The 72,089-nt window shown below is 43.1% G+C and overlaps 4 protein-coding genes across 4 annotated transcripts; 2 read left to right on the top strand and 2 right to left on the bottom strand.

Moving 5' to 3' along the window:
- The first annotated feature begins 19,332 nt into the window (after nt 1-19,332).
- LOC145401095 (aminopeptidase N-like) lies at nt 19,333-31,030 on the top strand. Its single transcript, XM_080273467.1, is given in 17 exon segments — nt 19,333-19,581; nt 19,942-20,304; nt 20,679-20,887; nt 21,306-21,461; nt 22,036-22,166; nt 22,531-22,708; nt 22,950-23,133; nt 23,631-23,766; nt 24,050-24,131; nt 24,789-24,972; nt 25,899-26,235; nt 27,198-27,340; nt 28,002-28,192; nt 28,523-28,690; nt 29,516-29,710; nt 30,210-30,252; nt 30,860-31,030. Coding segments are annotated over 17 exon segments (3,120 nt in total).
- A 2,581-nt stretch (nt 31,031-33,611) lies between these two features.
- LOC145401094 (aminopeptidase N-like) lies at nt 33,612-40,498 on the bottom strand. The gene is made up of 9 exons (XM_080273466.1): nt 40,403-40,498; nt 39,595-39,931; nt 39,137-39,279; nt 38,773-38,960; nt 37,894-38,064; nt 36,985-37,042; nt 35,591-35,721; nt 35,216-35,336; nt 33,612-33,776 (listed from the first exon to the last, which is right to left on the bottom strand). The coding sequence occupies exons 1-9, from the start codon at nt 40,484-40,486 to the stop codon at nt 33,612-33,614; spliced, it is 1,398 nt and encodes a 465-aa protein (XP_080129592.1). The 5' UTR covers nt 40,487-40,498.
- Nucleotides 40,499-41,170: 672 nt separating this feature from the next.
- On the bottom strand, nt 41,171-51,832 carry LOC145401093 (aminopeptidase N-like). The gene is made up of 8 exons (XM_080273465.1): nt 51,680-51,832; nt 49,177-49,500; nt 48,033-48,166; nt 46,606-46,761; nt 43,520-43,654; nt 42,837-42,993; nt 41,560-41,728; nt 41,171-41,256 (listed from the first exon to the last, which is right to left on the bottom strand). The coding sequence occupies exons 1-8, from the start codon at nt 51,830-51,832 to the stop codon at nt 41,171-41,173; spliced, it is 1,314 nt and encodes a 437-aa protein (XP_080129591.1).
- Nucleotides 51,833-51,984: 152 nt separating this feature from the next.
- On the top strand, nt 51,985-69,770 carry LOC145401092 (aminopeptidase N-like). Its single transcript, XM_080273464.1, has 12 exons — nt 51,985-52,044; nt 62,784-63,104; nt 63,530-63,738; nt 64,436-64,591; nt 65,514-65,644; nt 66,131-66,311; nt 67,023-67,203; nt 67,913-68,069; nt 68,647-68,728; nt 69,046-69,229; nt 69,506-69,681; nt 69,764-69,770. Exons 1-12 carry the CDS (start codon nt 51,985-51,987, stop codon nt 69,768-69,770), a joined length of 1,845 nt encoding a protein of 614 aa, XP_080129590.1.
- The last annotated feature ends 2,319 nt before the right edge of the window (nt 69,771-72,089 follow it).

The raw sequence follows: 72,089 nt of genomic DNA, 5'->3' as shown, positions 1-72,089 counted from the left end.
CGAGTATCCAGTAAACCGGTGTTAGAGAGGAACGCCTTGGGGTGGTGACATCGATATAACAGGGCGGCGGAACTACGCGGTTACACTCATGTCCCTCAGCTCTCTCTCTCCATCCCTCGATATGCGGATGGTGGACTGCAGAAAGGGGATAACTTCAGCCTGCAGTCCACCGGGTTCACGTCCATAATGAACTTGGAGAGACAAAAATGAAAACATCCTTCAGTGGCGTAATGTAGTGTGCAAAGCCGTCTCCGTAAAGAAGGTGCGAGGGAGGTTGTTCATAGGCGGATAAGGGTGGGTGGTGACCCCCTCGTAAGCTGAGTAAATTTGTCCGGAGGTAGCAAGAATAAATTAAAGTAGTCGTCATCATAGTGAAGGGGTTAATTTTTTACACACACACACACACACACACACACACACACACACACACACACACACACACACACACACACACACACACATCGTAATGAGTGTGTTAACTTTTTTTTCCTCACCGTGCAGCCAACGTTTTTCCCTGAGGGCCGGGTAGGGTAAGGTACAGCTGCCGACACAAGAACCGCTCCTAGACCAGTTCACCCCGTCGGCCCTGTGCTAACGGTAATATAGATGCTTGGAGCCAGTCCCATATCACCCCCTTAGTGGCGTAGGGACCCGAGGCATGGCGAGCGTACAGCACAGGGACGTCGTGTGTGTGTGTGTGTGTGTGTGTGTGTGTGTGTGTGTGTGTGTGTGTGTGTGTGTGTGTGTGTGTGTGTGTGTGTGTGTGTGTGTGTGTGTGTGTGTATGTGTGTGTTTTACTTTCTTGATGTCACCAGACGATTTTTACTTAATTCAGTGAAGCCCTGTAATCGCAAAGGGTGTAAATGAAAGCCATATCCAACCCCACAGGTTTGAAAAGTTTACCCTAAGCTGAGAAAAGTCGTCTGGAAAGAGTGAAGGATCTGATAATAAAATAGGGTCCTCTGGTTGAAGGGCGGGACTCGCAGATGACCAGCCTCCTCCCCGCTGTGGCATTGCATGAACGAAAAACCTCCAACCACTTCTTAAGGACCGAGCAAGGCCGTCAGTGGGACCGGGACACGAACCGCTATGCCACCTGTCGTATACGTGCGTGGCGGTGGGGATAGTGGGGAGGGGGATGAGGATAGGCGGCCTTGGTGTAGAAGAAGAAATTTATGTATCAAAAACTTAACGCTCTCACAGTCCTCTATTCCAGTCAACACTAGGAGCCTGAGAGTGTTAATAGTTGTGCCATTAACCATCGTGATCGAAGTGTTTTTCTCTTCTAAATAAAATCACAAGGAGTTAATCAGAATAGAATATCCAGGTTCTGTCATCACATTGAAACCAGTAAAGAGGCTGTACTTGGGTTTCTGTCTGTTAAATAAAATCGTAGGGAATTAATGAGAACAAAAAGCAGAGTATAATTATTGCCGTGAAAAGGTTAGCCCCTTTATCTCAAGGACGTACTGTATTAAATATTCTGCTCGTGTTACCTTTATGTAATTATATGGAGGGGGAGACTCAGGTATACTTGAGGTACGAAGTTCAGGGAAGACAACAACATGAGAGAGAGAGAGAGAGAGAGAGAGAGAGAGAGAGAGAGAGAGAGAGAGAGAGAGAGGTGAGACTTTTCGAACTGGAGAGGTTAGAAGAATAAGAAGAAAAATGTACAGTCCTTTACAGTGTGTCGTAGGACTGTTGTACCTCTACTTTTCGGATAGTTGCAGCCACGAAAGCCTCCCACAGTGGCGTAGGTTGGGTTGGAAACGAGTGCGTAGGGAAGAGGTGGGGTGCTTGTGATGTAGACATCTTACGTGTGTGTGTGTGTGTGTGTGTGTGTGTGTGTGTGTGTGTGTGTGTTAAGTGTTAGGAGTTTCCTTTCCCAGCATACGACCCTCCAGTTTATTAACATCCACGTACTGTACAATCGACAGCAGGAGTTTACCCTATGGATCTTTTAATGGTATGAACCTGTTTGTCTGTTCCATGCGAGCATTTTTTACTCAGTCAGTTCTTGGCCCTACAGTGTTACGAAATCTCAGGCTTATATATAGGAAAGTTTGACGAGAATTCATTTGCTTACCTCACCTCCTCGCTGCCAGGTGAAGAGGAGGAAGGAAGTTATAGGTGTCCAATAGTCACACCTTGATCACCCTGTTCACTATTAGAGGTGCATCCTAAGTTGAACAATTATTCTGGACAATAAATACAGAGAGTTACATAGATATACAGACCATATAGACCTTACGATCTCTTAATGCTAGTTATATACAACAGATTACATTCTCTGGCTGAATCCGGGTTTCAATTGCTAGGAGACAGCAAGAATATGAAAAAGGTCCTCGGGTTGAAGGACTTGAATATATAGAACTGGTGTTGGCATTTGGGTGGGAGTGCAATTGGTACGGTGGGTGGGTGGATGGGGAACGTTTCTTGCGCTCCGAACTGTAAGAGTACATGAGAGCTGCACGTGGTGGTGGTTCTCTACACACACACACACACACACACACACACACACACACACACACACACACACACACACACACACACACACACACACACACACACACACACACACACACACACACACACACACACACACACACCGTTCTCTCTCTCTCTCTCTCTCTCTCTCTCGATTCACATTATGCTGTCTTCCTTGAACTTGTATCGCAAAGAGACCTGAATCTCTCCCTCTGTATCTGTCGGGATCTTTCTTTCTGCCCCTCTGTAATGAGCTGTATGTCTACCTATCTATCTATCCATCTACGTCTATTTGTGTCTGTCTATCTGTGTGTGTGTGTGTGTGTGTGTGTGTGTGTGTGTGTGTGTGTGTTTGTCTGCCTCATTAACTCTCCACTTGTACTTGAAGGCAGTTGTATCAAATTCTTTCCACTCTTGCTGTTGTGACCAAGCAAAAAAAAAAAAAAAAAATAGGGTGGTGTTTGCAGTAATAAAATGCACAAAACTCTCATCGTTGTGAAGAGGCTGGAGGCGACTGTATCTTCCATTAACCCCTTCCAGGTGCTTTTTATTCAGCGTAGGGAAGATCTCTCATACTGAAGAGATTAAGGTTATCAGACGGCCCTGGATTTCAGAGAGAGAGAGAGAGAGAGAGAGAGAGAGAGAGAGTTTCGTAAAGGGAAATGTCGACTTGCAGGTGATGAAACGCAGGAGCACACCTAACTTAGATTCTCCAGTCTGATGACGTATTTTCTGCCTTGTTCCAACTATCACCTGACTATTGTAATCGCTATAGGAGAGACATCGATCTGGAGGAGTTATATATTACCTCAGTTAATGTACAGGTACATCCACTTTTGAATGCAGTTGTCCTGAGATAGCAAGAATAGAATAAAAAATATGACAGTGGGTTGGGGAGACTGAATACTGCAAGGCAACTGCCACGTTGTTACATTGCCAAGCACAGTACCCGGTGCACCCGGCAACTCACTCCAAGGTTCCTGAGGCCTAGGTCGTGAGGGGCGGGGTGAGGGACAGGCAGGGAGAGGTGGGTGGCGGAATGATTGTATTTTAACCAAATGTTGAGGTCACCAGGTTCCAGGTATAGGCTACACGTTTGTCCTTCATTGTACCAGGGAAACATGCTTAGAATAATACAAAACATTATATTAAATTTCAACTTTGGTTGCATTGCATGAGTATCTTTCTTGCTACCATTTCTGGATATAGGCAATAGTTGGTTTGTTTTAACGTGATGGATATGGCCCAGTTCCCCAGACTGAATGCTAAATTGAAGTTCTGCAAGTCTCAGTTATCAGGTAGGAATGAATCTCCTCGGTTACTAGTCAGATTGGCCCTCTAATCTGACGACAATTGGCCATCAGCTAAGCTGACAAGGATTACTGATCTCAGTCAGGTCAAAACAAACGTTCTAAACAAGTGTTTCTTAATCCTCAGCGGTTCTGCCACACACAAACAGATGGTGGAGTACACCCTCTTTTGTCGGTATTCAGACACTAATACTGAACCATCTCTTCGGTTATGTTAAGATTGTCCAGTCCAGAAATAATGTATTTGTATTTCCGGAGCGTTAATACTGTAATATACAGAGCGAAATTCAGAATCAAAATATAGTTTGCAATAACCAAGATCGATCATCAGTCATTTCAGTTAACCCCTCCTCTGAGAGAGGTTCCCTCTACTGGATGAAATCGTCTGATGGAAGCCAAAATAAAATGGCTGAGCATGAGTCAACCTAAAAGTTAGCCAATGTCTCTCCCAATGTATACTTTTTGTTGACAAATTAAGCAATGTGCATTCGTGGGTATGCTTCAGCACGATAAGCAAATAGCCTTTAAGTCACGATGCTCACACACGGTATCGACCTTGTGTGTGTGTGTGTGTGTGTGTGTGTTTGTGTCTGTGTGTCTGTGTGTCTGTGTGTAGTGGAGGGGGTTATGTGTTTGTGTGTGTGTGTGTGTGTGTGTGTGTGTGTGTGTGTGTGTGTGTTCATGCCAATGGAGGTGTTTCTGTTTGCGGGTGTATGTTTGTGTGGGGGTGTGAATGTTTGTGTGGGTGTATGTATGTGTATGTGTATGTATTTTTTTTTTTTTTTATGTGTCCGACTTCTGGGCAAAGGCTTCACAGCCTGCTCTCAAGGCCCAGTAGTCCTCCTACATACCATACACCTCTCTACATGTCACCACTTCGGCGCTAACACCCACCGTCCATATTGAATACATGCTAGGGCTGTCTCACACAGGACTGGTGTATTGGTATTAGCGGGGGTACTTTTATGACATGTCGGCGGGTTATCTGGTAGATCAGGAAAGTCTGTTTTTATGAAATTCAAATCCTTAAACTGTTCCCTGCCCCAGCCGGGATTCGAACCTGGGTCCATCAGGACTGCAGGCCGTCTCTCTACCGATTCAGCCACCGCCTCCCCCATGTATGTATGTATGTATGTATGTATATGTATGTATGTATGTATGTATGTATGTATGTATATATGTGTATGTGTGTGTGTGTGTGTGTGTGTGTGTGTGTGTGTGGATAGTGGAGGGGGTTATGTTTTTTTTGTGTGTGTTTGTGTTCATGCCAATGGAGGTGTTTTTGTTTGTGGGTATGTGTTTGTGTGGGAGTGTGAATGTGTGTGTGGGTGTATGTGTGTGTATGTATGTGTGTGTGTGTGTGTGTGTGTGTGTGTGTGTGTGTGTGTGTGTATGTCAGTATGTATCTGTGTGCGTGTGAGTCAAGTTCATGGTCGTCTCATGTCATGGGCCAAGGTCCAGCCAGGTACCCTCTTCCACCAGCCAATCCTCTCACGTCCTCGTCTCTGTTGCCAAGAGTATATCCTTCACCTTCATCCGCCTTCTGGGAGGCTTGTCTCTGAGCACGAAAGATTTATGAGAGAGATTATCGTGCAGGGCGAGCAAAACAACCTTGCTTTACTGCACATCGATGGTCCTTGGCTATATGCAATCAGTTCTCCTCGCTGACCTACTTTTCATTATATTCTTGTTACCTTGAGACTATTTTATTCGGCCTTGGAGAAAATTTTGGAACATGGAGTGTTTAGATAGTGCCTTCATTAACCCTCTCATTTATAAGGCTCTTTCCAAACCTAAATAAAAATCATTTGGTGATTTCTGAGCGTAAGAAAAGAAATCTTCATTGGAATCAAAGGATAATTATCATTTTTGTCCTTGCAGGTAGCCAGTGGTATAAGGAATATTATAAATTAAGCTTATTATACTTGAAGTGCTGTAATATAGTACCTCATAGAGTGATGTCATCATAGGACAAATGACTAAGCCTAAATATGAAGTACTCTATTACGCATCCCATAGAGTGATATCACCTTGAGAAAAATAACTGAGCTTAGATATGTATTACGTAATCTATAGCATGATGTCACCATGAGAACAACAATTAAGCTTACCTGTGAAGTGGTGAATTACGTACCCCACAGAGTGATGTCAGTGAGAAATATAAACTTCCCTTGTACCACTCCTTTCTGACGTCCAGCACATGGCATCTCTGTTCGTAATTTTGACTCTCCTTTGTTTTACAATATATGGAGAGAATCAGTTTTGCACGCAGTGAAATTTTGGCTCCTTCCACATAAATGTATAAACACACACACACACACACACACACACACACACACACACACACACACACACACACACACACACACACACACACACACACACACACACACACACACACACACACACACACACACACACTAACATAACATATGCTTCACGTGAATTTCATCATAATAACTTTACCTAAAGAAACTGTATATTTTTTTAACAACTTTGCCTTGCAGACTCACTGACTGTCATTCAGTAAGAAATAATCTGTAAGAAAAGTCAACGCCAGGTAAAAGACAGCCAAAAGTAATTTCAGCATGGGCAAATTGGGAAATTTTTGTAACCACTTGTATGAGAAATAGATCCTGCCGCACATCCTTGTAATCAGTCCCTCCCCGCCTCTCTCTCTCTCTCTCTCTCTCTCTCTCTCAGGACAAGGAAAATGCAGCCCTTTCCCATATCTCTTGTTCATCTTCGAACTATTATTAAAATTTACGAGACGAATATCATTTTTCAGAATATCATACCTGTGTTTTTTCTCATAGTATTTCAGTAAAGTTCAGAATTTCTCAGAACGCACCGAGTGTATAATTTACTTAATCATTTCGCATTTTGCTTTGTGTTTAGTATAAGACAAATTTGGTCGTAGCTTTGTCTGAGTGACAGGAGGACGAGAAGAAGATGGGAGGAGGTAAAGGGAATGAGACAGAAAAAATAAAAGGTAATTAAAGAGATGTAGAGGGGGAAATGCAGAGAGAGAGAGAGAGAGAGAGAGAGAGAGAGAGAGGAATAGAAATGATATAGGGACGATATTCGTTATGTATGGGGAGCTAGGATGGGAAAGAGTGAGAAAGTTGAGAGAGACCTCACTCCTGCAGTGGAATGGCCTTCGATGATGATGATGATGATGGTGATGATAATGATGGTTGAGAGGGCTGCCTGATTAAATCCCTTCACTCCGAGGACATCACCTCTATCTTATTCTTACTATCTCCGGACGATTTTATTCAGCTTGAGGTAGACTTTCCGAACGTGAAGAGATAGACACAGCCTTGACTAACCCCTCCGCCATCCGAGTTCTTTCTGACGTGAATAAAGTCGTCTGAGAGAAATCCTAGACGTTAAAGCGACGACATACCTCAGCCTGACACAACCCCCGGCCATAACAACCCCGTCCGGCTTTATCAAGGACGCCAGGTTCACTCGCAGTGCTTTAGGACAGGATCTTAAACTGAAAATTGCTGAGTGTACGTGGCAAGGACAAATCAAAGGAAGACGCCATTGCACTGAAAGGGTTTAATTGAGAACGCATCTAAACCATTCAGTAGTATATCTGCATTAAATAAATCGACTGTAGGCAACAAGGATAAACCACAAAAAAAATTTTCTGAAGGAATTAAAATCGACAGGGATTAACAAGGCAATGCTATAAGTAGACGTACTGATCGAGCTAAATGAAAGAGTTTTTAATCCCTCCAATACATTCCTTAACCCCTTCAGTTCGGTGACGCCTTTTCATATTTCCTTCCTCCAGACGATTTTATTCAGCGTGGGAAAAATTTTTTTCCTTAACTTGAATGGATAAAATATAGACTTAATTAACCTCTTCACTGCAAAAAAAAATCCTCGCTAAATTGAGTGAAATTGTCTGGAAATAGGAAAAATAAAATAACAATTACTTCACTGGACTGAAATGAATAAATTGAACGATATTGTACACAGGTTACAAGAACATAATTTTAAATAATCTTCGTACTGAGAAGGTAAAGTTTCGTGTTTAAAGCAGTAGTGATAAAGTGAACAATCCCAGTAAACAGAAGCTGAGGCAGGAAGATGGTGCATGTTAGAAGTTAGATTAGACAAGATAGATTAGAAGAAATTGGACGAAGTTAGATGAGTTTGGATAGGGATGGTAGAGTGATTTGGTTTCTCTCTCTCTCTCTCTCTCTCTCTCTCTCTCACTCAACACACACACACACACACACACACACACACACACACACACACACACACACACACACACACACACACACACACACACACACACACACACACACACACACACACACACACACACACACACACACACACACACACACACACACACACACACACACACCATCACCAGGGTTTGTTTGTTGCAGCCTCACGCGGTGTTTGCCTTACCTATCACACCAGCCTTCAACCCCTCCTCAAACCACCCTTCACACCACCCTTACACCAGCCCCGCATATCCTCTCCTACCACCCCCACACTGACCTGTATACCACCTTTACACCACCCACCAGCACACATCACACCACCCTCAAACCATCCTTTACACCAGTCTTACACCACTCACACATCGTTTTCCATACCTCCTCCACACTGCCCCCTATATCCCCCTCACACCACCCTACACACCACTCTCACTGCAGCTGTGATACTGCTTGTTTTGTGGTACTGGTGTAGTGGTATTAAGTCAGCACGTAGCATCTCATACTATACATATTATCCCTCGATAGATAGATAGATAGATAGATAGACAGAGAGAGAGAGAGAGAGAGAGAGAGAGAGAGAGAGCTGTGTTCGTACTGTAGTCTGCTCTGGCTCTTACTTACTGTAACATATTTTCTTTACCACTCTCTTCCAACATACGACGCCCTGATATTCACATCTAATCTGTCTGTCCAATCAACGTCGACACTAACAAGATAGGCAAGCGACTCTCTATACTCTGGTCACTTTAATTAGGCGACTGTTACAGATATTTTATGAACAGAGGACACCAGTAATCTGGTGTATGGATTATTTTGCTTATTCATTTGTTTTTCCTTCCTCCGTTCTGTTATTAAAAAAAAGAAATCTCACCATCTCCAATACCGTACCGTAACAAGAAATTGACACTACATGCCGGTCACGAAGAAGTGCTTTGAATAGAATGTAGAACCGCAGCATTGTCCTATTCTGCTAATAATCCACAGGAAATACGCTGCTAAACGGCGAAAATCTTCACCTTGAAACGAATGAACTACAGGTAAAGTAAATAAAATAGTCAGGAAGAAGTGCTAAACAGCCTCCTATAGTCAGGAAGAAGTGCTAAACAGCCTCCTAACGTCACGAGGATAGTACTACTAGAAATAATGGATTTGGTGGACGAGGAAAAGGTTGGTGAGGAGAATAATGGAGGATGTCTGAGCAAGACTGTTTTGATCTTATTCTCTTGCATTGGACAACGGATTGTGTTGGTTTGTTCTTGCTTGCTATAGAAAATTATATTATGATGGGAAGGGGAGAGGATAGAGGAAGGAGTGAAGGAGAGAAAAGGAAAAGAAAAAAAGAGAGAAGAGAAGGAGAGGAAGGGAAAAGGAAAAGAGGAGAGAAGAAACAGGATTGAAGAAAGAGACGAGAAGAGAGGTAGAAGTGAGAGGATGGAAAAGAGAAAAGGGAGAAGAGATAAGTACGTAAGAAAGGAGGATAACTGCAGCAGACCGGATGGGGAGAGGAAAAATAAAGGGAGAGAAGGGAGGGAGGAAGAACAGAAAGGGGAAAGAGGAAGGGAAAGAACGAAAGTGAACATGAAAAAGGGGACGGGAAGGAGGGGAAGGTAAAGGGAGAGAAGGAGGGGAAGGTAAGGGGAGAGAGGAAAGTACAGCACACTAATGGAGGGAACGCCGCCTGTCCATCTCAGCTTCACTCACTGACAGATTGTTTGACAGAAACTTAGTGCCCGTCTGTCAGCCCTCTATCGCACATCTGTTCCCCCTCTGTCACCCGTCACTTCTGTTTATTGCGTCCCCGTCTGTTGGCTCTCAGTCGCACATCTGTTTTCTCTGTGTAGCGTGTCACTTCTGTCTAGACCTTTCCTGTCTGTTTGTTGGCTGTCTGTCGCTCGTCTACTTTTTCTGTTTCCTCTCTGTCACCCGTCGCTTCTGTCTGTATTCTCCCCTTCTGTTGGCTGTCTGTTGCACATCTGTTTCTCATCCGTCACTTCTGTCTGCCCTCTCCCCATCTCATATTGTCACCCGTCTGTCCTGTCTTTCGTATTTCATTCTTGCAACCGCCAGACAATTTTCTTCAGCTTAGGACGGAAGAAGGAGTTAGAAATGGTCTCCAGTACAAACAGTGTGATAACGTCTATTGTATTTTTTTCCCGAATTGCAAGACGATTTTATTTGTTGAGAGAGAGAGAGAGAGAGAGAGAGAGAGAGAGAGAGAGAGAGAGAGAGAGAGAGAGAGACTTATTCATGCAGTAAAGGTTAAAAACATTCTTAACCCCTCCTGTACTCTGTTCACCTTAAATTGGCGCAAAATTGCCGTCTCTCCAGACTGAATGCTTAGATCTCACAAGAGATTTGAATATGTTGCTGGTCACGAAGAGGTGCTGTGGAAAAGATGAGATGTAGTAATGTCTCTTTTTTTTTTTTTTTTCACTGAGCTACTGGAAATAAGACTTGAAAGGACGAAAAGTCGAGGCCTAATCAAAATTAATAAAACACTAATACAATGAAGAATTTTATGTCCTTTTTCCTGCCTGACGATTTATCCAGCTGAGGAAAAGGTAAATAGACTCCTTTTTCCTCATTCCCTTTATCATTTACATCTTATTTGTTATCGCCAGACGATTTTACTCAGGAAATATCTCGTACCGTAAACAGTCTCCATTACACTTTCAGTTCCATGACGTATATTTTCCATCTGCTGCCTCCAGACGATTTTATTCAGCTTAGGAGACCAACTAGTACGGAATTGATGAAAATATTCTCCTTTAAACCCCTTCTGTGTAATGACCTTTTTTTTTTTTCTTTTCTGTTTTCTTTTTCTACTGCCAGACGATTTTACACAACATAGGAAAGACTGTGTTTATTAATCCTCTCAAGACGACGATTTACTTTTAAGCAGCCAAGGAAAGCCCCCCCCCCTCTCTCTCTCTCTCTCTCTGGCTAAAAGATGCAGGTCAGTGAATGGCATTATACCTTCTTTGGAAGCGGTGAGACTCTTGAGTGTCTAATGTCACAGATTTTTGTCCTCCGTTTCACCTTTAATACTTTATTTTTATATCTGTTCTCTTGACCTCACGTCATTTGTTTAGTTTTGGTTATTTTCTTGCCCGTTTTATATCTGCTCTTCGTAATTTTCTTTTCCTATCTGTCTTCTCTCCGTCATTCACTTTTTCTGCCTGTCATCTTTTTATTGTTCACTTTTTCTGACGAGTTTGTGTTAATCACGTTTGATATCTGATTTCTTTTTGTTGTCGTCTGTTTCTCTGCCTATTCTTTGTTATTCTTTTCATTCTCTTTACTCCACGTGATTTTCTTTATATCTGCTCTTTGATAATTTTTCTGTCCACCCATCGTTATTCTGTTTTTGCTTCGTTGTTATTAATTTCTTTGGCTACTGTTAATTCTGTTTCATTTCTGTCTATTCGTCTTTTTTTTTCTTTTTTCGTCCACTTTTCATTGGTATTGTGTCGTCTCTGGCACCATCTTTCTGTCTGTCTACTCGTTTGATATTCTTGTGTGTGTGTGTGTGTGTGTGTGTGTGTGTGTGTGTGTGTGTGTGTGTGTGTGTGTGCTTATCGTTACTATTTTATATTCTGTTCAGGTGGCTTCTCCTTAATTTTTTTTCTAATGTTATGGTCTGAGTCAGACGAGCCCTTATTATCTGTCTGCCATCTTTTTGTACTCTCTCTCTCTCTCTCTCTCTCTCTCTCTCTCTCTCTCTCTCTCTCTCTCTCTCTCTCTCTCTCAGAAGAAAATAAAAATAACCACGATTACACCCACACCATCACAAAAGCATTCCTTCTCAGTCAAAAGGGTAAACTAGTGCACACCACCCCGCATGCGCACAGGGTTATACGCAGAAGACCGTAGCGGAGTAAACTAAACACATTCACAAATATATACACATCCAGTTCACACAAAAGCATTCCTACCCACACCTCTTACCCTTCAGAGCCCCCTTACATACTTCGCATGCGCACAAGGTTATATACGCAGAAAGTAGGACGCAAAAGACCCTAACAAAGTAAACACAGTCACAAATACAGCCATTCTTCCTCTCTCACTAAAGCATTCCTACCCACATGTCCTTCCACACACACACACACACACACACACACACACACACACACACACACACACACACACACACACACACACACACACACACACACACACACACACACACACACACGTTTATTTTTCTCACCCGTCTACATGTGTGCGGTTTCAGTCTAGTTCTTTAACGCTGTGTTGGATCTAATTAAACCTTGCTAATCTAAAACTATGCTCTGTTCACCTCAACTTGACATAAAAGTGCCATCTCTCAATCTTGACACTTGAGATGTCACAATAAATCAATACAAGAATATGGTGCTCGTCATAGAGTAGTTCTGATTGGAGAATGCTGAGTCGTAGTGTCGTCTTCATTTTATTTATTTATTTACTTACTTATTTTTGTCATTGAGCTACGGGAAATAAGCTGCAAAAATGGAAAATCTCCGTCTAGTTAAAACTAAATGAATTATTGCGTTATTTAAACGGTGGGAAATTTCGCTTCATTTGTCTGGATCTCCGAACGTGTATATGGATTATTGACTGTGGGTGTACTATCACAGTCAAAAGTTCCCCGATATTTCCCCGCTGGCTGTGACGATTTTTTTTTTTTAAATATAATAAAGAAGGAACCACATGCTAGAAGCCCGCAAGGTTACCCTCCCCCCCCCAAGAAAAAAGAAAAAGAAAAATAACAGTCACGTACAAGATCCGTTCATTTCGAGATGCCGGGACACATTGCGTTTAAAAGACTGGAGGTCATAGGCAATTGGAAATACAGACAGAGGAAGACAGTTCCTAAGTTGGCCTGTTCCATTTCCATCCATGAAAGACTGGAAGTGTATTACAAGGACGATGTAGAAGCAAGGTATAGTACTGAGGGTATTCTGGAAGCACATTTTCCTCTGACAGTACGTACTCGCCCACGTACATAAGATTTCACAAACTCACTCATTGGTGTGGGCCTATGGAAAGGTTGAGGGAATGATTGTAGTGACCCGGGAGTGGATGATGGTGTGAAATTGTATGGGAAATCAAAATACTCTTGTTCATGTCCTTCTGTAATGAATGGACGTGTGTGTGTGTGTGTGTGTGTGTGTGTGTGTGTGTGTGTGTGTGTGTGTGTGTGTGTGTGTGTGTGTGTGTGTGTGTGTGTGTGTGTGTGTGTGTGCGCGACGTCATATGATTACATTCACCTGCTTACACAAACTCAAACATCAGCTCATTTAAACACACACACACACACACACACACACACACACACACACACACACACACACACACACACACACACACACACACACACACACACACACACACACACCCGCATACAGACCAGCCCGACACAATACGCCATTCACAGACGTCTTCATGGTGGGAGCGTCAAGAGATAGGCACCCTTACTCTTCTCTCTCTCTCTCTCTCTCTCTCGTTAAGTGTTTGTTTGCTCAGATCTCCCTGTTATTGCCCAGGCCATTAATACGTCATAACAAACGTCCTCAGTAATTGCTTGTCTTGTGTTCATTATTAGCTGTTGGAAGAAGGAGGAGGAGGAGGAGGAGGAGGACGGGCAAGAAGAAGATGAAGAAGATGAAGAGAACGAGGAAGAGCAAGAGGAGGAGGAAGAGAAGAAGAAGAAGCAGTAGGGAAGAAAAGATTAAGTTGGAGGAAGAGGAGGAAAGAGAGAGAGAGAGAGGAAAGACAATAAGAACTATAGAGGATAGGAAGAAGAGGAAGAGTAAAGAGGATCAGTAGTTGATAAAAGAATTGAAGAATGAGGAGAAAGAGGTCAAAGGAAGATTATTAAGAGGTACAAGAAAAGAAAGAGAGGATGAGAAAGAGAAAGGGAAAGTGGGAGTTATAACGAGGAAGGAAATGAAGCAGGAAGAGAGGAACGGAACAAGGGAAGAAAAAGAAGAGAAAAAAATTGACACAGGAGTAAAATTTATAGGCATGAATTAGGAAGAAATGACTAAGAAGGTATGAAGTAAAAAAGAAACATTATGAAAGGAAGAAACACAAATGAGATGAAGGACTGAAGGGAAGGAAAGAATAAGGGAGAAGGAAGATAGAGTAAATTAAAAAAGGACAAGAGAATGAAGTATTAATGAAGGAATTAGAGAATAGAAGACAAGAAAAGAGAAAGGAAAATTAAGAAGAATGGAAGACAAGCAAAGTTGAGAGAACAGAGGAGCAAAAGAAGGATGAAAAAGAGTATGCAAGAGGACAGACTTAGCCACACCTTTTGGCGGTGTTTAGTGTGCATTCCTCTCTCTCTCTCTCTCTCTCTCTCTCTCTCTCTCTCTCTCAATATTTTCCATCAAGGTCGCGATTTTAACCTTTCCTTTCAACTCGACTTTCCAACAATTTATCGACCGTGATATCATCAGGACCTTCGCTTTCTGAAGTATATGTGTTTGAAGGTATGTTTCTCTCTCTCTCTCTCTCTCTCTCTCTCTCTCAGTACTTCCTGTTTCATGCATACCTGTCTCTTCTCACCTCATGAATTCACCTGACTTCTCTTGTCTTTGCTCCTTATTCTTCGTCATGATCGTCGCCATCAACATCATCATCATTGCATTATTATTATTATTATTATTATTATTATTATTATTATTATACATCTTTTTTTCTCTCTGATCTAGGGGTAAGGAACAATCTTTTTCTTATATTCCTATGACTTGTGTTTAAACCTGATTGAATCGCAGGGACCATGAGGTGTGTGTGATCTGTGTAACTCTGTCTACGTTGAGAAAGAGAGAGAGAGAGAGAGAGAGAGAGAGAGAGAGAGAGAGAGAGAGAGAGAGTAGTATTGGGAGACCCATTAGAAGGGATGCCTTGTGTGCGTATTGGGTTTACCTCTTGGCAGTTCTCTGATAGGCTCGCTCACACACACACACACACACACACACACACACACACACACACACACACACACACACACACACACACACACACACACACACACACACACACACACACACACACACACACACACACACACACACACACGTACAGAAGCACATATTCATTTACGCATGTAGGCATACGGAACATACGTATAAGCACATCCATGTACAGAAGGTCAAGCCTGTCTACCTTCTGTGTATTTCTCTGTTATAGGAGCATAGTCGTGTTAGGTGGCGGCGACCACTATCCACTCGTTTGATGTAGTGCTTCCTGCTTATTCCTTCGCCATTCATCATTCTTCTTCTGTGGTTGACCACCTCTCTTCCTACTTCTCGCACCCTTCCTTATCTCTTTTAATTACTCCAATTTCTACATCACGTTGTTGTACACTGAGTTTTCCTTTGACCCACGAAACCATTTATAAAGCTGAGTGATAACCTTATAGCCTATTATCGGGGTGCTGTGGAGTCTGCTATGATGCCCTTGTTAACTGAGTGGAGAGACGCAGCTGAGACGTCCATCCGGGAACCATACTTCCACACTTTTCCCCGTTCCTTATCGTTTCGAGGCGCTGTATGCCGCAGGGAAGGTCGGTTCATCACACTATAGGCCTTGCAGGGACAGTTGCTGACCTTCGGATGATGACTCGGGCAGAGAGATATGGGCTACTTAGCAACGGTAACAATAAAAATAAGATTCTCTCTCTCTCTCTCTCTCTCTCTCTCTCTCTCTTTCTCTCTCTCTCTCTAGTAGCCCCCAAAATAGCCCCCGGAACCCTCCACGGCACCTCATAGCCTCTCCGTGTTATTTTTCTGCCAGACTAGACGACGGTGTGGTCTTGCTGGGACCCCTGCCAAAGCCCCCTTCCCTCCCCTCCCCTCTCCTGTCAGCCCCTTTTCTCCCCTCCCCTCCCTACTCCTGTCAGCCCCTCCTCTCTCCTTCCCTCCCCTCTCCTGTCAGCTTCTCCTCTCTCCTTCCCTCCCCTCTCCTGTCAGCCCCTCATCTCTCCATCCCTACCCTGCCAGCCCATCCTCTTCCCTTGTCTCCTTTCCCCTTTCCGACCCTCTCCAATTTTCCATTCCTGGTTTATTTATTTTCTTCTCTACCCTGCTTCTGGTATTGTTTTCCTTCCTCCTGCCACATCACTCAATTTTGTGTATTTCTCTTTCTAATTTTCTATCATTGAGCAAATGGATTGGTCGTTTATGATTAGTCTCTTTCATGTAAGCAGTTTATTCGTTCAAACACATTCTCAGTTTCCCGGAAGCTTGATAATTATTTTTTACTTCAGTACCATATATTAAAGGTTGGTGCATTATTCTTATAATTCTTTCATGAGCGGGACAACTCTAGTATTGTATTCCAGCCAACGTCTGGCGATTTTATTCAGTTTGGGGGAATCATGAAAACCTAAGAGTTTTAGTACTGTAACCAGACTTTCTCATGATTTAAAAAAATTAAATAATCTAAATTTCTAATTCCCCACGGTCTTAGTGAATCACAGGAGCCTCTGCTTCGGCCTCTTTTACTGCTTCTCATCTGAGGCTCCTAGATGGAAATTCAAATGTAGGCAGTTGACTTTCATGATCGTCGCAGCCAAAGATTTCATGAATTATCAGCATTGTCGTCGTCGTCGTCCTCGCCATCATCATCATCATCATCATCATCATCATCATCATCATCATCATCATCGTATTTCCCACTATATCTCTCTGTGTCGTCTCATGTCACTCTTACCATGTTGCCCTTACTTCCCTGTCAAGCTTTTTCTGCCCCCATACTTACCCTGCCGCTCCTCATATTATCTCTTGTTTTCCCCGTCAGTCCCACCCTATTTGTTCTTGCTTACCTTCATTAGTCTTTGCTCCTCACTCTTCCTCCTTGTTGGGCCTCATTCGTTACCCTGTATGTCTCGTTGTTTCTTCTGTCTTCCCCTTTTAGTTCATTAATTTTCCCTTATCTTGTTTTCCATGTCAGTTACCCCTCTCCCTACTTTACTATTTTCTGTTATTCTCTGTTACTCTGTTTACCGTTGTAGTCTCCCTCCTGTTATTCCCTTTCTTCTCCCCGTCCTACCTTGTCAGTCTTCCTCCGTTATCTTGGTTACCTTATCCGGTTTCCCCTTTGCTGTCTTTTATTTCCCCATGTATATCTTATCATCCTTCCTCTCATGCCTTGCCATTCATTACTGTTTCCCTATTTGATTTCCCTGTTACGTTATGCCTTGCCCATCCAACTCCTTGCCATTTTTTCCTGTGTGTGTGTGTGTGTGTGTGTGTGTGTGTGTGTGTGTGTGTGTGTGTGTGTGTGTGTGTGTGTGTGTGTGTGTGTCTCTCTCTCTCTCTCTCTCTCTGACTCATACACTCAAACAGAAACAACACTGTCACAGTACCGGTTACGTCTCTAATTACACACACACACACACACACACACACACACACACACACACACACACACACACACACACACACACACACACACACACACACACACACACACACACACACACACACACAATTTACCAGCCACTTGTCATTTATCTTCAAACACTGACCAGTATTCACACACACACACACACACACACACACACACACACACACACACACACACACACACACACACACACACACACACATACACACACACACACACAGACCCCTTGTGTACGAAGCCGGATACCCCAACACCGGCCACTCCACGACCTAAGTGATGGCATGTTGCGTAGAAAAGGGGGACGGGAGGAGGGGGAGGAGTGGGATGGGGAGAGGGGAGAGGGGGAGGAGTGGGTTGGGGAGAGGGTTGGGAAGAGGAGGAGGAAGTGGCGGAGTAATAAGGAGGGAGGGGAGGGAGGAGAGAGGAAGAGGAGAGGGAAGTGGAAATTATTATGGGGGAAGGGAATGGGGCGGGGGCATATGAGGGGGTACGTTTTTTTATGTTGTTCTTGCTTTATAGTTATGGCCTCCTTACTGGCAGGGATTGTACTGTATTTGCCCAGTTTCTTTCTCCTTTTTCCTTCTTTCCTCCAAACACTTTTCTGCTTGGTGCCACTCCTTGATTTTTTGTCCACCAGCCCACTTATTATTGTTCTGTAGCAAAATATTCCATGAGAACATTTTTTTTTTATTTGGGGTTTTTAGTGGGTTTTATGGAGTTAGAGTCAAACCATACAAGCTTGTATTTTGACATACTGTGTTCATGTACGTTTATCAGTCGTCATGCAGTTAGCATTATAATTTTGCCCTTTCCATGTGTTAGTGTTCTGTAGCTGTGTGGAGACCATCTTGCATTCGCTTGTTTTATTTTTCTGATGCTGTATTATGTTCTAATATTGTAATGTACATCGTTTTAACCCTTGCCATATTCTGTTCTGCCCCTGTCATACACTTTTCCACCTTTGGGGTACGGTACACTTTTCCACTGTCCCACCCTAATTCTACAAATTCCTCAACTCGAAATATATCGATCGTGTGGATATTCTAAGCGTTTCTTTCTCCTTTTCTCATGCTAAGCGTTTCTTTCCCTACTCAGTAATGACCGCTTTTCCTACGACTCGCCACTCTTGCGTATTATTTCTCTAACTTGTGGACGACCCGTATCCATATTCATGCAGACTTTCAGTTCTTGATCTTGAATTGCCTTGCATAATGAAGAAACAGACAGGAGCACAGAAGTGAATGTTTTGGTAGAGGAAGGGTGAAGGGGAAGGTCAAGGGGACGAGGGGGAGCCTTGAGTCAGGTTGGAGGTTCACAGACCAAGGCGTTTGGCTAACCTTATTGGCAACGCTTCTTTTCTCACATAGACGCACGCCTATGTATATAATAAAAATCACGAAAAATAGGTGTACCACATACCATTTTTTTTTTTTTTTTTAGCAGACGATACTTGACAAATATAAGACACTAAATATTTGTGTAGGCAGTTTTAATGGTCATGCTATTCATAATTCTCCTTTTGTACTTTCTCCTCCATTGTTTCAGGAGCCTGTCTCACGCTGTCTTTAGGCTGAAATAAGGATCGGTAATGGCGATGGTGGTTAAAATAATGATGATTTTTATATAGAACAGTATAGGAAGATTTGCCCATTTTGAAAGTTTGTTAATGATTATGCATGTGAAGGTGCGAAATAGTTAAATTGCATTCCAGTTTGGAAAACGCAGTTAATAAGAGCCTAGATAAATAAGATCTCTGTTATTATTCGTCATGTGTTTCAATTATGGTGTCAGAAAAATTTGAACTTACTTGCACCCTTGCTCACTCAGTTTTTATAAGACGGGCCCCATTCCTTTCATACCCATCTCTTTCCACAGCGAGATACATCATGGTTAAGATGAGACGAGATGATGAGGGCGGTGAAGGTGGGGGTGATGGGGGAGGGAAACAAGCTCCCCTCCACAAAGTGACGTTCGGGGACAACTGCTGCTTCCTGACGCGTGAGGCTGGGGTGCTGCTGGTACTGTTCATGGTGAGCGGCGTGGTGGCTGCGGGGCTGGTTGTGTACTACTTCGCACCACACCCAGCCCCAACCACGACAAGCAGGGAGAACAGGGCACTTTCCACTTCGTCGTCAGTGAGTAGAGCAGTGCAATTTACCTAAAACTGGTCTCCAGTGATCCATTGATTTTTACGGCTTTTACCTCATCATAGCAAGCGCCAGACGATTATATTCAGCTCAGGAGAGGTTTGAATATCATGATATCTGTGTGCTTTGTAAGAATTATTTTAGAGCCTACTGAGCATAAAGAGGATGCAGATCCAGAACAGTCAGTAAAGATGAGAACTATATTTGTCATTACGTTCTTAATATGTAGAAGACTTAGGAAGTGTTTAAAACCCTTCTTCACCCAATTTGCTTATGAAACTCGCACCGCTGAAACCTAACCCATCGGAAGTCATAAGTTGCACTAAAATTTTACTCTGTTTCACTCAGAGTCAACAGACAACGTCGAAACAAGGGAGACTAGCCAAAATAATCGAAGTCACCCCAATGGCAAAAGAGGAAATGACCATGATCGAGGAGCAGGATGAAATGATGATGATGGAAAAGGAAGGTAAAATGCAGGACGAGATAATGTTGATGGAGGAGAAGGAACTGACGGATGAAGAAAAGAGGCAGAGAAAGCGACTTCCCCGCTCCCTGAAGCCCCTGCATTACCTAGTGAAGCTGCAGCCGCTCATCAATGGCAACTTCAGCATCCTCGGGTACGTGGAGGTGGAGATGGAGGTGCTGCACCCCACCTCCAACATCACACTCCACATCGCTGACATCATCACTCACAATGATACCGTCAAGGTTTGACTCCACAACCGTTCTGATGCTTGGTTAATGATGTGCGGTTATATCGATGCAGCACTGTTATTATTTTGATACAGAATTGTTGATGTGCTTCTGTTTTGATGCTGTTACTCAGTTTTGATGTCAGGTTTGTTATGTGCTTCCACTAACCCTTTTCAGATAATTCATGGCCTAGTGTAGTTTGATTGGAAGGTTGATATGACCAGTAATCAAGGAGACTCATTCCGACCACATAGCTAAAGCTCACTAAATTTCATGCATTCGGATTGTAAGAATGGCTCAGTTCGGTCAGGTGAAAACTTACCCGCTATAGTAACCCCAAGATATAAATGTTGTGTAGTGACCCTGTGTGACCCAGTATGACCCTGCAGGTAGTTGAATCCGGGGCCAGCGAGGGGATTGAGAGGGTCATCAAGCGCCACGAGTACGACCACGAGCGGCAGTTCTACATCGCCCACCTGGAGGAGCCGCTGCTGGAGGGACACAGGTACCTCCTCTCCATGCGGTTCACGGGACTCCTCAACGACAAGCTGGTGGGGTTCTACAGGTCCAGTTACAGGAAACCCGATGGAACATCTACGTGAGTGGTTCATGTTGTCATAAATGGATGTATTAAACCTGACTCTCCCTGTATGTTGTAGATAAGTATTCACACTAGTCTTAAAGCTACGCATCATTACAGAACATAGTTTTTTATAGATGAGCTCAAAAGTTCGTGGTACGTGCGCTTGAACTCTCAGTCTTTGCAGATACAAAGGGAATGCTTAAGTAATATCATAGTCTGGCCACTGTTAAGAGTTTTTTTCAGGCCTTATAACAAGATATACTACTATGACTTACATTCATAATTTGTCATACCCTAGAGTCAGAGACAATGTGTACCTTCCACTGTGCAACTAACTGTGGGAATCATCAACTATACAAGCTAGTTCCTTGAAATCTAGTTTACAGGATATATATACTGTAGAGTATTTACTTTTTTTTTTTTTTTTTATCAGGATGGTGGCTGCTACACAATTCCAGGCGAAGGACGCGCGTCGAGCCTTCCCTTGCTTTGACGAGCCCGGACTGAAGGCCACGTTCGAAATCCACCTCGCCAGACAGATCAACATGACCTCCATATCCAACATGCCCATTAAAGACACCGTCCCTGTGTGAGTTAAGGATTCTTTGATATTGGGTGTTGTTGACTTCATGGAATTTCACCAGTCTGTGATACTGGGTGTTGTTGACTTCATGGAATGTCGCCAGTTTCTGATATTCGGTTGGAGTCATGGACTATCACGAGTCTCTCTGTCAGTATCTCTGATATTGGGTGTTCTTGGGTTCATGGAATATTGCCAGTCTCTGTTATTGGGTATTGGCTTCATGGAATATTACCTATCAAAGGAGTACAAAGGAAAGCAAACAGCAACAGATCTTATGGTCCTTTCGAGGCTGTGTGTTACAGAGTAGTTGCGTTCATGTAATATCGCCAGTCTCTGATAATGGTTGCTGTTGGGTTCACGTAGTATCACCAGTCCCTGATATTGGATGTTGTTGATCCATAACCAGTCAGTAAGCCTTTAAAGAATCTGGAACAGTAGACAGTCGGACGCCTCTGTTAAAAGCCACGCCATTGGTGTGAACTACAGAGAAAGAAGGAAAGTTTGTCTCTCAGCTGTTGTTCTGTGCTGTGACGGGCGTTATTTTATTATTATTATTATTATTATTATTTTTTTTTTACAGTACGAACCAGGATGGGTGGGTGTGGGACCGGTACGAGACCACTGTGCCCATGTCCACCTACCCCCTCGCCTTCGTCGTGTCGGATCTCACATACATGAACGCCACCACCCCGGACGACATCCTGTTCAGAGGTACTTCAAGGTTTTGTCTTTATGTAAAATTTATTACATTCCCCCAAAAGAAAAGTGTCTTAGAGCCATAGCTATAATATTGACGTTGAGTTTCCATGTTTGAAAGTCTCTCTGTGTCCATCTGCCTTTTAATATGTCTCTTTGTCTGTCTGTCTATTTGTCTCTTTGTATTTTGTCACAAAACACCGTGCGTGTGTGTGTGTGTGTGTGTGTGTGTGTGTGTGTGTGTGTGTGTGTGTGTGTGTGTGCTTTGCTATCTTGTCTTTAAGAATCTTTGTATCAATATTAAACCCAGACCACCATGACCGACCATAAGATCCGTATGGCCTGTTTAACTCTCCACTCCTCCCTCTCTCTCCGTCAGTATGGGCCCGGATGGAGGCGCTACCCCAAGCCCACTACTCTCTAGACATCGGGGTTCGTATGCTTTCCTACTTCTCCGACTTCTTCCGCCAGCCCTACACCCTGCCCAAGCTAGATATGGTGGCTCTCCCAGACTTCGCAGCGGGGGCCATGGAGAACTGGGGACTGGTTCTGTACAGGTGAAGCTTGGTCTCTCTCTTTAGCTGTCTCATTCTACATCCTCGGTCTCTTTCTCTTCTCTTCTCTTCTCCTCTCTTCTCTTCTCTTCTCTTCTCTTCTCTTCTCTCCTCTCTCTTTCTCTGTTTCACTTAGCATAGCATAGAGTAGGAAAAGGGGAAGGAAAGAAAATGAAAACCGAGAGAGAGAGAGAGAGAGAGAGAGAGAGAGAGATCTAAAAAATGCCTACCCACCCTGCCACAGAGAGAAGGCCATGCTCTTCGACCCCCTGGCGTCTGCAGCCTCCGACAAGCAGATAGTGGCGGCGGTGGTGGCCCATGAGCTGGCGCATATGTGGTTCGGCAATCTAGTCACGCCCAACTGGTGGAACGACATTTGGCTCAACGAGGGGTTCGCCTCCTATTTCCAGTATCTCGCTGTCAACCATGTAAGGAGTCAGGTGGAGGGGGGTCCATATATTGCGCCCCTTAACACTTGGGATAATTTGATTTGTATTTTTCTTTCCTTCCTATGTCATGTCGAATTTCCCCCATAATCATGTGGGATACATATATTTGTACACTTGCTATGTCCTGACGATTTTCTTCAGCCATGAGGAACTAATCAGACTGAAAGAGTTATGCATAGTCTTCATTAGCCATAATTCTTAAACTCTAGAATCATTTGACACACACACACACACACACACACACACACACACACACACACACACACACACACACACACACACACACACACACACACACACACACACACACACACACACACACACACACACACACGAGCCCAGTAAACACTATATACTTATACTCACACTCATACTATTTTCTCTCCAATACATACCCAATAGACGGTACTCATAGTATCTTCTCATCTACACTGGCCCAACAGACGATGCTCATACTGTTTTCTCTCCTATATCAGGTGGAACCCACGTGGCGGATCCTGGACCAGTTCGTTCTACAGAGGACCCACCCAATGTTACTGGTGGACAGCATGCAGTCGTCACGTCCCATAATATATAAGTTTGACGATGCCAACATGGTTATCTATGACAAAGGTGATCCCGGCGTGAAAGATTAACCTGAGTGTTTAGATTAGTATATTCATAAATAGTATGTGCACTCACTGATAGAATACAGTATTGGTGTCCCTTGTTATGTGATACAATATTTCGTACAGATCAAGCATTCTGAATTACCAGCACAACCAAATGAGCACAGGTTTACTTCTGCGAATCATTTAAAAGCTCATCGCACCAGGAGTGATTTTTGTTGTTGTTGTACGGTACATAAAAAGTCGAATCTCCCGAGCCTTACTGTTTACCTTTGTTACTTGTGCAGGTGCCTCTATTAGCCGGATGATGAGCCATATCTTGGGTGAGGACACCTTTCGCCGGGGCATCAGTGACTTCCTAACCACCCAGTGAGTAATTAAGCCACCAGGTTTCATTGTTCATATTTTCTGTGGCTGTTGTTAGCTGTGACTGTATTATTCTGTGACTGATTTTCTTTGATTATTATTATCTATGACTGTATTATGATCTGTGGTTGCGACTGTATTATTTTCTGTGACTTATTCTGTGACTATAATTCTGTGACATTTATTATCTCTGGCTGTATTAATATATGTGATATTTTCTGTGACTATCTTTTTATTTGGAATCGTCTTATTATCTGTGACTATCTTATTAGTTGTGACTGTATTATTATCTATGACTGTATTTTTGTCAATGACTTTTGTTTTCTGTGACTTATTATCTGTGACTTCTATGACTGTCATTTTCTCTGACTTATATTCTGTGACTGTATTTCTGTGACTGTATTATTTTTTGTGACATTTCCCTGAGTGTTCGTTTAACCCCTTGAATCCGTGTGACTTCCGTTTTGTAGTTTATTCTTGCTACTACCAGACGATTTTACTTGACTAAGGACGAACTTCTCCTACGAAAAGCATCTCCTAAGCTGAATAAAATCATGAATGAAATAAAATAAAATAAAATGTCCTCGTGCACAAAGGGTTAAGTGTGATGTTGAGTTTTCCATGTAACATAACGGTAATCGAAATATTAATTATTACCAGTAAATATGGTCATGCTGATTCCGATGACCTGTGGGAGTTCCTGACGGCTGCTGGGCACAGAGCCTCGGTGTTGCCCGCTACCCTCACTGTCAAGACCATCATGGACACCTGGACGCTGCAGATGGGCTACCCCGTCATCACCGTCAGCAGGAGCAATGGCGGCACCACAGCTACTGTACACCAGGTGAGCACATAATATCCCCACCTGATATATTGTGAATCACCCTGTCCTGTATCACACGGCCCACGGTCATTATTACCTCCACCAACAAAGTTCAGGGAGGTTATGTATTCACCCATGTTTGTCTATCTGTTTGTCCAAACGATATCTCCAAAAGTCCTCAATGAATTTCAATAAAATTTTGTGGAAGGGTGGGACATGGTCCAAGGAAGAAGTGATTAAGTTTTGGGGCGGATCCGGATCCGGAGTATCTCGCACAGTATTTCCAAATGTTCTCAGTGAATTTCAATGAAATTTTGTGGAAGGGTGGGCCATGGGCCAAGAAAGAATTGATTAAATTTTTGGGCGGATCTGGATCTTATTTTAATGGCAGTGGCATTGGTAGAGGTATGCGCTCTCCGAATGCTTTCTAGTTGTTGTTGTGTCATATACAAGGTCTGTGTACGACACTGACTGTAATCTTGATTGTGGTCAGAATTTGTTGGCATCTTTTTCATTGTGTCGCTGATTTTGTACATTGTGACATGATTATAGTGTTACTTTTTATCTTACTTATTACAGGATGTTCTGCATTGTTGTCAGGTGCGATTCTTGTTTATTTTTTTTCTCCAGTAGTTTCGACCTATGTGCCATCAATTATGTCCCCTGTGTCACATATGGTTAGGAGCAGTTTCTGCTGGAGCGACATGAGAACTCGGGAGACATGCATGAAGAGCCAGTCTGTCACTCATTATGTCCTATATCATTAAGGTCAGGAGCGGTTTCTGTTGGGGATACATAGTATCGTAGTAGTTTCGTCCTATGTAGCACTAACTGCTCCCTACATGTCCTATGTGGTCAGTAGTTTCTGCTGAGGAGACATAAGAACACAAAAGGCACGCACGAAGAGCCATTTTGCCACTAATTATGTCCTATGTTGTTGTGGTCAGGAGCGGTTCCTTCTGGGGCAACTAGAGAACCACACAGACACACACAACTACAAGTGGTGGGTGCCGCTGACCTACACGAGCCAGGCCGAACCAGACTTTAGCCAGACGCAGCCCAAAGTGTGGATGAAGGACTCACAGGACCAGCTCACAATCACGGACCTGCCCAGCAAAGACCAGTGGGTCATTTTCAACCTCCAGCAGACGGGTTACTACAGAGTCAACTACGACTTGCACAACTGGCGCCTGCTAACCTCACAGCTCTTCAAGGACCACACTGTCATCCATGTCACCAACAGAGCACAGATTATTGATGACGCTTTAGATCTGGCAAGGGCAGGTATGCATAATCTGGAATGATTTTTTACGACTTTGACCTCTGGAAGAGGACAGGAGTATGTCCTAGAGTTCATCCACTTAAACTTGATAATTTTCGTCAACTTGTAGCTTATTTCCTGTTGCTCGGTGGGAAACTAAGGCAATATTACGGCTATCCATCCTTTTCGTAGCACTTCTTCAAGCTTAGCATCATATATTAGTATTAATTTTTTGTTATAGCTCGGTATTCAAGATTGAGAATGTGATCTTAGACCAAATTAAAGTGGACTAATTATACTGTTAGGAGACTGCTTGTTATAAGTGTCTGATGCCTGCGATTTATACAGCAGCCGCTTGGGTACAGCTTTCCCATTGAATTTCTTAAGACAAGGAACTTTTATACAGTACGGCGTATTGGCAACAGCAAGGGGATCTATAGGGCATGTTGAAGGTTTGATGGAAGGACACTGAAACTATGATTTAAAATTGCCGATCATGTTCCACCCCCACTGCAGTTGACTAGTTAATATAATTGTGGCAGTGGTAATTCTACGGCTCTCGACCTTTTTATTTCATTACTTTTGGCACTTCACATTATCCACTCACGGCTCAGTGTTTAATTGAGGGAGTGGCTTAGTTTTGTCAGGCCATAATAAATGGAGTATACGTTTTTTACTCCAATTTGGCCGTAAACTGCTCTTTCTCCATTTTGAAAGCAGGGGAGCAATAGATCAACGTTAGATTATGATGCCAGTCACGAGGCAGTGCTCTGGAAAGTATGTAGAGCCGTGGTATTTGTGTTATTCTGCCACTCAGGATCATGAAATTGGCTGCAAAAAGACGAAAATCTGTGCCAGATTATGAGCAAAAACAGTATAGTTGCAACATGGATAAATCCCAGTATGATCTCTCCTTGTTACACTAGCATTTAGAATACAAGCCTGAGAGTGTTAATATCTGCTAAGTCTATCCTCCTCGCCCCAGGTCATCTACCCTACGCCACAGCCCTGGACGTGCTGGGGTACCTGGCACGGGAGGAGGATTACGTGCCCTGGGCAGCGGCACTGGACAACATCAGCTTCATCAAAAACATGTTCACCTCCACCCACGGCTATGGCCCGCTCAAGGTATCATCCTATACTCTAAATTATCCGCTAAATAATGAATGGCAGGGAAATACAGGTTAATTGAGTCTATATCTCCATCAATTTGAAAAGACTCTCCCAAGTTAAATTGTCGGGAGGTACAAAAATAAATAAATAAATGACGTCCCCGTTCTTAAGAGCCTAGGCTCCTAATTGCGATGTCGTAGTTTTCACTTTGTTCTTGCTCCCATCAGATTTTTCTTTTCCAGTTAAGAGATCGAGTAGGGAAATAATAGTGTGTGTGTGTGTGTGTGTGTGTGTGTGTGTGTGTGTGTGTGTGTGTGTGTGTGTGTGTGTGTGTGTTTTATGATTCCTGCCTTCTATAATTAACCAGTAGTATATTTGATTTTAAAGATAATTGTGAAGATGATGATCCTTCTTAGTTCTCCTACCGTTGTTCTTTCTCCTTTGTTGGACCTGGATCCTACCTCACCCCATCTTGAGGTGCGGAGGAGGGTGGTAACCATATAAACAACCCATAAGTGTTCCCTACGTGTCAACAAGTGGGTTGGTGGAGGGTTATTGCCCCTCTCTGTAAAACTAACTCAAAGACAAATGGCCACCCCATACAGGATTATGGTTTCTGGCTGTAGATAGATGGATAAATAGATGATGATGATTGATGATGATGATGGCCCTACAGAGGTACCTGATCGACCTGGTGGGGCCACTGTTCAGAGCTGTGGGATTCGAGGACCGTCCCGGCGACCCTCAGCTGGCCCAGTTCAAGCGTCAAAAGGCCTTAGAGTGGGCGTGTCAGCTGGGCCTTCCTGATTGTCTACATAGAACCTCCGCTGCCTTTGCTACCTGGGTCGCTACGCCGGAGAATAACACGTAAGGCAGTACAACACTTTTTTTCTTTATCCAGTTCTGTGGTACTTCTCCTTTTTTCCGTTTCTCTCTCTCTCTCTCTCTCTCTCTGTCTTTGTATATTTATGTGTATATATAGACAGATAAATATATAGGTAGATAGATGTGTGTACACCTATGTACGTATTTACATATGTATTTATTTGTTGATTAAATAATGTATTTATTTAGATATTAAAATTGTCGCTGTATTAGTGAGTTGAAGTGACCTGTGTGTGAGACTCTGAATTACTGATCCAGTGGGAAAAAAGGCCGGCAGCATTCAACTCTCACTTCTCCCCCTTTTCTTGTCAGCATCTCCGCCAATCTGAAGTCAACGGTGTATTGCCACGCCATCGCTGAGGGCGGGGAGGAGGAGTGGACCTTCGCCTGGAACCAGTACCTCAAGACCAACGTAGGATCGGAGAGGACCACGCTGCTTTCCGCCTTAGGGTGCTCCAAGAAGCTGTGGATTCTCTCTAGGTGTGTGGATCTGACCTAATGGGTTCTCTCAAGGGCTGTGGATGGAATCAATCAGTAGTTTTGTATTCAGCCTTGTGGATTATGTCAAGTTGTATGGATTCTGTCTCCGTGGATTCATTCAAGGGCTGTGGATTCCATCTAGGTCTGAGGCTTCTCTTTTAAGGTCTGCGCTCTGTGGAATCTATAGAGGTCTGTTCACTGTGGATTCTCTTCATGTCTGTTCTTTTTAGAATATTCATAGATTCTGTGCAGTGTGGAGTCTGTCAGGATCTGTGCACCGTGGATTGTCTCAAGGCCTGATGATTCTACCTTGTGGATGCTGTCAAGGGTCTCTCAAGGTTTGTAGAAGGTACAGCACGTGGATTCCCTCGAGATGTGTGGATAAGACTTATAGATGGTTGATTGGTTATGTCAGTGAGGGAGGTTGGAAGGGAGATGGTGCACTCCGATTTTTGTAGCGAATTTCTCATATGAACATAAGGATTCAGACTTTTTATCACAAGCTAGCAGTGCCACGTCGTCTTAGTAGTACAGTCCTAAGTATCTGTATTTTTTCCGTTATGAATTCTACATTGTACAGTATCAGTAAAAGTGAAACGTCATGTGGGGGTTAGGGGGAAGGTAAGATCGATTCAAGGCACAGACAGTGGAACAGAAAATAGTTGAAGTAGGTGTTAGCTTATGTGCATCTACCCCACAGACTCACTGGCAGTCGGTAGAGTTCTAATACACTTTGGATGTGAGGCCAGAACTAATCCCACCAAGCTATTGAGTCATCAGGCTGTAAAATAACTCCTTTCTTCTCCTCTTCCACCCCCCCGGCAGATACCTGGATATGGCGTTCAACGAGAGCAGCGGAATCAAGAAACAAGACTGCTACACTGTGTTCAAGGCAGTGGCCAAGAACGAGATGGGGCGAGCGTTGGCGTGGAACTACCTGTTGGAAAACTGGGACCGCATCCACGGCTATGGGTATGTTTTTTCACTTTCTCCTTGAAACCTAATAGTGAATTTAATCCGGTTAGTAGTAAGAACTTTAATTTGGCCGTTTCCAGTGTTCATGACAGTGGAAAAAAAAATATATATATATATATATATATATATATATATATATATATATATATATATATATATATACTGTAGAGAGAGAGAGAGAGGGAGAGAGAGAGAGAGAATGATGGGTATAGGTACGCAGAGAGATAATGGTAGGTATAGGTACACAGATAAATAGTAAGACATCCATGCTTGCAGTCTAAACCCCTTCTTCCTGTCAGCATTATTTAACTTTTTTTTTTTTTTTTTTGACTGAAAGAATAACTGAAGACTTCGAGTATTGGAACCTAATAGTTCCATAAGTCACCCTAAAGTGGTTAGGGTGGTCAAGGGATAGAATAAAGAAATTATGACTTCCTCTGGTTGAAGGGGTATATAATACGACGGTAAGTGTAAGATGTTAGTTATATATATATTTTTTCCCTCTTTGGCACAGGTTCCATTTCATCTCGGTATACATGATCAGAGCCGTGGCTGAGAACTTCAACACCGAGACGCAGCTGAAAGAGGTAAGACTTCACTTGAGAGAGGCGATATGATAGGTAAAAAGGGCAAGGCTTCCTTTAAATGTGCTAAGTCTTCAGTTAAAAGAGGTAACGATGCAGTTAAAAGGTAAGCTTCTAATTAAGAGAAATGAGAGTTTAATTAAAAGAAAAAGGTAAGACTTTAAAGTAAGCTTTCAGTACACAGCTAAAAATGATAGACCTAGAGGGTAGTAAACAGATGTAGTCAGAACTAGTGATAGAATGAATGATAAGTTAGTGATAGAGTAGTTGTAGAAGTAGTGATAGAAGTTTTACATGATACCACTTCTTATTAGTATGGGGTGTGGCGGTATATATCTGTTGTTTGTTAGTATATTCGTATGCCAGTTATCAAGCTTTCGTAAATGAGTGGGTAAACGCTAATCACGCTTGGCATGTAGTGAGAGTTGGAATGATACGAGCCGTGTCATCCACTACTAATTCGTCCGTACATAATTGCTACTATATGCATATTGAAAGTTATCGCTAGGAGTTAATGATTGAATATCACTGTGTAATACGATGCTCTCTCTCTCTCTCTCTCTCTCTCTCCTCTCTCTCGTGCTATTGCTGCTGCTGCTGCCACCGCCAGCTGGTATCCTTCTCGGAGGCTCACAAGTCGGAGCTTTCGTCCTCCGCCCTTAAGCTGGCCCAGGGGGTAGAGAAGGTCCGCCACAACACTGCCTGGATGAAACAGCACTACTCCGGGATCCTGGCATGGCTTGACCGCAAGGGCTATGTTAGAAGACTACCAGCGGAATAACACTCCCACCAGCCTGGCATTTCCAGCGATATAACACATCCTGGGGCCTAGAGCTCTGGCACTGGCTGGGTGAAATAGCGTGTCGTGCGTTTGTGGAAATATAGGTTAGATGATAATGTTTATATGTAGATTATGTTTTTATACGATTGTACATAACACAATACATTCCCGAGAGAGGCATGAGGGTGCTCTGCTTTCCCCACCTCATCCTCCTTAAACAGTCTTTCCACAACTACACTGTGTCTGGAGAAACCGAGTGGATTTTTGTACAATGTAGGCTAAACCGCTTGGCCTGGAGTCCATCAAAATGCAGCACAGATTACACGTTTTCTCTTTCCCCATGTGTCCGCAATTTGCCACAAACCCAGGCAAGCACGGTGCTGTTTCTCCATTCATTTGCAACCTTAAGTCAACCTGTTAGCCTCAAACAGCTGGCCACTTACGAAGAAGAAAATAAGAGAAGGTTGATTTTCAGCCACTGACGTGCATGTACGAAAATAAACCAGTCCTCCTCCACCTTCCTCCAAGCACACGATTTCATACCTTCCCCCGTGCACACACAAACATAGATACATTATCTCCTCACAGGAATAAGTATATTTCTTTTATTCTGTGTATCCACCTCTGAGTATAGACTTAAGTCCGTTCCTAAGGTCCAACATTCCATCCAAACACCATCGATAGGTGTTACCATTATATTTTCATAGAGTGCCAACAAATGGAGTTCCTACGCGCCACCTTTTTCTGTTTTAGTTACATATTACCACTTACCACGTGTGTAGTGTCCACCTCATTTCTTGAAGTTGAGGAATATCATACTGTACGGTATAATATCAACAGCAGAGGTGTTTTTATTGCGTGTCGGTGGGCTTATGGAAGAGTGCTGAAACTAATGGCATCACAATTTGTCTCGCTGGTATCTCCGTAATACGCTGAAATCTGGACGTACAGTATCAGAAGTACCATCTTAATACAATTCTCACTGCGCCACACCTACCCTTGGGAATACGAGAGAGAGAGAGAGAGAGAGATTAGCCTTGGTAATATCAGTGTGTAATGATTTCCTTCAGTTGTATATCTTTATCCTGTCTTTATCTTGTAATAATTTAATGAAAGAATCTGTACAGCATCCGAAATAGTGTTGGCCTTCTCTGTTGTATTTAGTAGACTGTATATATTTTTAGACAGTCCTTGTAATAAATGTCTATGTTTTATTGCATGTTAGTAGTTTCCTAGTACTCTTGTGCCTTATAATATGAGCGAAAGAAAAGCAGATGTGTTTGCCTTGAGAGTGATTTATTTCTGTTGTAATTTGCTATACCCTTTTGTTGGTTTTTCATACTTTTTACATATATGGTAAAGGGTGTGTTTTGCTTGTCGTTGTGAGAGTAATTGTGGGTGTCCAGTTCAGCAGGCATCAAGCATTGTAATTCTGCTTTAATATTTTCTTTTTCCTGGTTGTGGATTTTACCAACCCCATTTATCAGTAGGCGATGGGTTAGGAGTAGTAGTATGATGATGATGATGGATATTCAGTCTAGAAATTACTAGTACGGTACGCTGTATCTAGATAGATTTTTTTTCTTACTTGGTATTTCAGTTAGGTTCTGAGTCTGAATGTTTACTGTGGATTTTTTATAGCATATGTAAAATAAAGCTTCCCTCGATTTAGGAACAGTCGCCATTAGCAGGACGCCGTGCCACTTACCGCACTGCAGGCTACTCTCAGATGATTTTTTTTTTTTCCAGCTTAAGGAAAACCCTACCATACAAGAGTAGCGCAGCCAGATGTTAAGCAGAGCAGGTCTCAGCTTAATCTATGATCATATTAGCGGGTCTTGTTTGTAATTTTTTCAAGGTATACTTCAGGCGTGTTAACTGGACGGTAGAAATTATGTACGTGGCTGTGGTTGGTACGTGATCACTAATTTGGCTCTAAATCAGTATGTACGTTTAATGAGGCGGAATCACACGGCAACTGAGTGCCCCAGATCTATTGGCGATCCACTCATACGTTAAACTTGTGCGCAAAATCCAGACTAATTAGTAGGTACAGTCGAAGAAACAACACTCTTCCCAGTTTCATGTGAAGAAAACTTATAACTGGCGAAATGCAATGAAAAACCTATATCTGTTAGCGTGTGTTTCAAGTGATTCGGCTTTCGTCTGTGTATTCTTCAGTCTTTGGTAAGGTAATGTACTTGTGTCTGTACGCTGGTCCATCCACTCAGGCACGACAGAGGTTAATAACACTAATAATATATGCGATTTAAGTCTTCATTTTTGTCAGTATTTATGCTTTCAGTCTCGAGAGTCTGGGTCAAGCTGGCCATAGTTTCAGTCCTATAAGCAGTAATCAGTCTAGTTTTTTAAGTCTAGGGGTAGTATTCTCGACAGATTAGAAGGGTTCCTGGCCCCTCTTCCTTGGCGATTTATTTTACTTATTACACCATGTTATTTTCTTATAATTCAAGTCACTGTCAGCATACACAGAACATATTAAGCTACCAGATAGAAAAATAATCTTGTAAGGAAGAGGTGGCAGGTAACCTCAAGAGAGAGAGAGAGAGAAGATACGAGCCTAGAAACTGAGGATAGATGAGAAGCCGTGCTGTGTGAGCCAGTGTGAGATTTGGCGGTAACTGCGATCCATCCAGGCTACGTTGTCCTCTGTCCTCCTCACCGCCTCCCCAGCTGCCACCCCCACCCCTGCCTCCCACCGGTGCTGCTCCAGAAACGACTCCACCTGGGGAAAAAATTGAGTAGGTGACGAGGTGATTTGGGATGACTGTCAGTGATAGGTTAATTACTGATGTATTTATTATTATTGTTGTTGTTGTTTTTATTCAGCTTCGCCATAGAAATGGCAAAGCTTCTTGTTTTCGTCATTATTATTATCATTATTGTTTACTATTTTTTTTTCTTTGCACTTCTTTTTCCTCGATCTTGATTTTATATATGAAGGTACCCTATGGTAACCCAAGTCCTTGTGCCAAATATAAATGACCTTGACTTATTTTTGAAGGCGATACACGCATTTTATTCTTAAAAAAAAAATGCATATTCAAAATCGAAATATCTCAGAAACTAATTGAGATACAGCTGTTTGGTTGAAAGTCTTCTGATAAAAATTTTTACAGAATAATTTTTCCTTAATATTTTGCCATTTAGCCTAGTGGAAAGTACCAAATTCAAATCTACTCAGTTATTTCTTTGCAACATATTTTAGAAAAAAACACGGAAGCTTTAAAGTTGTAACTTTACACATATATGGCAGTGGTCCCTTTTATGATCTGAAAAGAATATGGTTACAGTTAGCATACAGCTAGCATGTTATTGAGACAAGCGTATGGTTTACACATGCGTTCTTCGACACCTTTCTCCCCAGGTCCCTTTTTGATGTTGCACAAGAAGTTACCTTCGGGTCTTCTACTTTTGTTTATATTACACATACCTTATACAGTATGGCGAAGCTTCCTTATTGTGGCTACATAATAAGAATAGATAACTAATTATTATTATTAGTAGTAGTAATAGTACCTGTAGTAGTAGTAGTAGTAGTAGTAGTTGTGTTATGTTGTTTGCAACCGTACAGGTGTGAATTTTAGCATTATATTCTGAAAAATTTGTTGTACACCAAAGATTACGTCACTTGGGGTCGGAAGTCAGTGTTCGATGTTTCGTTATTTTCAGGCAGTGAATCAACACTTATTTCCTCCATTGTACGATCAGGGATACAGTCCACCTCTTATTCCACTACGTCTACATCACACTTAGGACATTCATCACTTTTCTATCTGACGCATTATCAAAGAAAATCATTTATGGTCAGAGAAATGTGCCATCATGTCAGAGAGAAATACTAATGGTCAAAGAATGTACTGTCATATCAAAGAATTATTTATGGGCAGAGAAACGTGCCATCATATCAAAGAGAATCATTCATTGATATGTGTGGCATCATATCAATCATTCATGGTCTGAGAAATGTCATCATATCAAAGAGAATCATTTATGGGCAGAAAAATGTGCCATCATATCAAAGAGAATCATATATGGTCTGAGAAATTAACCTTTGTATTAAAGAGAATCACTTATGGGCAGAGAAATTTGCTAAGCCTCTCTCAGGGGATGGTAGCCAGGAGAATAAAATTAGGAGTCGAAGAGGTGAAATATTTTGCTAACTCGTCCCCCACCGTACACGTGACCCGGGATGCGCCTGACCTGAGCCAGCTGGTCCCTGGTGTTGAAGGCCTCCGTGGTGGACTTCAGGAGCGCCTCAGCCACCTCCTCACTCATGTGGAACCTGCAGAAGGGGAAGGTGAGGTGCTGGAGTACGAGTTGTGCGCGTAATACAGGACCCAGATTCATGGATAAACTATTCGAAAACTTATATCGGCGTGTACACAAAGCGTTGAAAGTTGAATTTAAGTGTACATGCTGTGGATTTTTATGTGAAAAGTGTGCAAAAACCGTGGATAGAATGTATAAAAATGGATCTGAGTGTACAGAGTGTGGCTGGATGTATACAAGAGCGTGGCCTAGAAGAGGTGGACTCACAGCGAAGTAATATGAGACCACTGCTGGTTCAGGAAGGTCCAGGTGAGGTGATGGTGCTGCCCCTGTCCCGCCACTGACTGCAGCACCTGGCGTGGAATATCATAGTTACCCCTTAACATATCAGAGGTGCCCTGAAAATATTATTGGCACAAAATACCAGAATTAAGTAACCCTCAGATACCACAAACTTTATACTACCAGAATTATCACAAAATACTGTTAGTTTGTGACTGCTTCACCTGTTATCCTAATCCTCTTGAGCTCAGCGTCTCCCACAAGTGACAGTTTCAGTCATTTTTTAATCAAGGGGAGGAACACGGCGATTATGAGCTGGTAGGATGGGTGCCATCACGAAAAACCCACATACAGCAAAAATGGACACAGGAAGGTTAATACACCCTGTACAGTATGGTTGAGTTCATGGATGTACGATTACCTCAATTAATAGCTGAACTTATGCCGTCAGATTGAACTGTGGATGGTCATCATCAGTTTAATACGGGTATTGCACAAGGACCAAACTTACTTTGTCTGATTTTGCCATATTGATTGCATAATACTGTCTGATTTCAGTCTGGCTGACTTTGATATCTGGATTTTGTTCTGTGATTTTATGCTGTCAGACTAATGTTATGTTGTTTCCATTCACAGTAAGGCAGATCTTACAGTTTAGCGGATCTTACACAGTGATATACTGTAAAGTGCGGTGATTTTTAACCTCTGCCCGATCTTGAACAATGATCTGACAGTATGACTGATGTACCACTGTATATCTGATTTGAAACTCTACTGTAAGGGTAGATCAGCCAACTCACGATGTGTGTAACTGTGATGCCTCTTGTCTTCCGTCAAGCCATGCTAAGTACGGTTATTTCCTGTTATTTGTATTATTATATTCGGTTTGTATTCACTTGACGGAATTGGGCCACTTCCACAGCTTAATGAAAAGCAGTGGCTGCATGAAATTCGATGAGCTAGTTCATGGTAGGAATGAGTGTACTTGGTTTCTACCCAGATCGACCCTTTAGTCTGACTACATTTAGCCATCATCTGAACTGAAAGGGGTTAGGGATCTTTATCAGGCTAGAACAAACGTGCAACAGTTGGTCCCTGGCATTACTGGGGCACCGTTGTAATTTAATTGTTCAGAACGATGACATCTTTTGCCTAGCTTATCTTTGCCAGATCCCGATGATTTCTCCCACTTTAAGGGAGATCAGAAGAGATGACAATGCTTCCAATGGTTCTGCGAGTGTAGAAATCTGCACCGTGGCACAGTTCTGGAAGCAGTCATATGTCTGTTTACCATAAGATCATCTCTATGGCTGGTTTAACTTTACGGCGGATTATGAAAGATATTTTAACACTGTGGCCTGTTGAACGCTCCCTCTCACCTGGTATGGGTCGTGGTCACGTAGGCTGTCCCCTCCTTTGAACGCCGCGTCAAGGTACCTGAGATAAAGCGAATAATGAAGTTACTTCGTTTATCATACAAAGTAAATATTAAGTTCTTTCCGCCCGTCCTTCCATATTTCGTTATATCACTGTCATTTTCACAAGTGTTCTCGCTTATCGCAAATTTATCTTCATTTTCCATTCATCTTTACCCATTCCTTCATGCTATCTCTTATCCTCTTCTCTCTACTCTGCGCCCGTCCAGACATTATCGTATAGGCAGCTTGATTCTCGTCATTCACAACGATAAATCACACGCTCGACCTTACCCACACTCCATCCTTCTCAAAAACAACCCCCCTTGCCATCGACCCTCCTAATATTAGACCTCCAAACACTAAACCTTACGACACTCGACCTCTTATACACTTCATTCTGCACCTCACCATCGACCCTTCTTATTGTCGACCCTCCTAATACCCGACCTCCGGACACTAGATCTCCCAACACTCGACCTCATTACACTACATTCTGCACCTCACCATCGACTCTCCTTACTGTCGACCCTCTTAATACTCGACCTCCAGACACAAGATCTCCCGACACTCGACTTTCTTGCGCTCTATCCCGTCACACACAGCCCCGTCACACTCACGTCACTCACATTCATCCCTGTCAGATTGAAACCTCATCACATTCAAACTCCTAACTCAGTCCCTTGACACCAGCCTCTCATATCTTCAACCCTTCTCACACTCAGCATCTTCGCAGTCAATTCCTTCTCACTCATTACCTCTCACACTCAGCCCCTTCATCATTACCTATCACACGCAACTCCGTCACACTCAACGCCTTTGCACTCAACCCCTCAGACTTAACCCTCTCACACCCAACACCCTCACACTCACGCCATAGTCTTCCATGCGTCCTTGGTACACGCGAGCGCCTTCAGGAGCTGGTCCTTGTGCTGGCTGTTCACGATGGCATGATAGCGTTCCCATCCGAAATCCCACTCCGTCTCCCCGCCCTTAGACACCGCCGTGCAGTACATTGCCTCACGGTCCTTCTCTGGCACCGGGCTAGTGGATGGGCAGGAGAGAGGGGTAAAGGGTTAACAGCTTGCACAGGGAGAGGAAGTGGAGACGGATGAAGGGTGAGCTGTACATAATTATGGGAAAGGAGAGGGACAGGGACGTGGGGAGAAATGAACTTGGTAGGGGAGTGGCGAGGGAGAGGCTTGAAGGGTGAATTGAACTTGTATTTAATTCTTTCAAGAGAATTCATGCAAAAGTTGAAGATCTAGATGTTATAATGCTATCATGAAGCGAAGCAAAAAAATTTTTCCCCGAAGGAATTATTAGTAGGGCAAAACATGGTGCTGGCTATTATAATCAGGCTAAATCCAAACGATGTTATTCAGATGTATATTCGAGCGTTGTAAGCGATGATCGAAACATCAGTTTTTTACCAAACCCTTTTTACCTTAACCTGACCCAGGTGTTCGTCCCTTTGCAGCGTATTTCATGTACCGGTAGCTGAATGGCAGAAAAAGACAGCATTACGCCTCTACATTTCCGTAGCACTTTTTCTTGACTAGCATCATGTGCTAGTGCTAATATATTCTTAAAACTCAGCATTCAAGATGCGGAGATGGCAAATTTAGGGCAATTTAGAGTTTAAAGAGTGTATTAGATTTTCCCTCGGCTGAACAGAATCATCCTGTGACAGCCTGAGTAGGATAACAATTCATCCAAAGAAGGCCGAAGGGTTAATGACTCGTTTCTGACCTTCCTGCCTCCGGGTCCTCCATCCACTGTTTATAGAGACGCGTGGCCTTCTGCACACAGCCGGGGTGACCGAAGTGGCAGGCCCATTTGACCACCTTACGTAGGATGTCTTGGGAGGTGAGGGGGACGCCTTCAGAACCCCTTTCCACGTTGTCATACAAGGGGCCCATCAGAGAGGCAGCGTATTTCTGCGTCGGTAGAGGATCATTAGGATGAGACTGGGTGTTGGTTTGACACGTTATGTCATGTAAGCAACAAGGTTCTCTCTCTCTCTCCTCTCTCTCTCTCTCTCGTTTAGATTCAAGAAAACATTAAATCCATCGTTATAAAGACAAAATATAATGCGTGAACTGTGCGGCCAGACCCTGAACCCCCCATAGACAGGCGTGTTGGCCAGCATGGTGTCGAGGTAGGGCAGGGCGGAGAAGGTTGTTTTCCACACTGCCTGCTGATTCTCCCCCTTCAGGTACTGCGACAACTCCAGCACTATCGAGTACGGCAGAGTCCCTGAGGTGTTAATGCACTGCTGTTACAAGCCTGCTGCAGTTAGGGATATAACTCTCACAATATTCCACGACGTCTGTTTCATGCTTATGGTTATGTCTGTTACTTTCCTTTCAGAAATATCATAACTAAAGTCTTATAGTTAGAGGAACATATCAAACCTCTCCCAGCATCATATGGTTTGGCAGCAGAGTACATTTAGAAACAGAATTGGTGAAATATTAGACGAACTTGTGTTCCTGACTGTACATGCACATTTCAGTATTATGACTGACCGTTCTGGAATTCAAACTCAGTAACGACATCAAGTTGACCTACCGGCCCGAGCTAAGTTCATAGCATCATCAACCAACTGTGCTCTGTTGATGACGTGGATGGCAGTGTTGTCCTGGAGGAGCTGTGAAGTGAGGAGTTGCCAATTATGAAGGTCATAGTTGACTCTGTAGTAACCCGTCTGCTGGAGGTTGAAGATGACCCACTGATCCTTGCTGGGAAGATCTGAAATGGTGAGCTGGTCCTGTGAGTCCTTCATCCATACTCTGGGCTGCGTCTGGCTAAAATCTGGTTCGGCCTGGCTCGTGTAGGTCAGCGGCACCCACCACTTGTAGTCGTGTGTGTCTGTGTGGTTCTCTAGCTGCCCCAGAAGGAACCGCTCCTGACCACAATAATATAGGACATAGTTAGTGGCAAAATGGCTCTTCGTGAGTGCCTTTTGTGTTCTTGTCTCCTCAGCAGAAGGTGCTCCTGACAACATAGGACATGTAGGACGCAGTTAGTGATATATAGGACGAAACTACTACGATACTATGCAACGCCAACAGAAACCGATCCTGACCACAGTAATAGAGGACATTTTTAGTGAGGTATGATACAACACTACAGTCTCATACTGGCCGAAAGTAGTGAAGCAAGTAAACAGTTACGGACATTCTTTGCTGACCTCATTGAGGATCGCATTTAGCATCACATAAATAACATCAACAAGACACAGTATATTAGCTGGGGATATTGTCTGCTGACCTGCGACACAATAGCGGAGGTACCGTCAGCGTTTCTGTTGTTCACATAGTTTCATGTATGGTAGATCAGTGGGACACTATACTGGGTAGGTACTTTGCTTCCTGACCTGATGTACAGTAGCTGTGGTGCCGTCATCGCTCCTATTGACGGTGATGACGGGGTAGCCCATCTGCAGCGTCCAGGTGTCCATGATGGTCTTGACGGTGAGGTTGGCGGGCAGCACCGACGCCCTGTGCCCAGCAGCCGTCAGGTATTCCCAAAGGTCGTCTGGGGTCAAGGCCCGGTACTGGCTGGTGAGATATTCTCAGTTTATTACGGTAATTCAGTGTCTCGATTATTTTATTTCACTTTGGAAGAATCTTCCGCTGTGAAAGGTTTTGAAATGATGCTCATTAAACTCCACAATTAAAAAAAAAAAATGTGAATTGGAAGAATGAAATATAAAATATGCCCTTGGGCGGACCGGGTAAAGCATCTCAGCAGAGATGAAGTGTGAAGGATGAACTTCGGTTAAGATGAAGTGTGATGGACGAACTTATAGGTAAAGATGAACTGTGAGGCGTGAACTTCGGTGAAGTGTGAGGGACGAAGCAAAGATGAACTGTGAGAGATGAACTTCGGTAGAGATGAAGTGTGAGGGGTAGAGGACAAGTGAAAGATGAAACTGGGTAAAGACGAAGTGTGAAGGATGAAGTTACGTAAAGATGAAATGTGTGGAATGAAGCTGGGTAAAGATGAAGTGTGATGGATGAAGTATGAGGGATGAAGCTGGTTAAAAATGAAGTGCAAAAGATGAAGGTGAGTAAGAATGAAGTGTGAGGGATGACGCTGGGTGAAGATGAAGTGTGAGGGTACAAGGTGTCTGAAGATGGACTTACTGGTCGTGGAGGAAGGTGACCAGGCCGGCTGTGAAGACGAAGTGGGTTAGAGCGGCGGACAGCATGCTAAACACGCTGGAGCCTGGAAGGGAAGGGGGATGAGAGACATGTTGGTGTTCTGAGTGCCATGGGAGGCTTCGTAGCACCTCCTCGTTAGCCAATCGTTTTGCATAGTAGACCTTCACATACCCATGTGTGTTTATATGATCTCATTTTCTCTTCCGTGGTGGTTTAGGTTGCATATTACACGTGAATATTTCCGTGTGTGTGTGTGTGTGTGTGTGTGTGTGTGAGAGAGAGAGAGAGAGAGAGAGAGAGAGAGAGAGAGAGAGATTCTGACGAAAAAGAAGTTAAGGTCTGTGTTTCGCGTTTGTGTCTAGCTGACCTTTTTCATAGATGATGAAAAGCAGCCCCTGCATGATTTCGCTGGAAGGGAGGGAGGGCATCTGGAGAGGCTGGGACTTTGGGAAACTGTCTTTCCACATGGCCACGCGTCCCTGCTCGGCGAGGTCCTCTAACTGGTACCCCGACCCTAGATCAGCCCACGGTGACAGCTGGCAGGGGGCAAGGAAGAGGAAGTGAAGGTGGAGGAAAGGGCGCCAAGAGAGAGGGGAAGGTGAAGGAAGGGGAAGGATGGGAGAGGAGGTGGAGTTGAAGGAAGGGGAAGGAGGGGAGCAGAGGAGGGGAGGTGAAGGTGAAGGAAGGAGATGGAGGGGAGCAGGGGAAAGGAACTAAATATGAGGGAAAGTGAAGGAGAGTAGGAGAGTTGACACGACTGATGACAAGGACGTGTTAACGCTTTGGCGGCAAATAACTAATTGCATATTATTCTCGGATAACGTTATACTATTTTACAGTGTTCAAAATACGCCTAGGACACCATAAATTATTAAAAAAGCACTACTAACGTTCTACCGAGAGGAAAAAATAACTGCTATATTTCATTTGACAAATGGTGTTCCTCAAGTTTTAGAAAGTAGTTGCTGTCGGAGGGTTAAGGGAAGGTGGTGGGTGATTAGTAAGGAGAGATAAGGAATTAATAGTAGGGGCGAGTTGATAAAATATGACCTCGAGGGAGTCAGTGAATTGATGATTAAATCTGTTTGAACTTAACTGTGACTATCTGAAAAATAAAACTATAATGATTTTACTCTAACCTGGCCCAGATTTACATCCTTTTGCTTATTTCGCTTAGGCCAGTGGCAGAAGAAGACTATACTACGGTCCTGCATCCCTTCCATTCATGATGGAGAGGTGGCAGTTTTAAGTCAAGTTAGAGTAAAAACAGTATACCTTCCTTTAGCAGTTTTGTGATCGCACCATATTCTAGTGTTAATCTATTGTTACAACTCAGCATTCAAGATGAAAAGAGGTTGCAGTTTTAGATAAAGTAGAAAAACTGTATACCTTTTCTCAGCAGTTTTATGACTAGCACCATATTGTAGTGTTAATCTGTTGTTACACCTCAGCATTCAGGATGGAGAGGTTGCAGTTTTAGGCCAAATTAAGGTAGAAACTGTATACGATTCCATAGTAACTTTGTGACTACGAGTAGCATCATCTTCTGGTGTTAATCAGTTGTTACAACACAGTATTCAAGACTGGAGAGATGGTAATTTTTGGCCAAATTATGAACAGTATAATTCTTTTCCAGCTACCCACCTGACCCACGCCAATGTTATCGATGAATGAGGCGAGACCTTCGAAGATCCACAGGTCAGACCAAGATGCCAGCGTGGCCTGGTTTCCGAGCCACTGATGTGACACCTCGTGAACCACCAGCTGCGACGCGAACTGACGACCCTCCACGTTACCAGTGCTCAGGTGAACGTCCAGCAAATCTCCCTCGCTGCAGATAAAAGATATTGAGAGAGAGAGAGAGAGAGAGAGAGAGAAAGAGAGAGAGAGAGAAAGAGAGAGAGAGAGAGAGAGAGAGAGAGAGAGAGAGAGAGAGAGAGAGAGAGAGAGAGAGAGAGAGAGAGAGAGAGAGAGAGAGAGATTGATCATTATTTCCATTGTATATTATCGTAAGAAATAAAAAAATGTACATCCATTTCACAAGAACAGTTCTTCAGTATCAGTATTGTACTGTTTGTGTAACGTAAGAATTATAATGTATACAATTACGAATTTGTTTATTACAGTACTAATACTTCTTTATGATGTAATAGTATTTATTTCACAGCAACTGTCTTCTTTACCGATATGTGTAACGTAATAAATATGTGTACATTCACGAGTATAATCAGTTAAGCTTTCATTGTATTGCTTCTGTCAACAGTCAGGTATCGACCAAAGAGATACTCTAGCCAGGACTAATAAAAACCCTTCTGCTCTGCCCTCACTTAAGGATAGTGATGAGACCTGGATGCGACACCGCCAGCAGTTGCCCGGAGGGGACAAGGAAGAGATCCAGCTTGGCCAGGGGGTAGGACAGGTTGAAGTGCTCCTCCAGGAAGTAGAAGGCTTGTGGGAAGAACCTTTGCAAGAAGGTAACATTATGGACCACTTCCTTCCTCGTCCACACTGCTCCGGAGGTAAGGAAGAAGCAGAAGTATAGGCTAACATTAGAAATCCTTAAAATGGCGCTAACCTATCGCCTGTTATTTCTCATGTGTCATCATATTTTTCTAAATTTTGTTAGTTATCCTTTATTTTTTAATGTGTTGGATCAAAACCGAATGACTTTTTCTCACTAATTAAATACAAAGGTTACTGTAATTATGCATGATTATTTTATTAGGAAGCGCAACACTAGGGCCAGTGAAATTAATCTAACGACATAGTGTAGTTAACTGCAAGATCAGGGATTTTATGACATGAAAACCGACTCAGAACCTAGGAGAATAATCTTGCGTTTGGGTTATTCGATATGAAAAGGGGCTCCTCGACCTTTCAGTGGAAGGTATGGGCGTGGGTGTAAGGATGGCTGGGGCGAGTTCCTTTCTAAGTTAAATTGACCACTTGCCTGGTTTGGGCTGCAAGGAAGTTCTGAATGTCGACGTTAATAATTTTCGTATTATTAGCAAAGATTACATTTTAAACAGATGAGAATCGTGTAAAAAAATAACTTCAGTATAATTTCAAAAACTTTCTAACATAAATGATAAGCACTTCCTTGAATATTGCGATAGGAAGGACGGTCACCGTTATTATACTCTTCTTTTTTAGAGCCAATTCAAACCACAACATTGTTCAGGAAGTACATGATATTATTCCAAAGCTATTTTCACATGATATTTATCTGTTGAAAACACTAATGATGTTAATACTGCAAACCTTATCATTGTTGATATTTTGAACTGCCTTAGAACCCACAACACGCAGTTGGTCAATTAAGAGTCTAGAGGTCTCAAGAAGAAACCAAAAAGACATCATCAGGCGGGAGGAGGTAAACACATTCATTACGTAGGTACAATTCACCCTCTGAGCTCGGGGACATCATTCTATTCTTGCCTTCTCCTGTCGATTTTATTCAGCTAACGACAGATTTTTATTTTTTGATTGGAGGGGTTCGATATAGCACAAATAATTTCCTTCAACGCGAGAGGCCTTCCCTGAGTTGAATAAAATCGTCTGGTAACGTCAAGAATAAATTAAGAAAGGAAGTAAAGGGGTTAAGGGTTTGTCTTGAGAACTGAGCCATATTTTAGGTGAGGTAGGAGGCTTCGCAGTACCTCTTCTTTAGCTATTCATTTTTTGCATAAAACATACATCCTAACATTCTCTTGTGTGTCATATATAGTTTCATTATAGGCTTAAATTGAATCAGTAACACAAGTGGATATTACTGTCCAGAATAAGTCGCTAAGGAACGAGTGCTACGTAAATTCCAAAGCTGGATAGTGTAAGAAGAAGGTTTGACCATCCGGAGTGTGGGAAATGAGACATGGATTTGGAAAGTGTATATGGGTGAGGAGGTTTGGGAGAAGGACACCAAGGATGAGGTGGAGGGATGGGATGGAGAGACACTGAGGATGGTGTGAGGTGGAGGGAGGGCAGCCCGATGGCGAAGGACAGGATGACAAAGGCCACGGAATTAAGGCGTTTGGCTACAGATTGATACTTACGGGTGAGGGTGGTGTCGGAGGAGGGTGTGGGTGTGGGTGTGAGGGTAGTGATGGAGGAGGGTGTGGGTGTGGCTGTGGCTGTGGGTGTGGGTGTGAGGGTAGTGTCGGAGGAGGGTGTGGGTGTAGAGGGTAAGGGTGTGGGTGTCGATGTGGGTGTGAGGGTATGAGGGGTGAGCTGGGACAGGATTAGGACCAGCATGGCAGGGAACATTGCCTGGGTGGTGGCGAACTGGTCCACTACCCAGCCTGCATCTCTGGGGGTACAGTCAACAGCATTATTATTATTATTATTGTTATTATTATTATTATTATTATTATTATTATTATTATTTACATCATCAACACTATCATGAGCATTACCAGTACTGTAATCAACAGCATCGGTATCATCATTCTCAGCATCACTTAATCATCATTTTCATCATCAGCATCTACAGCAGCAGAAGTATCATCACCCACAGCATCACATAATCATTCATTTTCATCATCACCATCATCACCATCACCATCAGCAGCATCACTATTATAACCACATTCACTGTATAAAGACCGACAATTGGGTGGTGTGGGGGAGAGATATGTTGGACACAGCTATCATGAGAGATAATAAAAAATCCACCATGCAGAAGCTAAAAGTAAAGCAGTCATGGAAAGCTGGAACCATCATGCAAAATAAAGCAAAGCCGTCATGCAAGATAAATTATATTCGTCGTGTAAGATAATAAAATCCGTGATGCAGGATAAAACAAAACCCTCATGCAAAATAAATCCCTCACGCATGATAAAAAATCCGTTATTGAAGATAGAGCAGTGATGCACGTTATAGCTGTCATGCAAGAGAGAGCTACCATGCAAGACACAGGCGCCTTGCAATATAGAGCAGCGATGCAAGTTATAGCCGCCATGCAGGATCGAGCAGCCATCCAAGATAGAGCTGCCATGTAAGATATAACCGCCATGCAAGATAGAGGCGTTATACAAGATAGAGGCGTTATACAAGATTGAGGCGTTATACAAGATAGAGGCGTTATACAAGATAGAGGTGTTATGCAAGATAAGGCAGTCATGCAAAACAAAGACCACCATGCAAACACAGTATCGCAAAATAGTGATGCAATATAAAGGCATCACGCAAAACAGTCACGTAGGATGAAGGGAAGTTATGCTAAATAGTCAAGCAGGACAAAGAGAGGTCTTGCAGAACAGCCATGCAGGATAAGGGGAAGTTATGAAGGATAAAGGACAACCATGCCCAGTAGTCATACAGGATAAAGGAAAGTCATGCAATATAGTTATGTGAAAAAGGGGAAGTCATGCAAAACAGTCATGCAGGACAGGGAAGTCATGCATGATATTCTCACAGCGGGGTGGTATGGAGGAGAGGCATGTTGGACACCGCGGTCATGTGCGTCTGTCTAGCCACCAGCAGGTCAAAGGTAGCCTCCATACCCAGCTCATCCAGGCAGGGGAATACTCGATGGGCGTGGTTGGGGAAGAGGGTGGTTAGGGCCATCTTCCTGTAGGAGGAGGAGAGGGGAAATGTCCTACTAAAGCTCTAAACCCCTTGACTCTTTCTGTGTGTGTGTGTGTGTGTGTGTGTGTGTGTGTATACCAAGCTTAAGTCATAAAGTACGTCAACCTTACAGTAACCCAACTATCAAATTAATATAACCTGATACTGAGAAAACAAACCTAACCTAGACTTTCCAGGATAAGAAAAGGTGCAAAATGATAGGTAGAGCGGAAATCAGCATCTGTGTGACGTCCTTTGTAGTTTAATCTTGCTACTTCCAGACGATTCTGTTCAGCTAAAGATTGACCTCTTGCATTAATGAAGGCCGCATCAAACCCCAACCCCTTAAGCCTACCCCAAACTGAGGTAAATTTTTTGGAGTTGGCAAGATTAGAGTGAAAATGATGGCTGAGAGGGTTGATGTATGTATAACTCAGCCTTCTTAATTTGGCGGAGATTCTTGTCATTTTGAACATGAATTCCCGTACCGGAGTGGCAGACTAAGACAATAGTACTTCTACCTTATCATTTCCTTAACACATTTTCGTGATTAGGACCGTGATCTAGCTTAAATCTCTCTTTACGCCTCAGCATCCATGATAGAGAGGTGGTAGTTTTAGGCCAGCTTAAACTGAACAAAGTATAGCTATTATTAAGACGAATACAGGGGTGGCCCATGTATAATGCTCCACTTCGGCGGGTGATTTTTCGTGTGTTGTGGGGATGGGTGCATCATTTTTCCATTTCCTACTTCCACTGCCACAGCCACGGTCATACTAGCGGACTAAGCCGTCTCTGCAACACATAAAATGCTGCCAGGTGAGTTTCCAGTGGGGTGCATTTTACTCCACCCTGTACATTGGTTAAAAACAGTAAAAATAACCAGTCCGATAGACAACGCAGTGGCAGTCCAGCCCATTACCCCTTTGACTGTTAGATTCCTCTCAACTGAGTAAAATCGCCTGTTGTTAGCTTAATCAAAATTTCCAGTTATATCAATAGCAGAGATTATATTTCTCGAGTTAGTTTTAGAAGCCTCTGAATGCTAGGACTTCCACTGGTTGAACAGAATCTTCTGGTATTACCATGGCCACAATACCCAAATGCACCAACCGCAGCGAATAGGGTACAGGTTAGGATCCGGCCAGTTATGATGTAATAAAATAAGCACCATCACTGAAGTATCCTCGGCTCAGTGGTTACGTGGGTTTTTGTGACTGATAATTTCTGGGAACTGCTGTAAAATGTGCTTAATTACACCTGCCTGCGCCTCACCTGTTCACACCTGCCTCCTGGTACGTGACGGTGTAGAAGGCCTGGTTGGTGTGGTTGAGGTGTGAGGTGAAGTGAAGGGTGTACCGGTACCTCGCCCCGGGATGAAGGGTACGGTTGAGGTGAGAAGTGAACACCTGATAAAGAGAGAATGGCGTTCTAAATCGGAAAGCCGTATTCTAGATGGCTTGGGAGGCTTCGTAGCACCTTTTCCGTAGTGGCTTATTCTGCACATTACACCTCAATAACCTCTTAAATGTTATTGATGCAAAGTTTGTCGATATTAAAACGTATAAGTAGGAAAGAAAGATAATGAAGGTGTAATATGCAAAATGAATCGCTAAGGAAGAGGTGTTACGAAGCCCTCCATGCCACCTAGATTACAGTCATGAATTATACAGGGTGGTCCGTATATAACTCTCCAGTTCCACAACGCTGGGCGATATCTCGGGTAGTGTGGGGACGGCTAAGTCAGTGTTACCAGTATCTGCCCTGCTTCCTTTATTCATTTCCTACTCCCATTGCCACAAACACTCCCACACGAGCCGACTGAGCCGTCCCGCAACACATAAGATGCTGCCAAGTAAGTTTTTCGTGGAGCACTGTTTACGGGCCACCTTTTATAGGCCGGATATTCCCTCCAATACATGCCATCCCCTTCCTAACCTCGTGTTGGATGGAGCCGGTGAATTGTGTGATGGAGATTGGAGGTGGCCCGTCTTCCATTACTGGCGTGTCCCCCTCGCCCCATACTCGCTCCACCTGCATAGCACGTCGCAACAGAGGACGAGGGAAAGGTCGAAATTATTACCCCTCTCATAGTCGGAACAGCTGTAATATTTTATACTGAGTGATACTAGACGACAATAATCGGCTGAAATTGAATGGAGGCCGAGTGTGCCAAGATATTACTGTATTACGACTTACTGAATCTATTCGTATTCTCGAAATTAATGAATCCTTTACTTACTTCTGATCTCCTGGGATAAGGGTGACAAAATACTGACCCCATATTCCCTGTATCTTAAAAATCAGCTAAATTATGGGAGGGGGATGATGGAAAAGAATTTCAGGGTAAATCAAAGCAATCAGTGTGGCGAGATGGCAATTTTAGGCCAAGTCGAAGTGGACAGAATATAGCACTCACCTTGACACTGTCCAGGTCAACCACCATAGAATCCGCATTGAGCGTGATCACAGAAGTGGACTCCATTACCTCCAGATCAATTTCCACCCAGCCCTTGACGCTGTGGTTACCTGAGAGGAAGGGCTGGAGCCACACAGTGTAGTGGACGGGCTTCAAGGAGCTCGGTAGGTTGGTAGGGGTAGTAGATGGAGTGGTGGTGGTGGCTTGTGTGGTTGTTGATGGAGTGGTCGCACTTAGAGTGCTTGCACTTGGAGTAGTTGCATTTGGAGTGATTGTAGTTGGAGCGGTTGCAGTTGGAGTGGTTGTGGTCAGGGATACTGAAAACTGACACACATACTCGTAAATACATAAACAGCAGACAATTGAAAAAAAAAAAAAAAATGTGCATAATAAAATATTAACTAGCTCGAAATCAAGTATTTCGTTGACATTGCTGAGCAGGTGGTGTTGGTAGTTGCAGTAGTAGTAGTAATAGTATCAATAGTAGTAGTGGTGTAGTAGTAGTAGCAGCAACAGAGTAACCCGGTCTGTTTGACCTAGCAGACTCATCAACCACAGACTAGCAATCGCCCCTGCAGGGTCATCCCGTGCAGTGAGCCGATTTTCCCTTGCGATGGACGACGCTTCGCCACAGCAAGGCGAGGGGAGGAATGTGGAGGTTTGGTTCCTGGATGAACACCTTATCGCGTCTCTCTGCCCAATTAACAAGGATAGCCTAGTGTGCACCACATCATCGTTTTATCTGGATATACGATAAGCACCCAGCATTGTAAATGGTTTCCTGAGTTACGGGAAAATTAGACTTGTTGCTCAGTGTAAAGTCACCTTAGGAAGAAGCAGACAGCATAGCATCAAGTGAGTGGGTGATAGTCATCACCACCTACCAGCAATTTCTGAGCAAATAAATTTGTCTTCAGGCCAACCAGCAGTTCCCTCCTTCCCCCCTCAATGGCACAAGCATCATTAGCAACATATGACTAGTGAGATCTATGGAAGGGTAATTAATTCTTGACATACCCCATACACAACCGTAATCTTGGAACAGCGGTCTCAAGTGTGTAGACAAGGCCGTTTGTGAAACCCACGTTGAAAGTGCAGCGTGTTTGGCCTCCCTGCATCACGGCTCTGTGAACTCTATAACGTGGCTTAAAGTATAACCGCAGATAACGTTTACAACTTTAATTCATTGATTTTAAGTAGGCGGCGCTTTTCGTTCGCTGCAGCTTATTTCTCGTAGCTCAGGGGCAGAATCAGACAATACTGCGGCTCAACATCCTTTCCATATCCTCTTCGCAACTAGCATCATTGTTACCTCTTTACAGCTCACTTTTTAATGTGGAATGAGGTCACATTTACATTTGTATACTCGAATCTTTTACACTAACTTGCTTCAGATTTTTTTTTTTTTTTTTTTTTTTTCAGCTTCACGTAACTCAGTAGCATAAAAAAAAAAAATGACTAACATCATTTTCTGGAGTCAGTCTATTGTTATGACTCCACATTCAGGATGGAGAGATGGCAATATTAGGCCTAATTTGTGTAAAAGAGTATGGTTAAAAGGAATAGAAGACAGTGAGCATCCACAGCAACCCATGTGAATTCTCTCCCCACCTCAAACTATAATCTCTGACCCATCTCTGTGTGGCATTCTGCGGCTTCTTCCGACGCTGGTTCTCTCTTGCAGTAACAACTTCAGACTTGAGGTATTCATTTGTTGTGTTGTGGGATAGTCAAGTTTTAAGGCATTCGTGTGTTGCGTTCTGCGATAGCCCAGTTTACTTTGCAAGGTTCTTTACCTGATCAAATATAGTGGAATTTGCCTACTATACATGTTACTCCTTAAAATACGTCTTCTGTGACTTTCCAGTGCCACAAATTTTATACGAGGGCAACTATTGTATCTTGGCTGATCCTGGACAATTTCTCTTTAAATTTAGAGGTAGCACACTTTCTCAAATGGATAAACAGTGGCAGTCTAAATGAGAGGTTATTGAAAGCAAGATAGAATGGAAACAGCGATTAGGCTATATATCCTAAACAAAGCTGTTTCCCTCGACTGAACAAAATCATCTGGTGCAAGAAAGGTTAAGACACCAAAGTTGAACCTCAGATCTGAATGAGTAATGCGAGAAAGTCTGTAACTCATTCATACCCAGGAGTTTCGCTGAGCATTAACAGAATATGACACAGATGGAGTGAGGTGTAATAGTTGCGATGCTAAGAATTATAGTCGGTATACCAGACTCCAAACTTAAAATTTTGTCAAAGTGCAGACGGTTTGCATTCGTCTGACGAAACCTAACTACTCCCACGAATAACCTACCGAGTCCTAGTAGCATGACATATTGAGCCTTGGTTCTGAAGTAAGAATGAGTCTCCTTGGTTACTGGTCAGATCGACCCTCTAGGCTAATACACTTGGCCATCAACAAAACTGAAAGGGTTAGGGATCTTCGTCCAGTTAGAACAAACGCGCTATAGTCATTGCCTTACTCAGTACTGACCTGGTGTAATGAAGTCAGGGGCGAGAGGGTGTTGATGAGTGTTAAGGCAGTGGTTGAGGTAGGCAGTACTAGCAGCAGCAGCAGTAGTAGCGTCACCAGCCTGCAGGACACATCGCTGATACCCCCACGCTCGTCACTCCTCTGCCCCACCATGGTCCTGGTTTATATGCAGGGTTGCCCACACCGTAAAGGAAATAATCACCACCATCGTCATTATCACCATCATCATCATATTATATCATATCATAAAAGGCTGGGTAGATACAAATATGAAGTGAATACAAGAAATGAGTTGGATGCTAAAAATGGGGTGGGTACTGAAGAGTGGGGTGAGTACTGATAACGGTGTGGATACCAACAATGGGGTGGGTACTAAATGTCATGGGTACTAAAAATGGGGTGGGTTTATAAAATGGGATGGCCAACGCTTTGCTGGCGGTGGCGTCACATAATGGTTCTATTCGTCTTTTGTGTCTGTCTATAGCCAGACGCCATAATCCCGTAAGGGGTGGCCGTTTGACTCTGAGTTAGTTGTTTTACGGGGAGGGGCACTAATCCTCCGCCAACTCACGTATTGACACGTAGGGAACACGTATGGGTTGGCCATACACAATTTGTCTTGTCAATCTGTGTAAAGCCACCTGAAAAGGAAAGAAGTTTAATAAAAAGTGGCAGGAAAGATGTGAGAGAAATAGGAAGAAAGGAGGGCAGATACAGAAAAAGAATGATAAAGGTGAGGGAAGAAGTAGGCAGAAGTCTCAGATGCCGTTATATTTATAGAATACTCTTAGATCATTACCCTTCTTTTCTGAAGTCGATTTGTTTTCACCCGACGGGACTGGGCTACTTCCACAATATGAACATTAAGGGCTTGGTTTCATGAAATCCAATGAGCTTTAGCAATGAGTTAGAAGTGAGTCTCTTTGGTTACTTGTCAAATCGACTCTCCAGTCTGACTGTACTTGGACGTCATTTGAGCTGAATGGTGTCAGAGACCTTTGTCAGATTAGAGAACGCTTATAGAAGTCTCCCCGTCGCCGGATAAAATTGTCAGTGGTATTCCAAACACAGTGAATGACATTTTTGTACTTACCGTTTTATGGAGATAGTTTCTAGCCCTTCCAGTAGGAGAAACTTCCCACTTGCTGAATATGAGCGCCTGGTAATGCGAACGACGACTTTTAATATGAAGCAGTTAAATATAGTTATTTCATACAATATGGGAAAACAGCTGAAAACTTTTTTTTTTTTTTTTGCTGTTACTTGGGCATCATTGTACATGGCGAGACTAAACCGTTCTGTGACAATAATTTCAAACAAACATGATAACAAAACGGAAAACATTACTTTCTCTCTCTTAAATATTTTTCATATATACAGTATATATATATATATATATATATATATATATATATATATATATATATATATATATATATATATATATATATATATATATAGTGTTTATGCTAGAATGATTCAGTTTCATTATACAAGACAGATGTGCATCGCAGCCCCGTATCACTCTTGGAAGATGAAAATATGAATAGATCCAAATACTCACAAATATTTCATGTGTCTGAGATGCGGCTGTATCGCTCAGCAAACACAGTCTATACAGCAGGCGCTAAGCATTACAACCGAACGTCTGCAAGTTGAAACAGTAGTGACGAAAGCAAGAACGAGTACCGAGAGCTGCCAGCCTCACCTGTACAGAATACGGCGTAAGTGTCTTGAGTGCGTGGCGCCGCTATCCCCGCAGCACCACACCCACTCCCATCCTACTTCCTCCCAGCCAGCGCACCCAGCTCTCTCCTTAACCCTTTCATTACAGCCAGGGACAAAAGTTCTTCTGATATATTTCACCTCTTTTGCTTGTCACTTTCCTCTGTTAGCCAGTGTTTCTAAGCAGAGAGGGGCTTTCTGTGTTTCCCTACCCATAAATGATTGTCATAATGCATCAAGGGGAAAATTGACGGATATGCCCTAATGGAAAACAGGCACAGTGGATGAGTATACCCAGTTTCTCCCTGACTCTACGATGATGCCCTGTTTTATTTTTGACAGGAGAGTCTTGGTAAACAGTATCAAAAGCAGTTCCCCCAGAATGGCGGTGTAATTTCAATCTGTTTCTTGCTGCCGTCAGATGACACTGTGCAGCTTAGTGGAGATGTGTAAACTGAGAAATGAAAACATCTAACCCCGCATATTTTTCATTTTATATATATATATATATATATATATATATATATATATATATATATATATATATATATATATATATATATAAAGTGATGATAGCGGCATGAAGGGCTTTGTCTTGTATTAACTGACGCCTCTGTAGGTGAACTTGGGGCAGTTATACGTACATACCGTGCCATAATCACTGTCATAACGCTCGCCTGGCAACACCATACCAGGAAAAGAAGTAGAAAACTAGAGTATCCGTAATACAAGAAAGATTACACGTACAGTTGGTGTATCTGTACAAATCGTATAGAAATGAAATGCTAATTACTCCCATACTTACCCTCCTGATGAGGATGACGTCTTAATAGATGCTTACCGATTCCAGGAAAGTATAGTTCAGATTTAAAGTTCTCAAACTACAGAAGAAAGACTGCACACAGCCTCCACTGATTCTTTCCTTGCGGTTGAAGTCTGTCTGAATAAAATAGCTTAACGTTAGCTAGGACAAACAAGACGTCTTAGGACTGAAGGGTTTAAGGTAAGAAGTCCCTATATATCTTACTTTAACGACCACATCCCCAAGACAGCCTATCATCTGGTCCTGATATTAACACTTCGACTTCTAGGTAATAGCTCAGCAAAATCGCCTGGTGTTCGCATGTATGAAACCCTTTGGTCTTAGTGATTCCATAGCAGAAAGAAGCTTGATAGTGGCAGCTCTTGACCCATTAAAGGAGATTCTGATAGTATAGGCGATGAAGAAGTCTCTGAAGGGAATGGTACCTTTAGCAGTATGAGCCAGGGTACTGAAGGTGACCCCGACCCCAAGGCAGTTTGACACAACGGGTTTTATTACAAAGCTGGTGAAATGTACCCACATACACTACCACACGTACCACCTTAACCAGCACACCCCACCCTGACACACTACTCTTTCCCATACACATCTCCTTCAGACGCTTATCCTCACCTTTACACACCACCACCGAACACACCACCACCATACATTATCACACACACACACACACACACACACACACACACACACACACACACACACACACACACACACACACACCACCACCACCATACATTGCCACACACGCACCCCCACCACCTCCACCCCCACCACCACCATCACATTGTCTCACACATAAACCACTCTTATAATCACCACACACACAACCTTTACACACACACACACACACACACACACACACACACACACACACACACACACACACACACACACACACACACACACACACACACACACACACACACACACACACACACACACACACACACACACACACACACACACACACTTACATAGATACATAGCACATACAATGTTACACTGAAACATGCAAGTACATACACATACACATACACACACATACATCCTCTTGCACATATACACATATATGCACATGTGGTAAGGGTAGTGGTGTGTGAGATGTGTGGTGAGTATGATAGGTAGGTGGGTGAGGTAGGTGGTGTGAGAAGGGTGCTGGTGGATGAGGTGTGTGGTGCATCAGGTGGGGGATATTGGATGAGGTGGGTGATGGATGTGTTAGGTGTGTGAGTGAGGTAGGTAGGTTGGTGAGTAGGTATGTAGTGTGAGAAGGGTGGTGGTGCGTGACGTGGGTGATGAATGATGTGGGTGATGGGTGAGTTAGGTGTATGAGTGAGGTAAGTGGGCGAGTGAGAAGAGTGGTGGTGGTGTGTGAGGCAGGAGGATAAGTTACCGTTAGCCCAGACACATCCCAGAATTCCAAACGGACACACCCAACCTGTCTTAGTTCTAGGGTAACAAACACGAACCACTCCTTCGCCATAAAGGGTCCTGTTCTCGGTGACATCGATTTCACAACGCCACGTCTCGGTGATTTGTATTGCCTTTTGTACCTCAGTGTCTTCTTGTTAGTGTTGCAAATTATGTCTGTGAAAAAAGGAAAAGAAAAGCTGTCTGCAAAAGTAACTAGCATACAAGCTCATATAAGGATGAAGTCAGTAAAACATAAAATAAAGGTAGACGTGCATCGAAAGGTGCTATTCCAGTGCAGATTTGGTGCTAGGAAAACATACCATAACCCCGATTTCTCTATATGGAAAAAGCAAAGTTAATGAGAATTTATGAAATGTGGGTGAGAAGTGACGAACGTATTGATGAGAAACTGGGAAAATATCGATGGAAAACTAACTATTGATGAGCATTCTGAACAATAATGATGAGAAATAACGAAAATATTGATGAGAACAGACGAAAATATTGGTTAAAACTTAGAAAAATACTGAGGGGTACTTAGGAAAATGTTGGCTGGAACTGTACAACCTACTGTACTCAGGAGTTCCCCGAACCGCATGTTTTCGGAATAATAATGAATGTGAACCTGATACGAGCAGTGTATGATGAAGATGCAGGGAGAGACGGATACTGAGTATTTTATCTTCTCTTATTCGAGACAACCGTAGTAGTTAATTCCAGCTGACGTAGGACGATTTTATTCAACTGAGAAATCATAGCAGCGCAAGCTTTAATACCGTCGTCATTAAGCCTCTGTGGACAGCTCTAGTATTCATATCCAGCTAACGCCAAGGGATTTTATTCAGCTGAGAGTGAAAAAGAGGAACCTGGGGGTTAAGAAAGACTAGGTTGATAGTGAGGGCTTATTCTCGTCATTTTCGACAATTTTATTCAGCTTAGGAAAGGCTGTTCTTACGAGAGGGGACACTGAAGGCTACATCGTAATCCTTCAGTCCGAAAAGCCTCTCTAGATGCGAAAAAATCTTGCAGGAATTAAATGTAGAGAGACATCATGGTAGCGAAGAGGTTAAATAAATTGGAAGTGGGCATAGTGATGAAAGATGAGTGGTGAGGGTGGATGGGAAGGAGTGTGGATGATGTCTTGATCTCACAGCGCCGTTATTGCTCAAATGGCAAAATAATATCATACCGACATGAGGAAAAATTTATACAGAAGAAACATCAGCTTTGGCCCGACTTGAAGAGGGTCGAAGTCCGCCCTAACCTGTTATGTCATGGATGAACAGTTTCTGCATGTTGCATAAGTCTGCCGGTGATGGTGGGCTTGCATAAAGTTTGTTGTGAGGCATGGCAGGCGCAGTGAGGCGGGTGCATGACGCGCCAACTTAATGACAGGACACTGGAGGGAAGGCATTATATACCCTCAGTATTGATTTAAAGTGAAGAGAATGAAGATAAAAGATAATGAGAATGATAATGTCCGAATATATAGTGAGAAATTGTCAAACTTTTTCATAAGAACTTAGGGAAAGGTCTAACACACACACACACACACACACACACACACACACACACACACACACACACACACATATATATATATATATATATATATATATATATATTTATCAGATTCCCTTAATCCCTCCAGTACCATTTACCCTTCTTTTGCTGAATAAAATCGTTCGTGGTAGCAGCAAGAACTAATCTATAAAAGGTCCGGGGGGGGGGGGGTCACCTGTTTCAGGGGATCAATATTCAGTAACTTTTTAAGAGTGTAATTAAGTTTGGCTGTATTGTTAGCTCCGGTGTCAGGTCAGGGCTATTGATCCACCACTGGTACCAGGTAATATAGTACTGCCTGTGTCATGGTCGGCCCGTCGGCGACTAAACCTCACTAGTTTTGCCCAGTGAGGACGGTGGCTAGACACCCGGCAGAACAAAAAGCATGGCCTGGCAAAGAGTGAATGAGCGTCCGTGTCATCGATAGTCTAGCAGGGTAGGAGGGCTCGTTAACCTTGGTCGGCAATCCACTTAAGAGAAGGAAAACTCTGAATGCAAACCTGGGGTTCCTGGTAGGGGTAGCGGTCCCCCATCTCCACCAAAGTGTACATCACTTTTCAGAATGGGAGAAAATTCAGAGCCAGATTGGGAGAAATTTCTATAACATCGCTGCAGTCAGCCAAACACACTCGCTTTAGTGCGTTTATTTTAATTTGACAAAGGTCTGTAATCCCTTTTCAGCCCAGATGATGACTAAGTGTACTCATAGTGGATGGTAATTTTGAATAGTAACCAAGGAGACTCATTCCTACTTCATAACCAAGACTTATAAAATTTCACGGCCTTACGACTTGATATTCGAATTGTGGGAGTAGCCAAGTTCCGTCAGATAAAGACAAACCGGCTATAGCTAGTCATGACGCCTCTCTCTCTCTCTCTCTCTCTCTCTCTCTCTCTCTATGCGCTGAGCTTGTGATCGGGAGGTCGCAAGTTCGAGCCTCGCCCGGGCTACCGTTGCCGGGAGGAGTAGCGCCCTCCTGTAACCCAGCGGGGCTATATGGCCTTAGTTGCCTAGCTCGGGGATTCATTTCTCCATTTCTCTCTCTCTCTCTCTGCTGCAGGAGGCTTTCCTAGGCTGAATAAGGCCGCGTCTGTAGGTAGCAAGAATAAAATTGAAAATACATTATTGAAATGAAGAGATAAATGTGAATAAATTTGTGAGGATATTATATAAGAGAGAGAGAGAGAGAGAGAGGGAGGGAGAGAGAGACGTGTCCGCTGAGTGCAAGGATAAAAATTTGGTATTCTGAAATTGTGGCTTTGCGTTCACCTTGGCGTCAGGTTAATTACATGGCCGACTGCAGCAAACCGGTTGGCGTGGATGGGACGAGAAAGGTTTGGGGGTATGATTTTCTTTCCTTTTTTTTTTTTCTTTTTTTTTCACCGTGAGAGAAGAGTGAAGGTGGAAAGAGAAGAGTAAGTAGTGAGAGAGAGAGAGAGAGATTTTAGAGAAGAGAAATATTGAGGGAGACAGAGAGATGGTAATGAGGAGTGAGTAGTAAGAGAGAGATAGTAAAAGAGATTAAGTACTGAGTGAGAGATGGTGAGACGTGTAAGTGGCAAGAGAGAATAAAGAAGAGTAAGTAATTAGAGAGAGATAGTAAAGAAGAGTAAGTAATTAGAGAGAGATAGTAAAGAAGAGTAGCCTAAGTAGTAAGAGAGATAGTAAAGAAGAGTGAGTATTAAGAGAGAGAGTGAGTAGTGAGAGAGAGAGATGGAAAAGAGTGATTCGTGAGAGAGATGGTAAACCGGAGTAAGTTGCAAAAAAGAGATAGCAGAGAAAATTAAGTAGTGAGAGATAGTGAAGCCGAGTACGTGGCAAAAAAAGATAGTAAAGAAGAGTAACTAGTGAGAGAGAGAGAGACAGCAACGCAGAGTGAGCAGCAAAAAAGAGATATCAAGGAAGCCTAAGTAGTAAGAGAGATAATTAAGCAACGTAAGTAGCAAAAAAAGAGAGAGCAAAGAAGAGTAGGCTAGGCAGTAATGAATAAATAAACAGTTATAATTTATAATTTGTAATATAGTAATGTAGAAAATGTTAGTTAGCAGTATAGAAATGAGTGATTAAGAAGTAGTGGTAAAGAAATAATGATATGTAGGGATATATAGTTAATGGCAGTAAGTAGTGGTATGAAAAGAATAGTAGTAATGGTAGTAGTTGCTGCATACCCAGGCTTATCTGACCCCAGTGGACTGCAGGCTGAGGTTGCTCCACTCCTGCAGTTCACCATCCTACTTTTGAGGGATAGGGAGGGAATTAAGAAGCGTTTGCATACCAGGGCAGCGGAACCTCCCAGTCACATCTGCCACCACGTCAAGGCGTCTTTCTCCACCACAAGTAGTAATACAGAAATGAATAGGTAACTGTAGTAAATAATGAACAAAAATAATAGGTAAAAAGAATAGAGTAGTTAAGACAAACAAATAAGAAAAGTAGGAAGTTGTAATTAAATAATAAGTGGAAGAGTAATAGTTAATGAACACAGTAAAAAATAATATATGATGCGTTGTAAAGAGACATTAGGGTAGGAAATATCAACCTGCTGAATAAATGGATTGGTGGTGTTTAATGCCAAATAAAGCGCTGAATTGTCCAGTGTATGTAACCGGGGGAAGACGAAATGAAAATGGAAAAAATATTCTGAGGATAATTAGGCATGGATGCAAGAAAAATAATACATGGGGAAAATAGAAAAGCTGCAAGACAAAATTAGGACTACGCAGAAAGAAAAAGCATAGTAGAAAAGTGAGAGCATGACTGGAGGTGGAGAGGAGTAGGAGTAGAGGGGGAAGATGATTATGGGTTACAGAGATGAGGCAAAAAAGGTAGCCTAAGAAAGAATGATGCAGGGATTGGATGACAGATGAACAGTTTGGTGGATGGAGGAAGTAGGGAGGAGGCAGTGCAAAGAATAAAAAAGAATGATAGAAGAGTCTGAATGTTTGAGATAAAGTGGAGGGGGAGGGGAGATCAGAGAAGAGGGAGATAAAAAAAGAAACAAAGTATCTAAAAACGAAAGAATGACGGATGGTGCAAGGATGAACACTTTGGCTGGAGGGGAAGGCGGGAGGAGGCAGGGCAAAAATCCGCAAAAGAAACAGTGATGGAGGGGGGACGTCCGAGATGAAGTGAATTAGTTGGTAGGGAAGATGGAAAAAAAATCAAGAACGAAAAAAGGAGGGATTCCGCATAGGGTGAAACAAATTTGGGAGAAAAAGTAGGAATGAGGCAGAGAAAACCCCAAGCAAGTGATGAAAAGTTTGCATGCGAAATGAAGTGTGGCGGGGTGGAAGGTAGCGCAGAGAGAGAGAGTAAAAAGCTAAAGAATGAGCGATCGTGCTACAAATGAGCACTAAGGAATGGTGAGGAAGGGGAAGGGGGGAAATGTGCTGTAGTGAAGGGTATGGGGATGGGTGAGGGAGGGGGTGGGGTTTGAAGAGATGGGGAAGGGTATGCAGAGGTTACACACGGCCATTGACCCTGACCATCCCCCCGTGATACCTGCACATACTCGCACGACAAATGACTGCCTGGTACTATCGCCTTGACGGGCAAGGACAGCAACGTGCGCATGCACCGTAAGACCCGGCGCATGTGAGAGTGACGCAGTGGAGACTATTAACAACAAAGAGAATACGGAGATGTTCCTCTTGTGTTATCCAGTCTTCTATTGTCCCAAGGGAGCATAGTGGTCCCGAGTGCATGATGTAAGAAAAAAACACACTAAAAATGAAAGTGGTGAGGTATTTCATCGTAAGTACAGTATTTTAAAGACGTACGCTAAGCCGCAAAATATGCAGTAAAGAAAGAACAGTGTTGTGAAAAGGGGGGAAAAAAATGTAGCCTTTAAGCAACCAAATAACAGTAACACAAAACAGGTTCTGGGGTCGTCCACCGTGCCCCCTTAGCAACCCGTGCACATCACACAGACACCGGTGGCTGGAAGGGTCAGTGACGCTCAGGTGGCCGTGGTGGTCACATCGCGAGGCTCAAACTGTTCACCAGTACCGTGTCAGGGCTGAGCTGATGTGCAGATCCCTGACCCTGCACCAAGACAGAGCCATTTTTCGAGTCCTGGTGCGAAACTACATCGAGTTATTTCGAACAGACGTAAACTTTGTCTGGAGAACCTAAAGAAACAATATTTAGGAAGCAGGGTCGTTATACTCTGGCATGGCCTGAGGAACAGAAAATTCAGTCGAACCGTGTGTTGGAGGGAAGACTGGACGCTTGGAAAGGGACGTTTTTGGAGTGGACTGGAGAGAGAGGATAGGACTAGAGAGGGTTTGCTGAAGAGATAGGAGAGGATTTACTGAAGGGAGAGGTGAGGAGTGGAGGAATTACTGAAGAAAGAAGAGTAAAAGAAAAGGAAGCACTGAGGAACAGGAAGGAGTGCGGAGAGGAACTAAAAGAGAGGAGAGGAGGCACTGAAGGAGACAGGAAGGAGTGGAGAGGAACGGAAGAGGAAAGAGAAGAGGAATTACAGAAGAGAGAAGAGGACCATGCAGGCGTGTGAGGCATTGAGGGGGCTATGGAGGGAAGGGGGATGCTCTCTCCTCTTCTTTCTCCTTCTGGCAGTCTCCTTTTCCACCACTGTTAGAGCATCCCTACTCAGGAACGACCTCTCAGATAACCTGGTTTGTCCTCAGTGATGTTGCTCCAGTTAATCCTTCAATCCGATGACGTATTTTTTCACTTTATTCTTGCCACTCATAGACTATTTTATTCGGCTTTCGAGAGATTTAAATGCACTGATGTGGGAGTTAGATACGGCCCTCATTATCCAGTTCATTAGAGAGAGAGAGAGAAAGAGAGAGAGAGAAAGAGAGAAATTTATCTGGAGGTAACTAAAATAAACTGAAAATACATCATCGTACTAAAAGGGTTAACACTTATGTCCTTTTAATATGTTGATCGACACAGCCTATTAACAGCCATGGATCATATTCTGCGTAGCATATCAGACATAGTAACACCTCTTCCTCAGCTGTTTATTTTTGCATATTACACCTTAATATTTTCTTTTATGATATTTACACGTGTTAATATCGACACAGTTTGCACCAGTAACATACACGAGGATACTGAGGTGTTATATGCAAAACAAATCGCTAAGGAGAATATTTTGCGAAATTTCCAACGCCACTTAGGATACGACTGCATATGTATTATTTGGGTAAGAACTTAACCAAGGGATCTTCCTCTCACTAGCTTTGGAAATCAGTAAATACCTGTGTTATATTTTTTTTAGGGGTTTCATGGGAGCCCACCAGTCTGATGCAAATTTGTTACCTCATACCCTACCATTACACACACACACACACACACACACACACACACACACACACACACACACACACACACACACACACACACACACACACACACACACACACACAGAACGTCAGTAGTGCCGTCGATTATGCGAGACTGGCGATGGGTCAAATAATTTATGCAAGGTTTACGCCATTCGTTATTAATTTATTTATTAATTTAAGACTGCCTCAACTCAGTTATTTCACAGCTCCGAAATTTCCTGCTCTTCCAGATCAGTCACTTTATATTTCCTCTTTCCTCAGCTTGGACTCTCGGTGGACCCTGAACCGGTAGTGTATAATACTGACCAGACCACCAGCATCACCACTGAGACATCCCCTCCCTCATCACCGCCCCCCGTCCCCCCGTCAACCCCCCATGTGGTGATGATGACGGGGTCCACACAGAGCTACCGCCTCCCAGCCACCCTACAGCCCCTCCACTACACCCTCAGGATCAAACCCCTCATACACGGGGACCAGAGCGTCAGTGGCACGGTGGATATTGATCTGGAGGTGATTCAGCCCACTAGCAATATCACCGTCCACGCCTCTAGGATGGCTGTCATACTGAAAGGCATTACGGTGAGGAATATGTGAAAGTTGTAAAGTACTGTATATACATGATTTATATACGATTATCAATTCTCACTCCCACTTCTTTTCCCTCTTCCTCTAACTCACATGTCTTAATCTCTTTCCCACTCTCACCCTCCCTCGCCGTGTCCCTCTCACTCGCATATCTTGCATTCACTCGCACTCTCTCACTCTTCCTCTCATTCTCACTGTCACATCTTAAGCTCGCTCCCATGGTCACTCGTCACTGTCACCCACATATCTTAAAGTCCCTCTCACTTTCACACTCCCTATCCCCCTCCTTCACATATCTTATTCTCACTTCCATTCTCTCTCCCTCTCCGTCTTCCTCTCCCTCTCACTCACGTATCTTAAAACTCACTCCCACCCTCTCGCTTTCCCTCTCACACACCGACTCATTTTCCCTCTACCAGTTGGAGGGCGGACTAGGCAACTCTCCCATCCCCGTCCCGTCCATCACCCACTTCTCCACCGACAATGTACGCAACTTCTTCACGGCCCATCTGTCTGGCGAGCTGGGTGTGGGTCGGGCTGTGCGATACTCCATACCCTTCGTGGCCTCCCTCAAGAACTGGGGCGAGGGCTTCTTCACCTTCAGATACAACGATACTGGGGTGGAGAGGTGAGGAAGGCTTGCAGGCCATGTCTCGTGCAAAGGAGTTATTTATCCCTCTTGCTTGGTCTTGTGTGTGTGTGTGTGTGTGTGTGTGTGTGTGTGTGTGTGTTATTTGAGAAGTAAGGGAGGCTAATAGATAATCCACCTTAACTTGGAGATTTTCATTTTGAAGCTTACCGTACTTCAGTTGCTCATTGGCAGAATAATACAGTAGTAAGACTTTAAATCTTCCTCAGAACACTTTACATAACTGATATTTTATTCTGTTGTTAACCTCATGTTACAGCTAAGGATTTGGCATCTGAAGGCATAGGTAAAACTGGATAAGCATCATGGGGTTAAATACTTCTTCCATAGTGTAAGGCTTATTATCTTGTTACAGCTAGGCATTCGGCCAGTTAATTTCGATAGAATATAGAGAAGTAATTCAAATCTTTTTCCCAGAGAATATTGCTTGTCTAAAACACAAGGAGTTCAGATAATTCTTCCAGATAATAATGCCAGCGTCTCTACACCATAAGGAGTTCAGATTGTTCGTTTCTAACAGAATAACGATAGCTTCTCTAAACCATAAAGAGTTCAAATATTTCTCCCACAGAGTAATGCTAGCATCACACAATACGGAGTTCAAACCTTTATCCCTTGTAACACCAAGTTAAAGCTAACAGAGTACAATGAATGAACTAAAATCTTTCTCCCACAGAATAATGCTGGCTTCCATACACCACCCGTCCTTCACCAGACAGGCCTTCCCCTGCCTGGACGAGCCCCAACTCAAGGCCACCTTCACCCTTCAGGTTACCCGAGAGACCAACATGACCGCCATATCCAACATGCCCATCGCTGAGACCGTGCCAGTGTAAGCTTAAATCCATATACTTAAAGTGTGATATACTTCATTCACCTTAACTGGGCAGAGATATTCGTCCTTTTGAAGCTTATCTCCTGTAGCTCATTGACAGAATAACACAATACTGTGGCTCTGTATCCTTTCCATAGCGCTTCTTTGTGACTAGAGTTACGTTCCTGTATTAATCTCTTGTTACACCTTAACATAGAAAATGAAGGAAGATCAGTTTTTGGCCAAGTTAGAGTGAAACGAGTAAAAACATTGACCTCATATCTTATTGTTTGTGAACGTTTTGAACAAGTTTGTGTTAATATAGTAAGGCTGCTGAGTACGAATGTGAAAATCAGACAGTTTTTTCCACACCTGGCATACTACCGTTTGATATATATATATATATATATATATATATATATATATATATATATATATATATATATATATATATATATATATATATATATATATATATATTCCGTTTATATGTACAGTTCCAAACCATAATTTTACACTGAACAAAGGCCCGTTGCCAGTGTTAAGGCGGTGGATCGAAGCCTTATTAGACCGCACAAGTAATAGTTAGCGACAACACTGTTCCTCGTTCAGTTTAGAAAGGCTTTATATTACCAACAACGCGTCACTGTTTGATGTGAAATCCTGCTTCCGCTTTCTCTTCGGTCAGGGGGTGTGAATGGAGAGTGAGAAGAAAATATGGGCAGTATTCCAAGTGTGTTGGGAAATTTGTAACATCGTGTCCTTGTTGAACACATTTATACCCTATTATATGTTCCTGATGCTAAGTGTGCCGATTTTGAAAGATATACAAGATAATTTCAGTGTTTAATATGCAAAATAAATCGTTAAGCTAGGAGTGATACTAAGCCGTTTTTTCCCCTCAATGAAATGTGGCTTACGACTTCACCTATTTTCTCAGCGAGGGTGAGCCAGGGTGGGTGGTGGACACTTTCCAAAAGACGCCCATGATGTCCCCGCATCACCTCCTGTTGGTGGTGACGCCCTTCAGCTACGTCGAGGTCGTCAGCAAGACAGGCCTGCCAATCAGAGGTAGGGGGTTGGGGTCAGCCAGGTGTGAGGTACTGCACGATCACGAACTAAGATCCACAGATAATTCCCAGCCAGCATTTTGTCCTGCCATCCATATTTCCTCTCACTTACAGCTGAATATTATAGTTTGGCGTCAGCTGGAATAGAATGCTAGAAGTGTCCGGACCATGAGTGGTTAATGGTACCAGTTTTAATACACGCAGCCTCTTATGTTCATTCTCGGCTGAATAAAATAGTCTAAAGTTAACTGGAACAGAATACTACAGTATACTTGAACTATCCCGACCATGAGAAGGTATCAGTAGCAACACAGGCTTCTATGACTCACTCTTAGATGAACTGAATAGTTTGACGATAATTTTTTAGTGTTTGTCCCTATGACTCTCACAGCTGAATAAAATAGTTTGGCGCTAACTGGAATAAAATACTGTACTAGATTTGTCCCGATCATGTAGGTGCTAAATTAGATGACCCCTTCTATTCCAGTGTGGGCTCGTTCTGAGACGCTGAACGAGACGTCGTACCTGCAGCAAGTGATCGTGGAGCTGCTGGACTACCTCGAGACATACACAGCCATGCCCTTCCCCTTGCCCAAGCTGGATCTGGTGGCTGTCCCTGCTGATAGCCCAGGCGCCTATGGAGGCTGGGGTTTGGTGCAATTCTACAGGTGACTTTACTCATCACGTTACTGCCTGGTTCCACTAACAACTTTACAACCAGGGACAACAGATCACCCACTAGTCCACTGCATCAGCTTCACACTTAGGGCATGTCCGTAACTTACCACCCTGGTACACTACGAAAAAAAAAAAAAAAAAAAAAAAAAAAATCTACATGACCAGTGGCATAGTTCACTTATGTTTATAGCAATGACACCTTAGAGTTAAGTGTAAATGAAATTATTGTTTTCATTAATAGTATTTCAAATAATTGGCAACCAAGTAAAGAGTACCGTCCGCATGTCGACAGTCTTAACATTTATTGTCTAGGAGAACGAGTTCGTCCTCTTTGAGAGCATATTAAAAGGTTAGGTGGTCAGGGGAAGAAAACTCAACAGTTTGGACCTATGGGCATGGACATTGCCAGAAGCCAGTAGTCGAGAGTCGTTATACTGTACTGAATGCCATCTTTTTAAAACTCTGTGTTCAGCAAAGGCAATGAAAAGTTAAATTTTTTCAGGGGAGCGATGAGAAAATATTCAGGAAATATTAGTTTTGTAGTCATATCCCATGATAAGGTTAGGGTACGGTAGGGTAGGGTAGATTTATCAGGTTGAGTTAGCCTAGGTAGACTATGTTACTTAATTCGCAAAAAAAAAAAAAAAATCGAAGTAACTAGACTGTCCGAAACTGCAAATTTATTACGTCTTCTCTGGCAGCGATAAGAAGTTGTACAGTGCCACTGCGAACTCCACTGACCACCACAACTACCTGACCGTGCTGACGGCCCACCAGCTCGCAGGCCAGTGGTTCGGCGGCCTCGTCACGCCCCGCTGGTGGTCTGACATCTGGCTCAGCAAAGGGTTCGCCACGTATTTGCATCACCTAGCCAGCGCACATGTACGTCAAAAATTTTCGTTGTCTGTTATGTGTGTGTGTGTGTGTGTGTGTGTGTGTGTGTGTGTGTGTGTGTGTGTGTGTGTGTGTGTGTGTGTGTGTGTGTGTAAAATGTAATTGTAAGTGTCTTTATTGGATCCATTGCAATTAAAATGATAGCCATTTTTTTTTTGTGTGTGTGGTTGTTGCTGGAGAGAGATGCCTTCATGTATTGGCACCGGTATAATCAGGCGGCTCCACTGCCTCAACTCAATCCCCATCCCCAGAAAAGAGGATGGTGGAATTCAGGTGTAGGACAGTTTCAGCCTGCATTCCACCGGGTTCGCATCTCAGATGAACCTGGGAGTACAACTGTTACTGATTCTTTGGTTCCTTTGTTCTGCATAAAAGAAGTACAGTTGATTACAGTCCGAAGGAACCCTTCTTTTCCCCTCACTGAAATCCACCTACCTGCATCCACAGTCCACACACTGTTCCCATACTATAGGGCCAGACCATTTCAGAAATACATGTTACTCTTCTCTACCTAGGATGATCACTTTTGCTGTACAAAGTTTACTGACAACCTAACCTCACCGAACCTATCCCTAACAAATTAACTTACCCTAACCTTGACATTCGTGGAAGGAAAAAGTGTTCAAATCAAGTCTATCAATCTGTCTATCCAGCTCAGTTACGATTCAGAAATTTGCTGCCCCTCTCCGTCCCACAGGTGCTGCCGGATGAGGCGTTAGTAAAGAATCGTCCATTCCACATGATGCACATGGTTATGGCAGTGGACAGCAAGCCGAAGTGCCACCCTGTCCACTTAAATGTCAAGAACCCGCAGACGCAGAGGCGGATGTTTGATAGCATTACTTACCACAAAGGTGAGAGAGAGAGAGAGAGAGAAAGAGAGATTTGTTTTATTTTTTGTACCTAAGTTTATAGGGCCCTCTGTAGGTCTACTTTTACTATTTCCTATTCGTAAAATCTTACCTCTCCATTTTCTTCATTTTTCTTCAAGTTCAAACGAAGACAGTTGATATGAGGAGGATGAGGAGGGTGCATGATGAAGATGGCGACAAATTATAGAGGAAAATGATGATGATGGTGATGTATGATGTTAATGACGTTTGGTTATGGTGGTGATGATACTGATGGTGACAGTGAAGAATGGTGATGATAATGAAGAATGATAATGATGACAATGGTGAATGATGGTAATGAAAAGTGATAAGAGATAATGATGTTAACGACGATGATAAATAATGATTGTGGAGATACTGATGATGATGATGATAAATGGTGACAAGTAATGATGATAATGGTGATGACGAGTGACAAGAGATGATGATGACGATGATTGTAATGCTGATAATGAAGAATGATAGTGAAGATAATGCTACTGATGATGATGATGATGATAATGCTACTGATGATGATGATGTGCCTTTCTCTTGCCAGCTTCTGCTCTGATCCGGATGATGAACCACTTCCTCACCCCCGACACATTCACCAAGGGCGTCAGGAGCTACCTTAAGACACAGTAAGAGAGAGAGAGAGAGAGAGAGAGAGAGAGAGGCAAGCGATCTCTCCCAAAAAAACTGAGACCATGTAATTTCAAAGAGTGACCCGAAACTCCATAACTTGCATGTACATTCCTACACCCCTGCCTCTTCTCCTCCTTCCTCTCCTCCAGAGTATTTTCCCCTCAGTAGAGGAGTTAAGTTTACTGTTTCTGTGGTAGCCTAGCCTTGAGCCCCTACACATTGATGGGAGTAACATGGAATTTGCTGTTACCATAATAGTAAATTTATTTTGCATCCCATAATAAGTGGACTGGTAACTTCATCTGTCCCTCAGTGAGTATGGTAATGCGGATCAGGATGACCTGTGGGAGCAGTTGACACAGGCTGGCCATGAGGACGGCATACTGGACACCCACTTAAACATGTCCACCATTATGAACACCTGGACGCTGCAGCCAGGATACCCTGTCATCAGGGTGGTCAGGGACTCCACCGGCACCTCTGCTACCCTCTTACAGGTCAGCCACATTGGGGTATTATTGGAAGTTGGATATTTTTGTTTTCCTGATATTCGGTAAAACCACATGAATTCCATTCTCTCTCATTTGTTGCAGTCTGTTTACACTTGGCAGATTTAAAACGACTGGTTTTTAATGGTAGTTTTAAGTTAGGAGAAGTAAGCATAGCGAACTGAACCTTCACTACTTCATGTGCCCCCTCAAAATGTGTTCACTCTGTTGACTCCATGGCTGTACTGCCATTATGTAACACTGTCATGATTTGTACCTCACCAGGAGAGGTTCATTGTGGTGAAGGGTAACAGGAAGCGGGACCGCCATGCCAACAAATGGTGGATCCCTGTCACCTTCACCAACCAGACAACACCAGACTTCACAGACACGCGTGTGCAAGTGTGGATGTCAGACACAGAGAGTCAGATTCAGGTCAATCAGCTGCCCAGTGCAGATGAGTGGGTTATCTTCAACGTGCAGGCAACAGGTTTCTACAGGGTTAACTATGATGACAATAACTGGAGGCTTCTGACGCAACAGCTGCTGACGAACCATTCTGTCATCCACGTCATCAACAGGGCTCAGCTGATTGATGACTCGCTGGAACTGGCCCTGGCTGGTGAGACCTGAGGGGTTGTTTGGGATGCAATGGAAATCATGCCTTTATCTTAGACAGTAAAAAAAAAAAAAAAAAAAAAAAAAAAAAAAATCGTGTCATTTGCTCCACGTTTCATTTTAAAACATAGAGGCATCATTGTGATATGTGTGCAACCCTACGATGTACACTAAATGCAAATATTAATTTTGTTTCTTTGATTCTCGAAATTACACAAAAACGCAAATCAAGATGTTACAGAGTTTTAGATTCCAGTTTTCTGTATCTGAGTTTAAAGAAATTCAGTCGTGTTCATACCCATCTAGCCTGAAGGATGTGATGCTTTTTTTTTATTTTTTTTTATTTATTTTTTTTTTAATGAACTTGATGATGTAGATTTTCAGACCTTTTTCATCATTCCTCAATATTTGTAACATTTGAAGGACCACATGTTGGCACCGTATTTTGTTAAATGTCATTCTACTTGTTGTATGTAGTTGTTGTATATAGGGTTATACTCGCAGTTTGTGAGGCACTGTCTGTTGTTTAATAATTTTGTCGTATAGTGCTTTTCCATTAACCCTTTACTCAGAGGATTTCTGTTATGATTATGTCGTAGTTAACGTCAGGTTATTTGATTCAACGTAGGAGACCCTCTCATAGTAAAGATAGTGAATCCTGTTTTTAACCTCAACAGTGAAAAAAAGGAAAATAGTAAATCCCGCTTGGAGATAACAATAATTAAACAAAAATATATGCATGGGTTGAAGTGGTTAAAAATACTGTACCTCAAGATTAACAGCTTCTTTTCCCATCGACCCTCCACCTTCGGGGTCTCCTAGGTGACCTGGACTACAAGACAGCACTGGACGTCTCCGCATACTTGTCGCAAGAGGACGAGCCGTTACCGTGGGAGACTTTCAAGAAGAACGTGAAGCGCATCAAGGGTCTCCTACACAACACGCCAGCACTGGGAGCTCTCAGGGTAAGCACAACAGTTTCTGGTGTAACAGTGAAATGTTAAAGAAAGGGAACGACAGGATATTTTGTGTGCCCTAGGTTACAAATAGATTGTTGATGGGATAACGTTTGCGTTATTTTACTTTAACTTGGCCCAAATTTTCGTACTTTGCAGCTTGTTTTACTTCGCTCAGTGGCATAAAAATGCTACTACTACTGTCTCCTTTTCGTAACACTTCTCTGTGACTAGCACCATTTTCTTATGTTTATCCATTGCTACGACTCAGCATTCAGGAATGACAGAGGGCAGTTTTAGGCCAAGTTAAAGTAAAACCTGCATATCGGTAGTTGTATATGTACCTCAAGTTGGGGTCTCCTGCTCTAATTTTTGGGAAACCTTCCTCTAATCTTCAGTCCTCCAACAGAAATACGTGCTGTCCCTGCTGGTGCCAATCTATTCAAAGTTCGATTTAGGCAGTCCCAAAGACATTCGTAAGATCCAGAAAACCCACGCCACTGTGGTGTCCCTGGCCTGCAGCATGGGCCACGCCAACTGTGTCGATCTGGCCAAGACGCTCTACTCCCAGTGGATGGATGACCAGGGAAAGATCCAGTGAGTGAGAAGACCCGGAAATGGGGTTGTGTTTGTAGTTGGCTGTGGATTTCTGTATGTGCCTGTGCCAGTAAGTGAGAAGACTCGAAGATGGGGCTGTGTCTGTAATTACTGTATCTGGCTTTGTGTGCCTTTTCAAGCGAGTGTAAAGATTCTGAAATAATGTTATGTTTATAGCTGACCGGTTATTTCATTGTGTCGCTATACAGGCTTCAGTCATTGATGCATCAGTGTCATACTTCATGTTTTAGGAGTACCGGTACACCTATGATTATATTTTTTAAGGGTCAGAATCACAATCCGTGTTTCATTCCGTGTCTCAGTACTGTATGTGTATTTCAGATGTTTTCTCTTCCCATATTCCCAGCTTAGGAGAGGGACACCTTCACGTGGTGACACCGATAGACCGGATGGCTCCACCACCTGGCCATAAAGTGTCCCTCAGTTCCCTCCCTATCCCTGCAACGAGGAGGATGGACTGAAGTAGGATAATTACAGTTATTCATTTCACTGGTTTCACATTCAGATGAGCATGGGGTTGCAGCGGCTAATACTTCTCACACACTCCCTCAGATCCATCCCCTTGGAGCTGCGAGACGTGGTGTTCTGCACTGCCATAGCTTACGGTGGGGAGGCAGAATGGAACTTCGCCATGGAGCAGTACACAGCCGCCACTGACCAGGAGTACAAAAAGCAGC

The sequence above is a fragment of the Coenobita brevimanus genome, chromosome 54, assembly GCF_032717465.1.
Source record: "Coenobita brevimanus isolate Jiangsu-jjx chromosome 54, ASM3271746v2, whole genome shotgun sequence".
Taxonomy (NCBI): domain Eukaryota; kingdom Metazoa; phylum Arthropoda; class Malacostraca; order Decapoda; family Coenobitidae; genus Coenobita; species Coenobita brevimanus.
Note: the sequence above shows the minus strand (reverse complement) of the source record. Positions and strands in the feature narration are given on the sequence as shown.

Excerpts from the sequence above, each read along its gene's own strand:
- LOC145401094 (XM_080273466.1), bottom strand. The coding sequence starts at position 40,486 with ATGGACACCTGGACGCTGCAGATGGGCTACCCCGTCATCACCGTCAAT. Across the intron at positions 37,043-37,893 it reads GACGCATGGAAGACTATGGC|GTACCTTGACGCGGCGTTCA; the intron begins GTGAGTGTGAGG and ends GCTTTATCTCAG. Across the intron at positions 35,337-35,590 it reads TGGTCTCATATTACTTCGCT|GTTCCACATGAGTGAGGAGG; the intron begins GTGAGTCCACCT and ends CCCCTTCTGCAG.
- LOC145401093 (XM_080273465.1), bottom strand. The coding sequence starts at position 51,832 with ATGGTGGGGCAGAGGAGTGACGAGCGTGGGGGTATCAGCGATGTGTCC. Across the intron at positions 42,994-43,519 it reads GGTCTCATCACTATCCTTAA|CACTGGTAACGTGGAGGGTC; the intron begins GTGAGGGCAGAG and ends CGTTCACCTGAG. Across the intron at positions 41,257-41,559 it reads TTTCATCATCTATGAAAAAG|GCTCCAGCGTGTTTAGCATG; the intron begins GTCAGCTAGACA and ends CTTCCCTTCCAG.
- LOC145401092 (XM_080273464.1), top strand. The coding sequence starts at position 51,985 with ATGGGGTGGGTACTGAAGAGTGGGGTGAGTACTGATAACGGTGTGGAT. Across the intron at positions 63,105-63,529 it reads TCATACTGAAAGGCATTACG|TTGGAGGGCGGACTAGGCAA; the intron begins GTGAGGAATATG and ends TCCCTCTACCAG. Across the intron at positions 68,729-69,045 it reads AGGAGCTACCTTAAGACACA|TGAGTATGGTAATGCGGATC; the intron begins GTAAGAGAGAGA and ends TCTGTCCCTCAG.